The following is a 72,089-nucleotide window of genomic DNA, read 5'->3' on the forward strand; positions in this document are numbered from 1 at the left end:
CTCTACAATATCTTTCCATCACACTTAGAATAAAATCCATACTTCTTTCCATGGTCTATAAGGTTCTACATGATCTGTCACCTGCCAACATCTGACCTCTGTTTTGAAGACTAAAATTCTTGTTATTCTTTGAATATCCTGCTTCTAAGCCTTTGCCTTGCTCTTCACTCAGCCTGGAATACGATCTTTCCAGATCTCTACATGGTTTGATTCCTCACATCATTTAGGTCATTACTCAGGTGGGACTGACTCAAGGAGGCCTCACCTGACAATCTTATTTGTCATAATAATCCCTATTATATGTTTCTTTTCCATATTTTAGTTTTCTTTTTAGTGCTTATTTATACTTAAAATTACATTGCATATTTAGCGCTTGTTTATATTTTTTATTAATAACACACAACCAGTATTTAATATCTTCTGTGTCATATATGACAGATAATATGTATGTATATGTATGCAGACATACACATATTTTAGATATAAAAATGAAATTAGGCTCCAATGTCTTCTCTTGTATTAAGCAAAGAATATGGAAACCAGAAAAATAAATCTGAATGACTGAGGGAGAATCAAGTCATGTGAATCTGTATCTGAAATAGGGCTCTTTATACTTTTTCTAATCTCAACTAGGCTCAAAAGACGCAAAGATTTCATGATTATTATTTCACAAATATTGCAGAAAAAAAGTCACATTAACAAAGAATACATACTTTTTCTCATTGGACTAGTGTCGGTTAGGAAAAAAATTAATGTTCTGCTGAGGTGTACTTCTTAAGTAACTGCTATGGTATGAATGTGCCTCCTCTAAAATTCAAGTCTTGTCAATGTGATAATATTAAGAGCGGCTTTAAGAGGTTATTAGATTATAGAAAATTAGGACACACTGCCCAAGATCACCCCAAGTCTATGTTTACACATTCCAGTGCAACATTCTTAGCCCCACCCCCACCCCCAGCCTTGATTCAAGCAGGGCCAGGTACAAGTATGGCTGCCACTCTAGAAGGCACATGCTATAAACCTTGGAAGCATCAATGTGGTGGAAATTCTGTAAGTTTGTAGAATACAGGAGCTGTAGAGACATACCTTCCTCCACTTAGTCGTCAAAGGATACCCCAGAGAGAGACCCACCATAAGAACAAGGCCACTACAGATCCCACTAGGACCATCCTTAAAGGAGCTGTGGAGCAGCCATCTCCAATTTCCCAAACCACAGAACCACTAACTTGCAGTACCAACCTGGGAAAGCTTCAGACACTAGACTAACCAGTATAAGTTGCTCTGTGGGTTATATTTGACAAAGCGATGGATGTGGGACTGCCAGGGGCCTTGGGGCCCAACCTGTGCCTTAGTGTGTCCAGAAAGCAGAATATAAATTCAAAGGTTATTCTCAAATCTCAAGATTTAATGTGCTTTGTTCTGTTGTGTTCTGGACTTAATTGAAACCTTTACTCCATGCTTCTTTCCTATTGCTCTGTTTTGGAATGAAAATATCTGTCATGTGCCTGCCCTACCATAGTATTTTATGGGGCACATGATTTGTTTGAGTTTACAGGTTAACAAATAGAAAGCAGTTTGCCTGTGGATAAATCATACCTTGAGTTTTACCCCTGTCTGACTTCGAGGAGACTCTGGATTTTAGACTTTTGAGCTGCTGATAGAATGAGTCAAGGCTTTGCACTATTGTGAAAGATTGAGTATATTTTACATGTGAGAAGACCATAATTTTGGAGGTTTAGAGGTGGAGTACTATGGTATAAATATGTCTCTCAAAGTTTCAGATGTGACTGGTCATTCAAGAGATGCAAATGAAAACACAACTGAGATTCCACATCACTCCAGAAAGAATGGCTGCTATCATGAAATCAACCAATAACAAATGCTGGAGGGGCTGTGGGGAAAAAGGAACCCTGCTTCACTGCTGGTGGGAGTGTAGACTGGTGCAACCACTGTGGAAATCACTATGGAGATACCTCAAAGAACTAGGACTAGAGGTCTCATTTGACCCAGCTATTCCCCTGCTGGGTATCTTCCCCCAAAAATTAAAAGGATCATACCACAGTGATATATGTACACCCATGTTCATAGCAGCACAGTTTGTAATAGCTAAAACTTGGAAACAGCCGAGTTGCCCATCAGCTGGAAACTGGATAAAGAAAATTTTGGTTTTTTAATAAAATGGAGTGCTACTCAGCCATAAAGTATGATAAATTATAGACATTTATAGCCAAAGGGATGCACATTGAGGCGATACTCTTAAGAGAAATAAATAGGACACACGTGTAAATACCGAATAGTTTTTCTGGTGTGAGAAACTGAAAGTGTAAAGAAGGACTAAAAGGTATAATTGATAATGTGAAATAGGAAGAAAAGGGGCAAAGGGGAAGGGGAAGTTGGAGGGGTAAGGGAAAGGAAAGAACGGAATGGAATTAATATGAGAGAATGAAAAAATAGAAACAAAATCTTTGTAAATAGGGAGGGGTTGAAGGGAGGTGGGGGAATGGGGAAAAATAATAACCAGGATAGATTATTAAAGGTGCAAATTTCCAATGATTAATGTCATTATATTGTATACCTAAAATGTACCAATAAAATTAATTTTAAAAAGATTCAGGTGTGATAATATTAAGAGGTAGGGTATTTTTTTTAGGTGTGGTATGAGTGTCCCCCAGTGATCCATTGTGACTGAAGCCTTGGTCTGCAGGCTGGTGCTATTGGGAGGTGGTAGAACCTTTGAGATATTGGATCTATTGGAAGTTCTTAAATCACTGGGAGTGTGCACTCAGAGGGAAGTTCTTGTGGAACTCTTTGGTAAAAGATTGTTATTGTTGAGTTTGGCTCACCCAGCTTCCTCTAATCTTGGTTCAAATGTAATTGCTTGTTTACACATATACTCCTATCATTGTTATCTGCTACAGTGTGATATAGCTGAGAACTGAGTCAGTGCAGGCAACTTACTCTTGAACCTCAGAAACTGTGAGCTATACACTCCTCTTATTCATATTTAATCTGGTAGCTGAAATCATAGCTCAATGATAAAATGTTTGCCTACCATGTGTGAGGCCCTTGGTTCTATCTTCAGCACTAAAAAATAAAAAAATATTGTAGATGTAGCTCAGTGGTAAAGTTTGAAGCTCTGGGTTTAATTCTCAGTCTTGCCGAAGAAAGTAGCCCATGTTAGATATTTTGTTACAGTAATGAAAGGTGGACTAATAAATGGGATCTTTGATGATTGAGCCATGAGGTGTCTTTTCTTATAAATGAAATTAAAGCCATTATAACAAAGGTTTTCTTTAGTTAGATTGCTTGTCCTTCTGTCCTCTGCCATGTGAGGACAGAATAAGTTGATTCTCATCAGATATCACAAGCTGGAGGCCTGATCTTAAACTTTCCAGTATTCAGAACTGTGGGGGAAAAAAACATATTTTTAGATAAATTACCCAGCCTGTGATATTCTGTTATAGCAACACAAATGAATTAAGACAGTAGCTAATGCTGAAATTATCAGTAGCTTTTCACTGGTGATGTGAATGAATTGGAATCCTAACAGTCATTACTCATTCCCAGGACCAGTGCTCATCCTTTTTCCTTTAGAGTAGACACTAGGCAGAAAGCTTGTGTTAACAATCACCCAAGGTCTGAGATATTGGGGTTTGCAAAACAAAACAAGTAAATGAGATATGGAGGAGGGTGAGATGACAGAACTAAGGATTTTGCAAAATAAGGTCATAAGATCAGCAGCAGGAGAGAAAATTGGTGAGATAAGAAGAATAAGAAGTATCAACTTGAAACATTAAGACCCAAGTGGTAAGGCTTCCTCTCCTTGGGTTTCTCAAGAAACTTAGAAAGCTGTTTAGTAAAAGTACACTTGTATCCCTTCTATATTCTGTGAAATCCAGTACATTCACCCCTTCACTGTCACGAGTGTGTTTGGTAAAAGGCATATAACAAAACAGGAGTTATTAAAGTTAAAAGTTGCCCTAGAAGAGATGGCATTCAGGAAACATTCAAGAGTACTAATTAACATCATCACTGGATACTTCCAACTGGGGAGGGGACTGAACCAGGAGCTTCAGAAAAACGACGGACCAAGTTGTGACTAATCTCTTTCTATCCCTCACACTCACTAAATAGCTCATCTAACAAGTAGCAAGTAGCATCCCTAAAACATCTAAAATAAGGGACTTTACCTGTCCCAATATGAAGAGATGAGGTAGGAACACGATAAATTGATAGTCAAAGTTATTAAATACTTCCAAGTATATTTGACTATCACAAATGCTCTGAAAACTTAGCATTGCATCCATATTTCAATTGGAGAAACATATCCAAAGACACTCAGAAGGTGGAGAATTCAGGATCAGAACTCCAGACTCTCCTCTCCTAGTATGTCCTACTCCCATTTCATTCTTGATTATGGGAGCCAAGATTTGTTGCTTGAAAGAGCAAAGAGATTTCTGTCAAAAACACTTAACTCCAAATACAGTTTTATGTACTTTCTTGCACAATAACCTTAGACCTATCACATTTTAACTCTTAGTTGTGTCATTTTTGAAGTGAGTATATGGAATCTATCTTAAAATATCATTGTATGAAACGAAATAATTCATAAAGAGACAACGTAATGCAAACACATATGAAATCCTCTATAAATGGTGCTTGTTTGCTATTATTATTTTCAAATGTACCTGGAATAATGCATAGAACATATTAGACAATGACTTAATTGTAGTTAATCTTACTAAGAAGTTTGTTGCCTGAGCAGAGGCTGTGTAAATCTCAGTGTTGCCACTACCTAATTGCATGGCCTTGTGAAACTTCGTTACCAGCTCTGAGCCTCAGCTGGATAATTTTTAAATTGGTCTGTGGATAGGATACCTTTGAAGTTCAGATAATTCAGATAAACTGCCAATATTGTCATTGTCAAGATAATGCAATGCAAGACTTCAAGATCGATGTCATATGCAGTAAGAAGCTGGCACACAGGTTTCTGGGTATACTGGTTGTAAAAGAAAGGACTGAATGCTTATTCTTGATTCTTTGTGTTCAGGGGTTCCCCAATAGGGGTGGCATGCCAACTAGTAGTGTTTGGGTGTTGAAAAGTAATTTTTAGGTGGGTGTAAAGGATCACGAAACTAGTGAGGCTGGTTTTGCACGGTTGAAGGGCTGGGGTAAGAGAGATCAGGTTTTTAGAGGAAAGTGAAGGGAAATACTTGGGTCAAGGTGTGCATAGGGTTGTTGCTGACAAATTTTTAAAGTCTTTTGAAATAAACTAGAAGCACAATATTTCAAGAAGGACTCAAAGGAAATGGAAAAGCTTTCCCTCTCCTTGGGAGGAATTTACATATATTTGGAGGTAGAAGGAGTGCAGCACAGAGAAGGTAATTAATAATAGACTTGTAGATAATTGATGGAACGTGGATCACAGAGCACAGTGGAGGAAAAGAGGCTCAGGATGGGTGAAGAGAAAGAGACCTTTGTAAGGGAATAGGGTGGGGGGATTAAATGCCTAATAGCATCTGTTGGGTTTTTTTTCTTTTTCTTTTCTTTTTTTATAAAAAGGAGAGGGATCAGTATCTGTGGACTGATAATTGGATGTCAAGTTAAGGACTTTATCACTAAAATAAAGGTAGAAGTTTTTGCCTGGCTCTCTGGGGAGGATAGAAAAAGTTTCTGGTTGGGAAGAAGAATTCACTTGGAAAGTGTCTTAGAGTAGAGGCACTGAAATTTGAGTGGGCATCAGAATTACCTGGAAGGTTTGCACATCTGGGCCCACCCCTACAAGTTTCTGTTTCAGTAGGTTAGAGTCAGACTATAGTTACTGTATTTGCATTTAAAGCAAATTTCTAGGGGATGATGTTGCTGTTGGACAAGAACTACACTTTTAGAGCCACTGATTAAACACACTAGGATCAAGGAGTTTTGCATGAGAGTCCTGGATCCATTGACATTTTCTGGGTATATTACCATGAATAAGATCATTGGTCTCTCTGTATTGATTTTTCATCTGAAAGATAAAAATGATAATCAAAGCACCTATAACAGAAAGATTTTGTGAAAAATTAGTTAAGACATTTGAAGCACTTGGAACAATGGTGGATTGGCAGTAATGTTGACCACTCAAGAAAAGTTGAAAATCCTATAGAACTGGGTGGTCACTTTTTCTGACAATCTCTCCTTTCTGTCCTATGCCTATCCCCAAATCTAGGCCAGTGGTGGCAAACATGTGGCATGTGTGCCACAGCAGGCTGTTTGTATCATTGAAAGCTCTCAAACATTCTCCCTCACTGGTCTAGGCCTTCAGACGTCCTTCACCTCATCACCTTTGTACTGATTGGCTTCTATTGATATATCCAGAGAACCGATCCTTGACATTTGGTAGTAATTTTACTTTCAGTGTTTACACCTGAGCTTGCATTTGCTTCTCCCTTATGTTTTCCACTAGAATTGCTCTAGAGCAGGCTGGGAGTGCCCCAGCCTGCCTAGTTAACCTCAAGCCTTCCCATGAGGGTCAACTTGCACCTCATTGAGTAGAGATACAACCAAGGCCTAAACAGCTTTCCTGTGAAGAAGTACTGGGTCTGGAAAGGTGATTAGAGAGGAATTTAAGGGCTAACTTCTTTCCTGGAGGAATCACTCTGAGTCCAGGCAAGCTAGAGACAGACGCTGAAATGAATGACCTTTGGTGTCTGCAGCCCTAGAAACTGACCTGTACCTTCACACTGATAGAAATCTATTTCTAATATTGAGCATAAATCTGTCTGCCTGTACATTTCAACTACAGGTTCTCACTTTTCTCTGTAAATCATGCAAACTCATCAGTTCCTTCTCCACTCTGACAGCCCCTCAGATACTGGCAGAAAGTAAACAAGTTTTCCAGAGTCTTCTCAAACCAAACACAGTGTGTGTATGGGAGTGTGGTATGACAGTACAAAGAATATATTGGCATTCCACCAATATTAAGGGGAAAAGGTATTTTACTATCTTTCCAAGTCTCTTAAACGAATATTAATCTTTTATGTAATTATGTACCTCTTAGTATTGCTGCTCACAACACCTTCTTTTTTTTGCTTTTCCTTATTTATTGATTGATTTCATTTATTTATTATTTCTATGCCAGGCATAAAATGATGTAGATTGCTTTCAAGACTGAAGTAAGTGTAAAAAAAATCGTAATATTTTGCAAAAAGAAAATAAAAAGCTGCTTCATATCTTGGGGACCTTTGTCCTGTAAGTAAGGTTTTGTGTGTGTATGTGCTGAAAGTCAAACTCAGAGCTAAAGTAAGCATTCTACCACCACTGAGCTACATCCTCAACTCATTAAGTACGGTTTTAGGGCAAAGTTTGTAAATATTTTTATTTTGCATTTTTACTTAATTTTAGATAGTTTCTAGTCTCCATCAGGCTATCTGCAGGTGGGTATCGGCATAGCGCTGAGAAAAGAGCTTTGGGTTGGCCTTAAAAGTTTGAGTTCAGATCTTACAATCTTACCTAAGCAATACTGTGCTTTCTTAGATGTTATTTAGTATTTTTGGTTTTTCACTTTGTTTTCCCAGTTTTATTGATGTATAATTGACAAATATTGTATATTTATTATATACAATGTAGTATTTTGATATAGGTATACAATGTGTGATGATTACATCAAGTGAAATAACATATCAGTTCTCATACTTCTAATTTTTTTTTTTTGGTACCGGGGATCGAACTCAGGACCTTGCGCTTGCGAGGCAGGTGGCGAAACCACTGAGATAAATCCCTGGCCCATACTTCTAATTTTTTGTGGGAAATATACTTAAGATCTAGTCTTTTCATAGTTTCTTTTCTCATTGCTAGGACAAAATACCCGACACTCACAAATTAAAGGAGGAAATGTTTATTTTGGCTCACAGTTTGTAGAGGTTTCGGCCCATGGTTGGCTGGCTGTAAGGCAGGGTGGCACACCAGAGGGGCATAGCAGAGGAGAAACAGTTCATGGCATGGCAGGGAAGAAACAAAGAGCCTTCCTTTATTCCCTTTTTATCCCACCCAGGCTGCAAGCCTATTAGCTGTGCCATTCACACCCAAAGTAGGTCTTTTCTCTCCAGCAAATCCATCATCCACACCTGGAACAATGTTAACCAATCAGTTCACTAATCCAGTATCACACACCCATGATCCAGTCACTTTCAAAACCCCCACCTATGAGCACATGAGGCTTTGGTGTGGACATCTAGATACAAGCCATAACAAGTCTCTTCCAAATTTTTGAATATACATTATTATTAACTGTAATCACCATGGTGTCCAATAGATCTCAGTAACTTATTCATCTTTCATAGCTGAAACTTCATACCTGTTGGGAGCAATGCTACATAATTCTAGGGAAAAATCATTTGGTTAGCCTAGTTCTCTTGCCTACAGCCCAGCTACAGAATAACTCCAGTTTGGCCTCCGGTCACAACTGAGACTTCAGTGATCCAGTGATGCTGTGATTCTCCAGGACAAGAAACATCCTGGGAGAACAAACATCTGCTCAGTTCCTCATTGTTCTTGGACTGATTAACATCTTGTTTGCCGGAGATGTACTGAACTCTCTGCAAGCCTTCCGTTACACCTTGTTTATCCCAATGTGAACTATTGAACTCTCTGCAAGTCATCTGTTACATTTGTTTCTCCCGATGTACTGAATAAAAGGTGTGGTAAGCTGGGGGCTTTTGTCTTTGCTGCCCAGAACAACACTGATCAGACCCAAAGCTCAGCTTCTTCTCAGTCTCATTTTTCTACCTTTCCTGTAATTCGCCGTGTGCTGCCGTGGCTCGCAGGAGACCAGGACTCACTGCAGAGGTTCTGGTAACGTCCCCTTCCCCTGTCCCCTACACATACCCTTATACCTTATACCCTTATACTTCATACCCTTCATACCCAACATCTCCTTATCCCAACCCCTGCCTCCCCAAACTCCGGCAACTAGCAGTCTATTCTCTGCTTTTATGTTTTCAATATTTTAAAATTCTACATATGAGTTAAATTGGACAGTATTAAGTTTTTTGTTCCTGAGTTATTTCACTTACCATCATGTTCTCCAGCATCATTCATATTGTCTCAAATGACAAGAGTGGATAGTATTCCATTGCTTATTATATATAATACATTTTCTTTGTCCATTCATCTATTGATGGCACTTAGGTTCATCCCATATCTTGGCTGCTGTGGATAATGTTCCAATGAATATAACAGTGCAGATATATCTTTAACATACTAATTTTAGTCCATTAGGTATATATCTAGTAGTGAGACTTCTGCAAAATATGGTAGTTCGACTTTTAATTTTTTGAGGACCACCATTCTATTTTCCATAGTGGCTATATGTTAATTCATATTGTCACTAACAGGAAACAAGGATTTTCTTTTCCCCACATCCATGCCAACACTTGTTATCTCTCATCTTTTTGATAATGTTCATTCTAACAGGTATGAGGTAATATCTCATTACAGTTTTAATTTGCATTTCCCTGATAATTAATGATATTGAGCATTTTTTTCATATATCGTTGATCATTTGTATGTCTTCTTTCAAAAAATGTTCAGGTATTTTTGGCATATTTTAGTCCAGTTATTTTTTTGCTTGCTATTGAGTTGTTTGAGTTCATTATCTATTTTAAATATAAACTGCTTATCAGATGTATGATTTGGACATATTTTCTCCTATTCCTTAGATGATCTAGCAGTTTGTTGTTTTCTTTTCAGTTTGATACAATCCCAATTGTCTATTTTTCCTTTTGTTGTCTGTATTTTTGGAATCACATACCAATGGCCACAACATCTATGAATTCAACCAACAGTCCATGGCAGGACAAGCTGGAAGCAGCAAGCCTTCTTTTACCTTTTAGCCTATCTAGGTTGCAAGCCTATTGTTTGGTGCCATGCACACTGTAGGTGAGCTTTCCCATTATCCACATCCAGAACTATTCTAAACCAGTCAGTGGACTAATTTAGTTATCACATCCCCTTAATCTGTATTCACATACCCTAGATCCAGCCACCTCTGTAAAGCCCCACTTGTGAGTGTATGAAGCTTTGGTGGGACATCTAGATACAAGCCATAACACCCATGCTATAGGTGACCTGTCAACTAGGTTTTGAAGAAAGAGCCTCAAGCCTATTGAGATGTACCTAGAATTTAGTTTTATTGAGATTCTGCCTGGATCCTAGATATGCAGACCTGAAGTTTAGGTCTATAGGGGGGCTGCTTGGAGCCTAGAGTTAACAGAGGTTGACCTGGGACCTGCATTTCTTGGTGCTAGCCTAAAACTGTAGCAAGACTGGAAGATGAGTCTACAGGTGCTCGTCTGGAGTCTGATGCTATGAGAACTCTCCTGGTACCAGGACTACTCTGAAGGCTGGGGTGGGCCTGGAGTCCAAACCTCTAAACCGGAAACACTGTTTTGGAGCCGAGGCCTCTGGGGATTGGCCTGATGCTGAGGTAGGCCTAAAACTTGGGCCCACAGGGACCAGTCTGAGGATGGGATGGGCTGGTGATTAAATCTGTGAGTGCTAGCCTGAGGTCTAGGCCTGTGGAGGCCCATGTGGTTCAGAATGGGCTTAAACTCTAGGACCACAGAGGCTAGCCTGGTGCCTAATGCTACAGGGGCTCACCTCACATCTGAAAAAGCCTCTAGTCCTAGTGTGCAGGTACCAGCCAGGAATCATGGGTCTTGCCTAGTGTTCACTTTACTTCATTAGGTTTTCTGGTGCTCATTTCACTCTCTTTCTTCCACATACAGGTTATCTCCCTCCACAACATGCTTCCTGGACTTGGGAAAGAGGTGATGTGGATAATGTGAAACTTTCTTTCCTACCATTTTCTCATTATCTTATTTCTATGTTATACCAGGTACAGTAATCTCTCATCTATGTCCATTAGCTCTTGCAACCATAGCTTTTTGTATAAAATTATAAAGATTGAATGTGGCCGGGTGTAGTGGTATAGACCTGCAATACTTGCTGCTCAGCATGCTGTGACAGGAGGATCACTGAAATTATGGTCAGCCTGGACAACTTAATGAGAACCTGTCTCAAAATAAAAAATTAAAATATGAGCTTTGCATGTATCTCAGTGGGAAATACCCCTGGGTTTGATTCCCAGTACTGTAAAACATAAGATTGAGATATAAGGGCTATGTCCCCATATTATTTTGAAGTAGTATTATCAACAACTACATATGTAGATGATTCAGAGTTGCAGGGCCTTTTAGTTGTTTGTTGTGTGCCAAGCTTCTAGGCCTACACTGGCTGAAGCAGTATGTAAGGGAGGCAGAGGGGTTTGGGTAAGTCAAGATAAACAACAACAGCAACAATAACAACAAACCAAACAAACAAGAAGGAATGACAAGCAAGTAGACTAATATGTTAAAGTTTGAATGAGGACAGAAAAATCAGTTGGGGAGGGGGTGTCTTAGCCTGTTCTGGCTGCTAAAGAAAAATGTCATAAACTGGGTGGTTTATAAACAATATAAATATATCTCTGACAGTTCTGTACACTGAAAGTCAAGATCAAAGTGCCAGCAGATTCAATTTCAGATGAAGTCCCATTTCCTGGATAACTACCTTCTTTGGTCCTCGTGTAATGGAGGTGACAACAGATCTTTGTGGTTTATATAAAAGCACTAATTCCATTCCCGAGGTCTCTGCCTTTGTGTAATAATCACCTCCTAAAGGCTTACCTCCAAATACTTTACTATCCTGGGTTAGGTTTCAACATATAAATCCTTGGAGGACACAAATATTCAGATCATAGCAGAGGGACAAAAAGTTAATAACTAAAGCCACTAGAATCTTGGCTAAGAATGAAAAATCAGAGGTTAGGGGAAGGATCTAGAGAAAGAGATATTACCAAGATGCAAGAAAAAGAAAGTCAAGCAGACAAGAGGAAGGAACTCAGAGAGATTTGTCTGAAATAGGAAGAAACTCTGGTAAGCGACATGGATGAGCTTGAATGTGGAGAAGTCAGAAATTATTTAGAAAGTTCAAGTCTCTTGCTCTTTTATGTTCTCAGTGAAACTGGAAATGAAACCGTCTGCTAAAAGTTTGAAGGCTGTGTTTGGTTGCTTGGCTAAGAGTGAATTTGAAATATTTTGGACAAGTGGAAGGTAAGATGATTAATGATGAGAGAAAAGACTAATGAATTGCGCTGAAACTCAACTGATGTTTGAAAAAACAAATTCCACAGCTAGGAGTGGCTTTCTTATATGCAACTTTCTAATCCAGAAGAATTCCATTTAACCTGACATCTATAGCCAAGCTTATCTATACATGTTGCAAGCTGAGTAAAGAAACTGAACCTTTAGTAATTGTCATCCTTAGAGATACTGGGGTCCAGATCAGCTACCCCATGGGTCTCAGCATCCCTTGGCACTTCAGCTTCGGCTCTCGTTTTTCAATCTCCAGAAGGGCTATAAGGGCCCAGTCTGACTGAAGATGCATGAGATCTCCTGAAATAATTCAACCTGCCTGCATTTTACCCAAGAATTAGAGGGTGTTCAGGCTTCTTTGAGACCCAGACAAGGCCAGTATTCCCTTGAGTGATCTTAGATAATTTCTGAGAAGAGCTAAAGGTTCACAGTAGGGTACCCCAAATCTCTCACTTGGCCAGTGCAGAAGCTCTCTGGCCCCAGAAATAAGAGAGGGAGACTACACCTGTCTATCCTGTTGTCAGGTTAGGCTGGTTTCAGCAGTGAATTATAGTCAAAGAAACCCATCTCTTGGGATTATACTGTTTGAGTTCATGAAGAAAATTCATGCCCATCTTCAAAAAGGGGCTGGGAGATTCCACCCAAGAAATGACCTTACCCAACTTCAGTTCTAATGGCACATGGGGCCAAAATGGCTCTCTGATAGAGAACAAAGCTGAGATCCTTAACCCTACTCACTGGTACACTGTACCTCAGCTACTGGATCAGAATCCGGGCTTTGACAGAATGCCTGGGATTCCATGTACACATTCACCTGTGAGAAGCAATGCTCTAGAGTTTTGAGATCATCTAGTCCAACAACTTCTTCAAGTAACAAATGAAGAAAGGAGGCTAAAATAAGGAGATTTACTTGGTTTTAGAGATAAAGTTAGTTTTACTTAGACTTCCAAATCCCAAGTCAGGATTCTTTCTACTGCCCTAGTGTCCAAAACTGTCTATAACCCATCTGTTCTGGATTACATAAGATGGAGGAAAAGCTGATAGCCTCTCCTTTGGGAAAGGGTCCCTTTTCTGAAAGAAAACATGAGGGTCTTCTTTTTGGTCCCTCCTCTGCCTTCTCAGAGCAGAATTAAGAAGTTTACAGGGTAGCTATCTTCATTTTCATCTCACAGATGCTACCAGAGGACACTAAAGTATATACATGTGTGTATTTATTTATTTATATCTAACATACACTTGTGTGCCTTTACTATGTCCCAGACATTGTTCTAATTGCCTCATTCATATTAACATTATTTTGTGTATAAATTCTTCAAATCCTTAACAGCAATAGAGTTAACTCAGGACCTATGCTGTCACTTCAGTGCCTATTCAGCTCTTTTCCACCAAAGACTTCCAGCCCCTGTACTGAGACCCTACACTGAAGTTCTGTTTTATAGCCTCTACCTAGGTCAGGTGCAGACCCTCAGTCTAATCATGGCACATGGTTGATTCCTTCTCCTATATCTTGGCTCAAGTATCGCTTCTCTTTATCATTTAAAGTGCTACTTGCTCCTCCACCTCTTTTGAGCCTTCCCAATCCAATGAATAGCATATGCCTTCCCTGGCCATATACTCTCTCTTTCATTTTTAGTTCTTCTTCTTGCTTCTTACTCTCTTCTAGCTTGTACCCCGTAGTTTGGCCTTTCATTCTATACTGTGTACTGTTCTCTGTGTCCTCTCTGTCTTATCTCTGCAAGTTTTTTAAGGTCAGGCACAACATTCCAGGACTTCCCCACTGCTGCCTGTAAGATCATAGACATATACTCTCAAAGTGTTGTCCTGGGAAGGGCCTTTATAGACTATGTAATCCAATCTCCTCCTTGTACACAGAGAAACCCAGAGCCTCACAGAAGGTGAAGGTTTGCTTAAAGTTCAAGTCAAGTCCAGAATTCAGTTTCCCTTCATTTTTAGTGGTCTTTCTCCAGCTTCACATCTCTTCTCTTCCTCCTGTCAAAATCCTACCTACTTTTCTGCAGAAATGAGTATTTTATGAAAGCAGAAAGCAAGGGTGGGGGTGGGTAGAAGCAGGCCCAGAGCTGGGAAGCGCCACCTCCCCCCTGCCATGTGTCTGAATGTACTTACTCTTCTAACATTAATTTTTCCTGTCAAACTCCAGGTCTGCTAAATCATGCACAGAACTTTGAAGAGCTATGCTGCATTCAGCGGCCTCCAACCACTTGACCCTTACCCCCCTGTTCCCACAGACTGGGTTGGGTCTAACTCCCTGGCTCTCTGCTCCCTTGCCTTCTCTTCAGTTCTCAGGAGATTTGGAACTCCTGCCACACTACTAGCTAGATCCCTGTTTACCTCCAAGACTCACAGTGTCCCTCTCCAGGGTGGAACTTCTTTGCATAGCCACGCCTACACATACCAAGCAGTCCAATAGCAGTCCCGGGAGCCTAAAGGGAAGAGGAAAGTAGGCATTGTATGAAAAGGATTGAGGGTGGATGGATTTGATAAGTTGTTGCTACAAGTGTTTGTGAAATGAGTGGAGTGAAGCTTTGATTGCAACGGATTTCTTATACTGTGAGTGTGGTGTTTAGGGTTGGGGTTGAGGGGCGGGGGCTGGGCAGCACGTCTAGTCTGTGCTTAAGTGTGTTTTTCTTTTCCTGCGAATCCCGTTGTTGTAGTAAAAGCCATCTATCCATTCATTACAGGGTAAATGTGGGAACACCCCTGGTGTGGCAAGGGGACTGGGAGCGGTGAAAAGAAAGGATCAGGTCAGGATGTCCCTGCCATGGTGCTGCAAAAAGTAAGAATGGCTGGAAAAGTGTCTCGTGGCTATTGGTCAGTCCACCCATTTGTGTCTGGAGGCTCTGTCTGAGGTGCCAAGAACCTAGGCTGATATCCGTGGAGCCTTGATGAGACAGTTCTCCCCTGTATAGGCACGGTTTTTGGGAACATGCCTGTACTTGTCCAACTGCCTTGCGCATCTGGGGATGGGAGATAAAGAAAAGAAAGAGGCTGGGAGTTAGCTGAGAAAGGAAAAGGGTTAAGACATGTGGAACACCCAGGAGGGAAGCTGAACTGCTGGCTCACCCAAGTGTTCCCTAGGCAAGTCAGGACTTGTGTAAACAGCACGTTGACTCTGTATGGGGGCTTTCAATCCACTCCCACACCCACCCAGCTGAATTTCACTTGATCCTCACTCTTGGAAGCTGAGCCCAGGGCAGTGATATTTTGATCCTGCCCCACCCCAAACATTGGCCAAGACCCAGGCAGCTGAAAGAACTGGGGTACAAGAAGAGATCCGCCAGAGACCAGGCTGGGAAAGCAGATCCCAGAGTCTTATTTGGACAGGTATTGGCAGCTCTGCCCAATGTCATACAGGATGGCTGGGGTAAGAAAGTGTGGAGCATCTTCCCTAGATAACTGTCCTGTGCCCTCCTTACCCCATCATACCCTCTGTTCAATTTAACAGACTTACGGAGTACCTACTTTGTGCCATCAAGTGTGAGATAGTGAGATGCCTAAGATACAGGTTGTGATCACTGGTCCCAAACAGGTTCATCATGGGTATAAGAACACAAGTAAATATAACAGAAGATAGATTTTAAAGGTGCAAAGTGCTCTGAGATTGTCAAGTAAGGATCATATCAGGTCAAGCTAGAGAAAATCAGAAAACTGTTTTTGAGTGGTGCTTGAAATTGTAACACTTCTCAGGGCTCCAGAGCCAGACTATTTGACTCCAGATGCCATTCCCAACATTTATTGTGTAACTTGGACAAATACAATCACTTCCTCCCCTTTGAGTTAACTCTAAGACGAAATACTATCACCTACCTCACTGGATTGTTGTAGGGATTAAATGAGATAATTCATGTAAAATATTTACACACAGTTAGTATAGTGGATGGCCCAAAATAAGCACCCAATGATTAATAACTATTTTATTTAAGATGGATCATGGAGAACAGATAGAATTTCAACAGGTGGAGATAGGAGAGAAAGCAGTTTAAGCAGAGAAAACAACAGGAAAAACTGCAGGAATGGAGGGAAGGTCAGAGCATGTGAACAGAACACCCGCTGTGCTGAATTTTAGAGTATAATTAGGGAAAGTGGAAGTTAAAGTTAACTTGTTAGATTGGTGGAAAACTACAGAAAACTTTGGAGGCTTGAGTTTTAATTTGATTTGGAGTTTGTAAGCTAAAGAAAAAGTCAGATGTATACTTTAGAAAAAATCTGGTAAATGTGAGTCAGATAAGTTGAAATAGGAAAACACAAGAGGTGAGAGTGTACAGGATTCTGGATCTGAAGTGGTGGCTGCAGGCGTGGAAAGGAGGCAGTGCATTTAACAAGGAATCACAAAAGAATCTTCAGAAATTTGGAGTTGATAAATTATGTGGGATTAAAGGAAGAAGGAGAAATCCAGAATCTCTTGGGGTTGGCTTAGACTTTAAGAAGCTAGGCGTTCCAATCCCACCTGTGTGGATGTTGCATTAGAAACGAGATCACCCTTCTGAGTTGGACCCGGCTATTTTTAAGTTTTGGGTCTTCTAATTACCTGCCCTTTGGGATCTTAAGCACATTATGTACCTTACATTCCCAACCAGAATCAGTATACCCATAGGGCATTTAGAAATATGTGGGAGTGGTATTTTTTTTTACACAAACTGTGAGGTAGCAGTTAGTGCTAACTAGCTTGATACAATAAAGAATTGTTACTCCCACCTGCCTCTAGTATCAGTAGTAAGTCAAGTGAGAAAAACTGAATTACTTCAAGCATCCATTTTCCTGAAAAAGAGAGAGAATACTACCTACATCCTACACCAGAGTGTTTCTGGAAAGAGACACCTAGTAGGTTTAGTGTTAGCCTCGGTTTCCCCATTTGGGTTATAAAGCAATGGAATTAGGTTCTTTTAAAGAATCCTTTTAGAATTCCATGTCTGTATATTTTCGGTTACTTGATGGTTTGAAAATTTTAACCAGTGGCCAAAGAAAAAAATAAGCCATTCTGGAATGTGCTGTCTTGTGAGCACTGAGGTGCCTATTACTAAAAGAGTGCATGTAGAGTTGGATGCTATTTCTCTATTGAATGACAAGCAGTTGGGACTCAGATGAGTTTCATTTGTTGTTTGTTGTTTTCTTTGTTTGTTTTGAGATAAGGTCTTACTATGTAGTTCTGGCTGGCTTGGAACTCACTCTGTAAAGCTGGCTGGCCTCAAACTTGTGTTGGTCCTCCTGTCTCAGCCTCCCAATTGCTAAGATGAGTCTTCAACTCCCTTTTGACTCTTAGCTTGTCAGAATGTGTATTTACATATGAGATCATATGCTTCTTATTTATCAATTTCACCTTATCTCACAGCCCTGTCAAGTCCTACACCTTTCTTCAGCTTTGCTTTTAAGGGCAAGAAATATTTTGGGAGCAGGATCTCAACCTGTACCTCAGCTTATGGGCCTTTTCTCCCTGTTCTTTTGTATGGATATGACCTTGGGTTGTTCTTGCAAATGCCCCTTGGTCTGTTGCTCTGCTCCTTTAGAGTATTTATTCCCTGACTGTTGAGGAAAAGATGGAGCACTTGATAGGTTTTGGATTGCTCTGGGGAAAATGGACTGTTCTTATTGATATATTTTCAGAGACACACCTATTCTAGATTGCTTGATAAATTGGGTACTATGAAGACAGTGTGGGGTAAGATAAAAAATCATTAGTGCAAATCTGAAATGAGAACACCTGATTGAGTTTTATCTACTTCCCAGCCCTGCAAAGAAATCGTACCATTAATTCAATTGCCAGCTAATGCTTCACAGCCAAAAGCTTCCTTGGGAAATCAATGAACCTCCACTCCCAGTACCGCTGGTTGAGTAGTTTTTGATGATACCATAATTTCATGGTGTCTTAGTGGTCAGTACATGAATAAGTGACTCATTTTGGTTAGGACAGTAGTATAACAAAACAAAGACTTCAGGTATTGGCTGAATGTTGGTCTGGCATGTGACTTGTTTCCAATGCCCTTTGCTCCCTAGCTCTGGGTGAGGTAATAACAACAATCATAGCAGTTCATCACATATGTAGCTCAATCTGTAGTTTCCAGAGTATTTTTGCATACATTATCTCATTTTGTCCCTCAGTGTGGTGGTTTCTGTGCCTTTGTTCCACTTGGGAAGATTGTTTGGGGAATTATTAAAATGGAATTTCCCCTTATAATCAGCTCAGAATTCACTGGTCTTAATCTCACCTCATTTCTTTTATTAATTGTATCATATTTGGGGCTGCACAATTTATTTTTTTTGCAACAATTCCTTCTTAGCAACTGCCAGACTCTAACCAAGTATTTATATTGTTTAGCTTTTTCTTCTACTCAACTTACAGCTTTTTAAGCTGTATTCACCCTTTGAGGTTTCTATACTTTTTTCCCAGTGTGTGTGTGTGTGTGTGTGTGTGTGTGTGTGTGAGTGTTTTGTGTTTTGTGTTTGACTATGCATATAGGTGTTTTGAAAAAGAAAGAATTTGACTCATATGGTTAACGTCTGCCTTTGGCTGAATGGAAGTGACCTAGAGCAATTGGTTATTAATTCTATCTATACAGTAATAACTGCTTTTAATAAGATTTTTTTTACTCCAAATGAGGCATTATCTCTTGCTTTGTGTACTAGAATAAAGGACAAAATAAACAGGTGAGGCTTCTTTAGTTTTTCAGTTTCCTTCATTCTCCTTTGTGCTAATCTTGACATTGCTGGACCAGATGTTTCTGTCACTAACAGTTGGAATTCTTCAGTAACTGAGGAAATGGAGAGAGAAGCTTATTAAAAACCATCTGTGGCCTCTGAATTATTTCCATTTCAGGCACATATTTTAACTCACTTGAACACAAGTAGACAGTGTTTTGTGTGTGGCCTTAGTACTGAGTACATCCCAGCCCTTTTCTTTTTTTCTTTTTATTTTTGAGGAAGGGTCTTGCTAAGATGCTACATTGCCAAGGCTGGGCTCAAACTTGTGATCCCCCTGCATCAGCCTCCCTCTGTACTGGCATTACAGGAATCCACCAAAAAACCAAACCAAACAAAATTTACTTTTACCACAAACCTATGAAACCAAATCAAAATCAAAATAACACATCTCCAGCCCTGACTCTCCCTCACCTCCCTATACTATTGACACTATTTACCTCTTACTTCTTATACCTTTGTCCTCTCCTGTCCTATCCAGGTTCTGTTTTCTCTTCCATGGCTTCCTTTTCTCGATTGCTCATGGCTGTTTTTTCTCTTTCAGTTCCATATATTGGTGTCCCTCAATGTTTTGTTCTTGGCATTCTTCTTTACCTTTCTAAACTTTTAACATGATTTACCTAAATCTGTGGTTCTTTACTAACAGAGGTGTTGATTTACTTAGCCTGGAGCATGACTGTTTTATAAAAAGTCTTTTACTTGATTCTGATATGAAGCCATGAACAAGAACTGCTATTCTTATGCACTTGGCTTATCTTCAGTTCCAGCCTATATTCCACACATTTCAATTGCCTACTGGGGAAAAACCATTGAAATATTCCTCTGTCCCCATCTTCATACTTACAGTGATTGAAAAGCAGTGTTGTCTTTGTTTTTTGTTTTTTTCCATCAAGCAACTCTACTTTTATACACTTCATGGCCCTGGGATTCTGCTGGTTTCCCACCAGAAACTCTCAAAATTTTCTTTGGCTCATATTTTTCTTTTGTTCCTTACTTTGTAAGGTGTATGTCTCCTACCATCACGTTTTCTCTGTTTTTTTGCCAGAGCTCTTGTCCTGAACTATTTCCTAAAGCTTGAGCAGTAACTCTATCAAAGATTAAAGCACAATCAGACTGATGTTCAGAAAATGCTTTTTGGCCCACCCAAAATATCCCTGAAGAAAAATGAAATTTCACTGAAGGCTGGAAGGACCTTCTCCTTATTTTAGTTTTATACTGTCTTGGGAAACATGCCACATTCATGGGCACTAAATTCCTTTCAGTTCTGGCTTTGTCTCTTACTAACTGAATAAACTTCAAATAATTCTTTCTTTCTGAGCCTCAGTTGTCTTCTTTTTATGAAACCTGTTAATTGATGATAATAATCCTTAACTACCTCCTAGGTTTATTGTGAAAATTTATTGAGCTAATTGATGTGAAATCCCTTACAAACTGTGAAACCTTTCACTCTGGCCAAAAATTGGTTACTATTAATCTGTAGATTTACTCATCCAACAAATAGAGTATACTATGTGCTAGTCACCCTTTTAAGCACCAGGGATGAAGAAGTGAACATAATTAGCACTATTGTCTCATGGTGCTTATAGTCTAGATGGAGAAAGAACAGAAAATAAAGAAGCAAAATATTTTGTATGTCAGAAGGTCATAAGTGTTGTAAAGAATAATAAAACAGTAAAGGGATAGAAAGTATGGGTGAAAGTTGTAATTTTAAGAGTGGTCAGAGAAGTTTTAATAGGAAGATGGTATAAGAACAAAGAACTGAGAAGATGAAGGAGTCAGTTATATGAATATCTGAACATTGCTATCTTGAGCAGGTATGGAAGCCTTAAAGTGAGAACATTCATCATCGCTTCTCAGCCTTTTGGCTAAGATCAAGTGTAAAGTGAGAGCATTCATGATTAATTTGAAGAACAGCAAGGAGGTTATTATGAATGGATTGAAAAGAGTAAGGGCAAGAGTAGTAGAGAGTGGGACAAAAGAGATGGGGAAATTAAGGTAGGCAGATCATTTAAGGCTTCATCAGCTATTAGATGCACTTTAGTTTCATTATGAGTGAAAAGGACATCCACTAAAGGATTTTCAAGTTGAAAATGACATATATATCATGCTTTAAAAGAACTACCTCACCTTCATCCCCTTTATACATTTATGTCATATTAGTTCTAGAAAAAATGAGTGAGCCTTTTATGAGTATATTCTTTCATTAGATTCCCACTGAATGTGGAGGGACAGAGAAACTTCATCTGACTGTACCTCGTTATACACAGGCCAAACAGATAAGACCAAACCCAAAAGAATCTTTAGAACAATGATATTTTTAATATTGACTGCATATGAAAATAACCTGGTTTACTGTACAAATTACGGATGCTCATGTCATACCTCTGACTAATTAAATCAAAATCTCTGAGGTAAAACCTAAGTATTACTGTATTTTAGAGCTCCCAAGGTGCAGCCAAGAGTGAGAACCACTGGGCTAAGAGATTGACCAAAGGATCTCCCTCATGCTACAAATGGGAATCGCAATTCTGACACTGAGTAGGAGCATGTTCCTAATGGTAGAGCTGGGCCTGGGTATATTTACCATACTGAGCTAAAAGAAGAAAGGCAAAATTCACAAATAGTGGAGCAGGGAGTAAATGAGATATTTGGTAGTTTGGAAGTAGGTTATGGCCAAGAAAAGGCTGGGATAGGAATGGCTCTGGGCCAGGACAGAAAGGAGGAGGCTGAAAATCAGCACCAAATCATCAAGCAACATCTGGATTATAGGCCAAATATCTGGAAATGATGAGGGACCTATGCAGATTAAATGCTTGATTTTCAAAGAAAATCTCAGGGCCAGACTAAACAACTGCTTTGATTTTGCCAATCCTGTGCAAGTGGCTGGGTGACTGGGCTCACAGGAGAGGAATGGAGGAGAATGAACCAGCTGCTGTCTTCCTTGCACTTTTAAATCCCAAACCTCCTGCTCTGTCCAAGCAAAGCAAATATCATGAAGTCTTGAGTTCTTTATTTAGGTTTGTCATCCTGTTCTGCCTACTGGGTCTAGATAGAAAGAGTATGTTTCACCCCACAGGCATGTGTGCAAATTGAGAAGAGCAGCAGCCACAAGCTGAGGCCAGAGGCAGCTGCACCCTCAGCAGCCTGAGTACCTCACATTCATCCATCAGAAACTTGGCCAACATCAATTATTTAGCATGCAATAAGCTAATGTGGGGATTATCATTAACATCAGCCTCATTGCTTCTCCTCTTCCCTATTTGTCTGCAGTTTTACTCTGCTAAGTTATTATTTTTTTAAATCAGAACAAAGGAAATGGTCAGGGAGAGCAGCAGCATGACAAGAAACTGGCGAAATAAAGAAAAACTAGTCATGTTGTCAGTTGTCAGCACTTCTTATTAAATGCAGCACACACGCGCACACACACACATGCTTTCACACACACACACACGATCTATATCTATATTTATTTATTGCAGGGGGAGAGAGATAAAGTTTCAGTGAAGCAAATCACAGAGGCACATATAAGAATGTCTATAGCAGCTTTAAAATACTTTATTTTGGGCATAACTTAGGGAATATCTACTAGAATAATATAAAGTATTAAATAAAAACCTGAGAAAGTATGTGATTTGTTGGATTTCAGTATTATATACAAAGTTGTACAACAATTATCACTAATTCCAGGCCATTTTCATCAAGGCTAAAAGCAATTCATATTCATTAAACAATCACTCTCTCCTCCCCTCAACACCTGGCAAACAGTAAATCTAGTTTCTCTCTGTATGGGTTGCCTATTCTGAACTTTTCCTGTAAATGGAATCATGCTTGCTGTTTTGGGTCTGGTTTCTTTCACTGTACATGTTTTCAAGGCTCACCCACACCATAGCATGCAGGGCCAGGGATTTAACTTAGTGGCACCATGCCTGCCTCATAAGTGCAAGGTCCTGAGTTCGATTCCCAGTAACAAAACAAAACAAAACAAACACATTATAGCATGCAATAAGTACTTCATTATTTTTGCACTAAATAACATTTCATTCTATGATTGGACCAAAATTGGTTTATCTGCTTATAAGATGATGGACATTTGTTTTTTTCTATGTTTTAGGGCATCATAAATAATGTTGCTAGGAATATTCATGTATAAGTTTTGTATAAACATATGTTTTCAGTTTTTTGCAGTATATACTTAAGAATGGAATTACTAAGTCATATAGTAATACTATATTAAACATTTTGAGAGACTGCAAAATTATTTTTAAAAGGAACTGCATCACTTTACATTCCCACTAGCAGCAGTATATGAAGGTTCCAATTTCTTCATTTTTTATTATGGCTGCCATAGTGGATATAAAGTGGTATTTCATTGTAGTTTTGATTTGCATTCCCTGTATTCCTAATGATACTGAGTATGTTTTCATGTTCTTATAGGCTATTTGTATATTTTATTTCAGTAATGTCTGCTGAAATATTGTGCCTATTTAAAGTAGTGTTGTCTTTTTTCTTTTTGAGATATAAGAGTTCTCAGTGTATTCTAGGTACAAGTCTCTGATCAGAGGTAAGATGTGTAAATTTTTCTCACATTATGTGGGTTTTCTTTTCATTTACACTTTTAATATTTTATTTCTGATTAATATATTTACTGTACATATACATGTGTTTCAGTGTGATGTTGTAACACATGCACCCAATGTGAACCTATCATATCCAATCTTCCACCCTTCCTCCATCCTTCCTAATATTGTTATAATGTCCTTTAAAGCATAGGAGTTTCAAATTTTTAAGTTATAAAATTAAGTGTAAATTTATCTATTTTTTCTTTTGTTGCTTATGCATTTGGTGTTTTGCCTAAGAAACTATTGCCTAATCCAAGGTCACAAATTTATACACCTATATTTTCTTGTAAGAAAAAAAATTTTAAAGTATGGAATTTTTTGTTTCTTATTAAGAAAAAACTTTTGTAAGCCAGAACTCTTGTATGATTTCAGTCTATATTAAGTTCAAGGATTAGTAAAAGTAATCATAGTGACAGAAACCAGAGTAGCAATTACCTGGGAACAGAGTTGGTATTGCCTGGGGAAAGGCCATGAGGTATTGTAGCAAATGTAACACACAGTGTTGTAGCTGTAAGTGGTATAACAGAGTTAAGCTGAGAAGAATTGAGCACACACCCTGGAAGTTGGAGGCAGGTTTATTTTGCTAGTCGACTGATCAGAACTTCTCCACAAAGCGATCAGTCCTGTCTGGGCGGTGGACAGGGTTTATATAGATTTGGGAAAAGAGGGGTGAAAATACAGTGGCAATACACTTAACATTAGTTCATTGGTTGAGGAAGATACATTCAGCTTATACAATTGGATAGAAAGGTACACTAGGATTCACCTTATTTATATATGGCAGGAAGCAGGGGTCACAGAAACTCTACTGAGAACAAAGGATAATGAAGGAAAACATGTCCTGGTAAGTCTGAGTGAGACCTGGACATGTTTTAGGTGCAGGAGGGGTTAGAGCTTGGAAGAGCCTTTTGTTTGCTACTGGGTTAGCTACAGCACAGGCTTCTTCTGGTAAGAAATCATTTCCCTGTTCAGAGGGAGCCTGCTGAGGTAATGGAAATCTTCTGTATCTTTATCTGGGCAATGGTTACATGAGTGTATACATAGGTAAAGATTCATTAGTTCACTTAATAGCTGTGCTCTTTACTATGTATGTTTTGTACTGCAATAAAAAAACAAGCAAATAGTCCCAGAATATGATGCACATGAGTTTTCTAGACCACTGCTACATTATTTCATTTGATGTCTAAACTACTCTTAAGGGTTACACAATGCAGGTAGAGGTATCCCCATTTTATGAATGGAGAAACTGAATGAGCTGCCTAAACTCCAGTGAGAAGTTTGAGTTGAGGATAGAAGTGGAATTCCTATCAGGAATTCCACAGACTTTTTTCCACTGCAGCTATGTAGGCTGCTTTGTTCTTTGTCCATCCATTTTCTTTGTGCTTTTCTTTCTGTGTTGAGTAAGTTGGAGACAGTATTTCAAGGCATAGCCTGCAAACAGTACAGCTGAGTGGATACAGTTTGGGCAGAAGCAGAACCCTAGAATGTGTCATACTCCAGGGGAGGAGACAAAAGGGCACTTAACACTTCCCCTCTGTTTCATCCCCACTAATTTCTTTTGAATTTCCATTTCAAAGGCAATTGTCTGAGGTTTCCAAACTTTTGTCAGGTGAGTTTACCATATTCAGGATATCTTGATGAAAAATGGCCAGCAAACAGTGAGAACAATGTCCCTTTTAGGCAAAGTGACTTAGGTATTCAGGATACTGAGAGGAATCATGTTCTTAAGCTTCAGGTTGCTGGTGGCAGCAGTTAGTGAGGAGGAATGTGCTGTGGTGACATCCATGTTTTAGGCATGACTTTCATGTTGTAGCTACAGTGGGTCAATGAAGAAGCTTAGATGCCTTTCCTTTTTCCTCCTCACAAATCTTAAGAATGACAAGTATGCACTCCTCAGTAAAATCCCCACCCTTCCAAAGGGGAGGGAGGAGAGGGAAGAGAATTCACTAATTCCCACGCATCTCAGATGCACTGAGCCCTATATTAGGTCTTTAACATGTATTGTTACATTCAATTCTCTAAATTGCTAGGCAAAGTAGGCAATAAAATCTACATTTTTGCAGATGCTGTGAAAGATGAAACCATTTTTAAGGACATACAACTAGTGAATTGTAGAGCTGGGATTCATACTCAGGTCTCCATATCCCTAAGACATTTGCTTTTTCCTCATGTGAGGTTATTACTTACTGTTTGGAAGTCATTTCTTGAGAAAGATATAATGTAGGTGGCTAGACACATAACCATAGTCCAGAAAGCAAAACATGTTGACAAGCTAACAAACAGCAACCGAGGTTGTGGTGCCCACTCTTTGCCAGGTACAAAGCTAGGCACTGGGCATGCAGTGGGCTCTATTCTAGGGAATTTTATAGTTCTGTCTGTGTTGCTGACTCAGCGAGCAGTTTGGAGGATTCAGTCAACTTCTCTGTGACACTTTAGAGGAGTATCTATCTGCAGTTCATGAGAGCAGCTGATTTTCTCAAAACCTATTTATTGTTTCTTACTTTCTCTTAAAATAAAAAGGTAGTTGCACTGCTGCCCACAAGGAAAAACTTGATACAATGTCACATATTGTTTATGGATTAAACTCTCATTAAACAATTTTGTCCTTATGTACTGACTTCTTTGGAGTAGTCCAGAGTCAGTGTGATTTTGTTCTCTTTAATAAAAGCAATTTGTTAACCTTCTAATGAAAGTTACTTTAATTTATATGCTTTGGATAAACAATTTGACAAAAACAGAGGGAAAAAGAAATCCTCTTTTCGTTCTCTAGGTCCTGATATGAGGATTTGGCAATAAGCCTATTTCACCTAGACAGAAATCTAAAAAATGGAGTTAGAGGGATGTGTCCTTGTCATATGATGTTTACTAAGTGGCTGGAGCTCTGGAAACCAAACCAAATAGCTTGCCACAGACACTTAAAGGTCACCACCAGCTGCCATGAAAATTTCAGATGGCCTGAGTCAAGAGCTTATTTCAAAAGGAGTTCTGTTCTTTGGCTCCTGCCAATGTTTTCTGTTTTGCTAGACAAGAAAAAGTTATGGGGAGGCTGGCTTTGTTCTCAGGGTGGAGAATTCCCTTGTCATGAGTACTATGAGACCACTGATCGTTTTTGTGCTCAGTGAGAATGGTGGACAGCAAGAAGAAGAGAGGAGGCCTACATAGGCTGATTCCTTGAGCCAATAATCAAAACAACAGAGTGGAGGATATATTTATCTTCTACAAAAATGGATTTCTCTCTTTTCTTTTCTTTTCTTTTCTTTTCTTTCTTTCTTTCTTTCTTTCTTTCTTTCTTTCTTTCTTTCTTTCTTTCTTTCTTTCTTCTTTCACATACTAGGGGTTTAATCCAGAACCTTCACACTGAGCTATATCTCCAGGCCTTTTATTATTTTTTCTTTATTTTGTGGCAGAGTCTCGCTAAATCACTAAATCACCCAGGCCGGACTTGAACTTGCAGTCCTCTTGCCTTAGCCTCCCAGAGTACTAGGATTGTGCCATAACACCCGGCTCAATATGGATTTCGTAGACCACTTTCTTTAGAATGAAGAAATGAGAAAGTGGAGCCTACTTAATAGCGAGAAAACAGGAATATCAGCTAGGATATCTTATCTCTATTGGGGACTTCTGTGGTGGCCTCTCAGGGAATACATATACATTCTTTCTTCTGGATTGGAAGTACACATTTAGGGCTTTTGTTTTTGTGGTTCTAGAAATGGAACCTAAGGCCTTGTGCATGCTGTGTACATGTTTTCCCATTGAGCTACATACACCCAGGGTTTTAGGGACTTTGAGAAACCACATGAAATTCACCATGATAGGAGCAAGCAAAAAATCTCACCACACCTTACTCTTTTATAAGGACTGGGACCATTTATCAATTACTTGAGCCACCTCCATTAAATTCTTCTTTGTAGAAGGCTACCCTATATATACAGCTAAGTCCCCAGCTTACAAACATTTGAGTTGCAAACTTTAACAGATACTAACTGACCTCACATTACAAACATTTGTAGATGAGAACAAATCATGGAAGTAGCTCACACATCTGGCAGACACGGTCACAGCTGTGCTGCTGTGTGCTTACTGTACAGTGTGATAGTGTGCAGTAGTACAGTGCTCAATCAGAGCTTAGGATGTCCAAAAGCATTATTTACAGTATTTGTGTGTGTTCGTTTTTTTATGCTTTATATTGTGTATTTGTATCAAAGGTGTATAAGACTCACTTTGTTGAACTTAAAAATGAATCTGACTTTTAAACATTCTCCCAGAAAGAGCCAGCTATGGTGAAACTCTCCCAGTTTTAGCACTGAAGGTGTCATGTCTTAGAAAACCTCTTAGTTCTGAGAAAACTCTGCAGCAAGGATTAAAGTCCATATATCCAAAACTCTGTCCATTGCATGCCTTATGCCATCTGTCTGTCAGAAACTATTATCTGAGTTATGTTTTCCCTTCTCAACACCTTAGTGCCCCAGGTTATTTCTACATACTGTATCATCCTCCCATCCCATTCTGCCTAGGACAAAAGCAATGGCAGGAAATGGCCCTCAGAAGTACGGAATACACTGTTAGCAAAGAAGAACAATGTTTCAGCTTTTTCATCCATAAAATAAAGATAATAATACCTATGCTCTTTAAGTCATGGGGCTATTGTGCACATCAAATAATATAGATAAGGAAGTGCTTACTAAACCTTTAAGAGCTGGTTACACAAGGATTGTGGTTTTTTGTATATATGTACAGAAGCCAGTTATTTCTCCTATTATCTCTTTACTAATTCAGCTTTTGATAAAACCACTAACTATGACCATATAAGCAAGTACTTTGTCCCTGTGCCTCAGTTTCCCTATCTGCAGAATGGAGCTAATAATGATCCCAGATATATATATATTTTGATAATTGAATGAGTTATTAAATGTAAAGCATTTAGAAGAGTTTGTGGCATGTGGTTAAGGTTATATAAGAATTAGATATTTTGGTTTGGCTTTCTCAGCTCCTCTCATTAAGAGCCAGAGATTAGATTAAGTGGACCTAGAAATTAATGTCATGGAAGTCATTAATTATCTTGCAGTACTTTTCTATTAGCTCCTTAGTTCTTATATTCTGTACCCACAGTTTTCTTATCATGGATTGCCAAGAAAATGAGTACTGGGACCAATGGGGACGCTGTGTCACTTGTCAACAGTGTGGTCCTGGACAGGAACTCTCCAAGGTAAGTCGCTCAAATCATTATACGTATTTTTTCACAACTTAGAACCAATCACACAACTGAGAAAGGCCAATATTAGGATAGTCAGGCTCAGCTGTGTCTCATCTGGTTCAGCAGGTAAAACAGACATCCAGAGAATATACAACAGTAGTTATTATTCTAGCATGAAGTCAGCCTAGCAGGATCAAGGTCAGAGAAGGGTTTCATGAGACAATGCATAACACAAAGGGAGATGTGTAATACAGAGGTCCAGGAGGACTGTTTGGCATTATAACAATCTGTCAACTAAAGGAAGACGCAATAATGTGGAGTTCTAGAGTCAGATATCAAGTCTTGGGAATGGGGAAGAAAAGGATCAAGTGTGGCCTCTGTCTCAAAGACAGAGGTCTGTGCTACTGAGAATACTATGCAAAGGAGGGTTGAAGGATTGAGGGATAGGGAACTAGAAGGTGTCTAGAATCCCAATTAAAGATAAAGGTCAGAACGAAACAACCAGCAAGATAGAAAAATGAACGAGGCTAGAGTTGCTTAAATGTTTCTGCTTCAGGTTTCCTGTTGGTCCCTGAACTGGGCATAGTATTGATTGTAGGCAGTAGCTTGTGCTATAGAAATTGGAAGCAGAGTTTCTGTGCACTTACATTTTGTATTCATTCATTCAGTGATACGTATTGAACACCAACAAAGTGGAAAACATTTTCATAGGCACCACAGATATGACAAAATAGAGAAAATTTTTTGCCTTTATGAATGTTACCTTTTAATTAGTGAAACGAAAATGGGATACAACATAGATAAATATAATCCAGATCTGTAGATATGGCAAAAATTAAATTAGGGTGATATGATAGTGACTTGGAAGCTATTTCAAGTTGGGAAGCAGTAGAAGGCCTTCTTAAGGAGATATTTTCAGGGGAAGGTTACAGCTAGTAACCTAGCTAGTGCAGAATCCCAAGATGAGAATGAACTAGGTGTGTTCAAGGAAGGAAGGTTTGTGCAACTGGTAGTATAGTGAGAGGCAGGGTGGTCTATAATAAGAGGGAAAAAGAAGTATGGGCCAAACCATGTGGGGATGTGAACACTATGATGAGAAATTTTCTTTTTTTCCTTTTTTGAAGTGCACTGGGAATCCTTTAGAGGGTCTTTTTTTTTTTTTTTGGTACCATGGATTGAACTCGGGTCCTTGTGCTTTCGAGGCAGATGGCAGAATCACTGAGCTAAATTCCCAGCCCCTTTAAAGGGTTTTGAGTAGGATAGTGACATGATCTTATGGCATAGGAAAATGAAGCAATTATTTAGCCTACTTTATCCCCAACTCTGTACCTCAAAAAGTGAAGAGAATATGATCCAGGGATATGAAGAGATATGAGCATTAATCCTAACTTAACTCTATACACATATCATTGTGTCATACAGTGGGATGCCCACATTGTAGACAAGAGAGCCTAGGACCAAGAAAGTCTAACAGAGGTTAGATAATGCTGGGTATTAGGGAAGACTCAATGAAATAAGCTGCTTGGCTTGACAGAACTATTTCAAGTAACTTCAATCTTCATGATAAGGAGTCTTATCATGGGACTGAGGGTGTAGCTCAGTGGTGGAAATCTTGTTTCGCATATATGAAGACATAGGTTCCATCCCTGTACCACAAAAGAGTGTTACAAATGCTCCTATCCTATTCTATACATGGCCATTATCTTTAAAACTATCCATATTTACAAAGCTGAACCTCTTCAAGGGAAAATATAGGTCTGTGCATCAAACTGTTATTACCAAATTCTTAAAAAGAAGCCCATGATGGAAAGTACAGTTGACTTGGTAACTCTCCAATTGTCATTTACTTCAACACCACTAGAAAGCTTAGAAAAATGAAGGAATTGCAATATTGTCCTCCTGCAAAAGCTTTATACATATATAAATAGCTTATATTTATCTGGTCATCTGTACTTTGCATAGAGCTTTTGAGGACATTAGCTCATTTGGTTTTACAACAGTTCTATCAAGACCGTATTATGAGTCCTATTTTATAGATAAGACAGTTAAAGCTCAAAAATATGTGTCATTCTCAAAGTCACAAAGGTACAGTAAAAATAACTATAAAATCTTTAGACCCAGAGACATCTTAGTTTGATTTCCATCTTTGCTGTTGCCAAATTACCTTTGAATTAAATAAGATTTACTAAGTTGAAAGGAACATATTTATCTATACCCATGGCCATCAGATATATGAAACATTACTGAACATTGCTAATCATGAGGGAAATCCAAATCAAAACCTTGATGAAATATCAACTCACTCCAGTAAGAATGGCTACTGTCAAAAAGGCTCAACACAGAAAGTCCTGCCAAGGATGTTATAAAATGAGATCACTTGAAAACTGTTGATGGAAAGGCACACTAGTACAGGCATTATGTAAAACAGTGTGGCAGTACGAAAAATTAAAAATAGACCTATCATGTGATTAAGCATCCTCACCTCTGGGTGAGATAGCCAAAGGAAATGAAGTAGTATATCAAAGAGACATCTGCACTCCCCTGTTCATTGTAGGACTACTCACCAATAGCCACAAAATAGAAACAAGCTAAGTGTCTATTGACTGTTGAGTAGATAAAGAATATGCTTTACATATACACAATGGAATATTGTTGGAACATAAAAAAAGAACTGAAATTCTAACATTATGAAAACATGGATGGACCTGTGGATGATTATGTTAAGTGTAATAACCCAGAAACAGAAAGACAAATACTATACTATCTTAGTTACTTTCTGAGTTGCTGAGACAAAATACCCAACACCCACAAGTTGAAGGAGGAAAGGTTAATTTTGTCTCACAGTTTGTAGAGGTTTTGGTTCATAGTCAGCTGGTTCCATGGCAGGGCAGCATGACAAGGGGGGATGGCAGAGGCATGGTGGAGGACAGAAACAGTCCATGGCAGGACAGGCAGGAATCAGCAGCAGTAGCAGCAACAAGCCTTCCTTTCCCTTTTATCCTACCCAGGTTATATGTCTACTGGTTGGTGCTGCCCACACCCAGGGTGGTGCTTCCACATCCAGAACTGTGCCAAACCCATTTAGTTATCTCACACCCTTAATCCCAGTATTACACACCCTAGATCCAGCCACCTGTAAAAAGCCCCCACTGGAATGCCTGAGACTTTAGGGGGACATCTAGATACATGCCATAACATTCCATCTCTGGCCCCCAAAATACTCATGTTCATGCCTTTATGCAAAGGCATTTAGTCCATCTCTAAGAGTTAGCAAAATCCTAACAGTTTTACTATTGCTCAAAAAACCATGTCCAAAGTTTCCTCTGAGATTTAAGGCAAACTCTTAGCTGCGAGCCCCTGTGTAAATGAAAGTTAAACATTTCCAACATACAATGACAGAAGATAAACATTTCCATTCCAAAAGGTATAAATAAGGGGATAGAAAAGAGTGGAACCAAAGCAAGTCCAAAATCCAGCAGGGCAAACATTAATTCCCAAAGTGCCATGTCCATCATCTGGGGCCATCCAGCAAGATGTGAACTTCAAAGGGCTTAGATAACTCTGCCTCTATGTCACTGCTAGTGGTTGTACCTGTCATGGCTTCTCTTTTCAGCTGGCTTTGCTCATGCCTTGAAAGTTTCCTCAGACAACCCATGTTCCTGGCTTCTCTAACATTCTGGGGTCTCCACTGCATCTTCAGCTTCACACTCACAACTTCACATACTGCCCTCTCAGGAGCATACTGCCTGGCCTCCCAGGACTTCTTCTGAAATCTGAGTGGAAGTCTTTTTGTCCCCACAACTCTTGCATTCTGCTTGCACCTAAAACCAACACCACGTAGATGTTACCAAAGTCTGCTGCCATCTGAAAAAATAGCCTGGCTTCCTTCTGTCTCTCGTGGCTCAAGCACCTGGATTACTGAGCACTATGAACTAAATCCCAAGGAACAAATTCCCTAGACCACTGTCATTCTGGAACATGGTACTCTGGGGCTCTCTTCACGAAGCAAAGTGTTTCTGGGTTTAACATTTGACATGTAGATGGTCAGTTTTCCTAGCACCAGTTGTTGAAGAGGCTGTCTTTCAGCAAAGGGATTTGGCCCCATTCCAAAGATAACATAGCTGAGTATGTCTGGAGTCATTTCTGCCTCTCTTATTTTTTCCCATTGATCCACAAGTCTGTGTTTTGTTTGTTTGTTGCCAATATCATGCTTTTAAAAAAATCACTATAGCTTTGTTGTGTAACTTAAAGTCCACGATTGTGATGCTCCCTGCCTTGTCCTGTTGCCCAGAATTGCTTTTCCAAATCTAGGTCTCTTTTGGTTCCATGTGAATTTTAGGATTGCTTTCTCCATTTCTATAAAGAATGTTCTTGGTATTTTGATTGAGATTGGATTAAATCTATATAACAATTTTGGAAGTATGGCCATTTTGACTATATTGGTTCTGCCTATCCAGGACCAGGGCTATCTTTCCATTTTACATTATCCTCTTCAACTTTCTTTTTCAGAGTTTTATAGTTTTCATTGTTGAAGTTTTTCACTTCCTTGGTTAGGTTAATTCCTAAGTATTTCATTTTTCTTGGTGCTAGTGTGAAACATATTGTTTCCCTTACTTTCCTCTTGGTGAGTTTGTTATTGGTGTGTAAGAGCGCTATTGATTTATGAGTGTTGACTATATCCTGTTATGCTACTGAATTTGGATATTAGTTCTAAAAGTGGTGATACCAAACATCCTTATATTAGTATCAGCATCAAAAATTTTAAATCAGCATTGTGCTATCATGGTAAAATTAACAAAATCAGTGTTTTCTGCTTATAAGTGATAAATAGTGAAATAATTTGGGGGTCTTTATCATTTGAAAAATCTCCTTTGCCTCCTGATTAGGACATAGGATTCTCAGTAAAATTTTTGTTGATTTGTATCTCTTAAATTCCTTAAGAAATGATTCATCCCCGTATTCAAGAAATGGTTATTGAAAACAATGTGATAGTCTTTGGTTTTATCCACTATGCCAATCTCTGCTTTTTAGTTGGTTTCCTTAGACAATTTATATTTAAGGGCTTAAAATTGCCATTTTATTATTTGTTTGTTGTCTGTGTTCCTTGTTCCTCTTTGTATATTCTTGCCTTTCTGTGAGTTACATGAGTATTTGTATTGATTTATTTGTAGTGGGGTTTTTTTTAGTATATTTTTGTATTGGTTTCTTAGAGGTTGTTTTTGGTATTATCATCTACATATATGACTTTTCTGGCTCCACTGATAACAACATTTTACTACTTCTAGTGAAGTATATAAGCATCACTTCTGTTTAGGTTCCTTGAGTTTTTCAACTTTTACATATTATTGTCATGAGAATTAGACATATTTTTGTTATATTTGTTTGATCATGAATATTATTTATAAAATTCATGAAGAGAAAGACTTCATTTACGTGCATACATTTTTCTGTTTCCAGTGCTTTTGCCAGATGTTTCAAGACTCATAATTTTCTTCCTTATTGAAGAACTCCCTCTTGCTCTTTTTTAAGGGTATGTTTACATATTCTTTTCATTCTCTTTGGCTGAGAATGTGTTTCCTCTTCATTTCTGAAGAATAGCTTCAGTGGACATAGAATTTGCAGTTAACAGTTTTCATCTTTCAGCACTTAAAAACTTTGTTATTTTCTTCTGCTGTCCATGGTTTCAGAAGGAACCCACTGTCCTTTGAATTGTTGTGCCTCTATGGATAGTGCCATTTCTTTTAGCTATTTTCAAGACTTTTTTCATTTATTTTAGGAATTTCATCATGTTGTGTATCATTGTGTATTTTGTTAGACTTATTCTATTTTTGATCCACATATCCACTCAGGTCTATAAGTCTTTTTGTCAGATTTATGAAGATTTCCACTTTCATTACTTTGAAATTTTTTTCAGGCATGCATTTGTTTTCTTTTCATGAGATTCCAATGATGTGATCGTTTGACCTTTTGTTATGGTCCAACAGGTCCCTGAGGCATCCCATATTCTTTTCCAGTCTATTTTACCTTTGCTTTTCATATTGTATGCATTCTGTTGTTCTGTCATCAGGTTCACTGAATTCTGTCATCTGTCATCTCTTTTATATTGAGTCCATTCTATGAGATTTTTAACATTTAATTTTTTATTTTTATAATTTCCATCTGGTTCTTTTAAAAATTAACTTCTATTACTTTGCTGAGATGTTCTAATTTTTCTTTTGCTTCAAGAGAATTTGTAATTGCTTATTGGAGAATTTTTCTTATGGATGCTTTAAAATCTTTGTCAGATAATTCCAATTTCTGATTTATCTAACTCTTGCTGTGTCATCCATGTTGTGCTTTTCCTAATTCTTGTTACGATAGGTGATGTTTTATTGTTTACTGGGCATTTTCTCAATTATTCTAGGAGACTGAGACTCAAAGTCTTACTGAAATCTTTTATTTTAGCAGGCAGTCATCTATTTAGATTTGATACATATGTCCTGGTCTAATTTTGTTGTTGGCAGTTATAAAGAAAGCTTAATTTTCAGGCCTATTGTGGTGTGATTTTTGATCTGTGCAGTATATGTGGTGTAACTGGGGCTCCTATTACTCTCTGAAGATGCTGCCTGGGTCTCTTGAGTGATATAGGTGAAAGTAAGGAAATCTCTTAGCTGTAGGGAAAAAGACTTCCCAGACTGGAAAGTTCGTTATATTACAATACCTTGTGCTCCTGTACCCTACACACCTGTCTCTATGTGGGAGTCTCAGACCCACAGGACAAAAAGACTTCTTGGGCTGCATAATTATTGTGGCAAGATCCCTCTTACTGGTGCCACGTGAAGCTTAGTATTTCTGGTTGTGGGTCTGGAGTCTCAGGGCCATAGGAAATAGGTTTCCCAAGCTGCCCAGGTTTTGTGACAAAACCCTTTGTGCTTGAAATTTGCTTAGTTTTGAAATATTGATGATAATTTAATCTTAAAAACTTTTATGAAGAATAAGTAAATATATAATTCCATGAGGGCAGAGTTTTGTCTTTCTGATTCAATCATTTAGTCACAATTTCCAGAATAGCATCCTGGTACTTAATAGTTGTTTAATATGTGTTTTCTGAATTAATTGATACAATGAATAGTATTGCAACCAATCAGTAAGTCAATTTATTGGTTGAGTCTCAATAAATGCTTGCTAGCTTCCATCATTCCCTTCTCTAACAAGTGACTAAGTGAAGAGTCAGACTTGGGTCTTCTGATACCAGTGCTTTAGACATTATTAAGATTTGCTTTCCCTAAAAATAGTATTTAATGTTCATTTGTTCATTGAGAACTTATTATGTGATAAGCACAATGCCAGACACTCTCTCTCTCTCTCTCTCTCTCTCTCTATATATATGTATATATCTCCATATATGGAGATATATATAATCTTAAACTCATATAGTCTATATACACATTTATTTTAGACTAATTTATTTCATTTAGTTTAAAAGTTTTAGGGATTTTTTTAATTTTAATTTAATCTTGTTTTATATTTAATGTAAAATATTTACATAATCCCTAATTCAAATCTATAAAATATAGTAAAGTGCATATTCACAAAGCTCTCACTTATATTCTTATCCCATTCAACATTTTTCTTTCTTTCCTTTTCAGGTAATTCCCTTTTTCTCTGTTCTGTTTTGTTTTGTTTTTCATTTTAGTTTGATAACATAGCCTTCTCCTGTTTGTTTTTGTAAATAATATAGATGAGAGATAAATGACCTAGCTTGCTCTTGTTTCAACTCTCATCTATATAACTGGCATTCAATCCTTTTTTACTCTGACCTAGAGTAAAAAATAATTTTTAATCACAGCCTGACACATACTTAGCTATATTTTATCTGTAAAAAATGTTATAAAACAGAAGTGAATAGTAATTATGGTGATTTGTCAGATATGTACAGTTTCCCACCTTCTGTTAGACTGTAAAATTACATTTTTTTATACTCTGTGGTTAAGAATGATCATTGTGGTCTAGGACATATGAGGAAACTGAAATGAGTCATTTGGGGTTGGAGGGATTTTAAGAGCCAGTTCACAATGCTCTTTTTTCCCTGATGCGCCTATGTATTTTCATTACCCAATAAAGATAATATAGAGTTTGGAAAATCCCTGCTGGGCAAATGATATGAAAAAAACTGTTCTTTTAAAACATTGAGATTTAGGGTTTACTTTTATATATAACCTAGTCTATAGTATTGCTTTTTAATATAACCTAGTCTATAGTGACTAATATAAATACTTAAGTTTACTTCTTGTTATGCACTATAATACTTGCTATCATTATTTTGTTTTGCTTTGTTTCAATTCTTGCTGCAACCTAATGAATTGATTTTATGACCTAATAATATGGTTGCCATTTGCAGTTTGAAAAATAGTAATCTATACTATTGTCACTTGTCCCATAGCTGATCCTCTCTGCAAGCTTCTGTAGAGCAATGTTAATGATTCCCATCTTTCTGCAGGATTGTGGTTATGGAGAGGGTGGAGATGCATACTGTACAGCCTGCCCTCCCCGGAGGTACAAAAACAGCTGGGGCTACCACAGATGTCAGGCTTGCATCACGTGTGCTGTTATCAATCGTGTCCAGAAAGCCAACTGCACAGCTACCTCTAATGCCATTTGTGGGGACTGTCTGCCCAGGTGAGCCCACTATACTGAGCCAAACTTTTCTATGCCATTTCATTTTAGCTTGTTGATACTTCTGTCATTCTTACATCTCATAACCTAGTTCAACTATTCTAACTATCCACATCATATTCTATTTAGGCTCCCGGGGTGGGGGAGAAATAGTGTATTCCTAAGATACCGCTATAAAGTGCCCAGGGCATTGTTAGCCACAGATGAATACTTAACATTTTTATCATGCTGGCACTCAGAGCCCAAGTCCAAGTTTTAAGAAATTTTGAAGCATTTGGCATCAAACCACCATTCCCATGTCTTGTAGAATTAGCTACCTTTTTCCTATAGTGTGTGGTGAATGTGGAAAGAGATAAAAAGTCTGAGCTTTTGAGTTAGAATCAAACATGGAGGTAGAGAACTTGTCAGGAGAAGTAGGCTCAGGCTTCTAGGAATGCAAATTCTTGAAAACTACCTATGGTCTCAGGAAGGACTGATCGAAATGCATTGCTTGTTTCAATATTCTACCATTCCTTATTGCTCTAACCACAGGTTCTACCGAAAGACACGTATTGGAGGCCTGCAAGACCAGGAGTGTATACCTTGCACGAAACAGACCCCCATCTCTGAGTTTCAGTGTGTGTATCTACTTCTCTTTTCTCCCTTCTTCCCCAACCCTTTGTGTGGCAGCAAGGCAGGGTAAAAAAGACTACATATAGATTAGATGAGTAACACATCAAACTTCATTCTGTGCAAGGGAATCAGTTAGGGTTGAATTCTGGTTTTACAACACAATCTATAAATAAGCCTCTAAAATTTTTTGAACACACTGAACCTCATTTTCCTTATGTGAAAATATGCAACTCATGATAAATCATTTTCCTTCATACATTATGGGGTGGTTGTCTAGATTTAATGAAATAATGAATATTAAAAACAATAAATTATAATACTTGTAGAATTATGAATGAATTATTATTATTGTTTTGCTGTACAAGGTGTATAGGAATTTCTAGGTATTAAGAGTCACCAAAAGCTGAACAAAGGTGTATAATACATTGGCATTAATCACAGTGTGCCAGTGCACAATGTTGTGCAAGCATCACCATTTTCTATTTCTGAGACTTTATCTCCCCAAAGAGAAAATCTGTACCCACTAAGCAACAAAAGAACTATGACTGGTATCAGGCCTTTGTTCCTATTGAACTTAGGCTATTAGAGCTGGAAAAATCTTTATAGACAATTTATTAAAACCTCCACAGGTGTTGGGATCCCTAATGCCCTGAAAGCCTGTGTGGATGAAAGGTACCTGTCAGAGTGTCACTGAGTTGATACCAGAGTTGAAACAAGAGCAAGCTAGGTCATTTATCTCTCATCTATATCACTGACATTCAATCCTTTCCTACCATGACCTAGAGTAAAAAATAATTTTTAATCACAATCTGACACATACTTAGCTATATTTTATCTGTAAAAAATGCAATAAAACAGAAGTGAATAGTAATTATAGTGATTTGTCAGTTACGTACAGCTCCCTATCTTCTTGTAGATTGTAAAATTACACTATGACCACATGAGCCCACTATATTGATCCAAATTTTTCTACACTGTTTATTGGAGCTCTTTGGTGCCTCTATTATCCTTACCTTTCATAATCTAGTCAAACTATTCTGACTATCTATGTCATATTCTATTTAGGCTCCCAGAGGGGAGAAATAGTGTATTCCCAAGATCCCTCTATAAAGTACCCCAGACATTGTCAGCCACAGATGAGTGTTTAACAGCTTTTCATCATGCTGACATTCAGAGCCCAGGTCCAGTCTATGCCTATCTCACTATCATTTTATCTGTCCTTTTTGTCTACCATTTATCTTCTCTTATTCTTTATAAATTATTGATATATGTCTTAAAGTCATGAAATATTTAAGACATGTAAATATTTTTAAATGCAAAGAAACTTAGAAGTTAAAATGCTCAATTTCCCAAGATACAGAATTAATAAATCTTAACATTTTGCCTATTTGTTATATAATTTTTGAAGAACAAAGATTCCACAAGTATAATAGAATTCTCTTTAAGAGTCTTTCTGATGTGTTGGGGATTTAGCTCAGTGGCACTGCACCTGCCTCTCAGGTGCAAGGTCCTGAGTTCGATCCCCGGTACCAAAAAAAAAAGAATCTCTCTGAGTCTCATTTTCTCCTTACTTCCACAGTCACAATCTTTATCCTGAAGTTGTATGCATCTTGTTGATAGGCTATGCTACAGTAACAAATACACCCTCAAATCTCAGTGAGTCAGTACAATAAAAGTGTATTTTTTACTATTCAAAGTCTTCTTCCATTGTGCAACTATGCCTACTAGACCATGTAGACTACATACAAATGGTACAAGGAAAGAGATAGAGAAGACATACAGGCTTTTAATTGCCTCAGTCTGGAAGTGGCATACATTATTAACATGTACATTTCTTTGGCCAGAAGTACTCTGAAGTCCTTTATGAAAAGATGAAAGGGAAATACAGGGACACAAATGGATAATTGGTGAGCGGTATGTCTCTGCCATACTCTCCCTTAATATTTTAATACTTCTATTATTTTGTTATATGTATGCATATTCCTGAGCAATGTGTTATTATTTTGTATATTATAATATAATTTTATATTATAATGTGTGCATAAGTTATATTAAGTTATATACGCTTATTTTCAGCTTTAAAGATTTTATTTAAAAATGTCTGTTCATTTCAGATGCCCATTTTTGAATTGGGTCTTTGAATTTGGGGGGTCTGATTTTTTTCAATTCTTTATATATTCTAGATAGTAGTCCTTTGTCTGAGGTACAGCTGCTAAATTTTTTTCCCATATTGTAGGTTGTCTGTTAGCTCTGTTGGTGGTTTCTTTTGCAGTGCAGAAGCTTTTTAATAAGATGAGATCCCAGGTGTTGATTCTTTCTGCTAGTTCCCATGCTGCTGATGTTTTGTTCATGAAGTCTTTTCCTATGCCAATGTCTTCAAGAGTTCTACCTAATTTATCTTCCAGCAAGTTTAGTGTTTCTGGTTTAATATTTAGATCTTTAATCCACTTCGATCTTAGTTTAGTGCATGGTGATATGTATGGGTCTAGTTTTAATCTTTGGCAGGTTGAAATCCAGTTTTTCCAACACCATTTATTAAATAGACTATCTTTCCTCCAATGATGGTGATTGGCTCCTTTGTCAAAGATGAGGTGGCTGAGCATGTCTGTAGTTGTTTCTGAATCTTCTAATCTATTCCACTGCTCCTCAGGTCTGTTCCTTTGCCAGTACCATGCTGATTTTATCACAGTAGCTTTGTAGTATAGTTTCAAGTTGGGGATTGTGATACCCCCAGCCATGTCTCTGTTGGTTAGAATTGCTTTAGCTATTCTAGGTCTCTTATTGTTCCAAATGAATTTTTGGATTGTTTTCTCTAGTTCTCTGAAGTATATTGTTGGAATTTCAATGGGCATTGCATTGAATCTATATAGTAGTTTTGGAAGGATGGCCATTTTCACTATATTGGTTCTTCCTACCCAGGAGCAAGGGATGTCTTTCCATTTTCTTGTATCCTCTTCAATCTCTTTTTTCAGAGTGCTGTAGTTTTCAGTGTAGAGGTCTTTTGCTTCCTTGGTTAGACTGATTCCTAGATATTTCATTTTTTTGGATGCTAGTGTAAAAGGAATTGTTTCCCTAATTTCTCTCTCAGTGAGTCTGCTACTTGTGTATAAGAAGGCTATTGTTTTTTGAGTGTTGACCTTATATCCAGCTACACTACTGAATCTGTCAATTAAGTCCAGAAGTCTTTTGGTAGAGTTTTTTGGGTCTTCTATGTAAAGTGTCATATTATCAGCAAATAATGACAGTTTCACTTCTTCTTTTCCTATCTTTATTCCTTTTATTTCTTTCTCTTTTCTAATTGCTGTGGCCAGAACTATATTGAACAGGAGTGGTGATAGTGGGCATCCTTGTCTTGTTCCTGATTTTAGCGTGAAAGTTTTCAGTTTTTGACTATTTAGTATGATGTTGGCTGTTGGGTTTTCATAGATAGCCTTAATCAGGTTAAGATAAAGACCTTCTATTCCAATTTTCTGTAGGTTTTTATCATGAATGGGTGCTGGAGTTTGTTGAATGCTTTTTCTGCATCAGTTGAGATGATCATATGGTTTTTGCCCTTGACTCTGTTAATATGGTGTATTACATTTATTGATTTATGGATGTTGAGCCATCCTTGCATCCCTGGGATAAATCCAACTTGGTCAGGGTGTATGACTTTCTTGAAGACCCCCTGTATTCTGTTTGCCAGTATCTTGTACAGGATTTTTACATCTATGTTCATTAAGGAGATTAGTCTGTAGTTCTCTTTTTGGGATGGGTCTTTCCCTGGTTTTGGAATCAAAGTCACACTTGCTTCCAGGAATGAATTTGGAAGCCTTGCTCCCCTTTCAATTTCCTTGATGAGTTTAAAGAGTAATGGCGTTAATTCTTCTTTAAATGTCTTGTAAAATTCAGCAGTGAAGCCATCTGGACCTGGGCTTTTCTTTGTTGGTAAAGGACTACTATCTAGAATATATAAAGAACTGAAAATAATCAGACCCCCAAATTCAAAGACCCAATTCAAAAATGGGCATCTGAAATGCACAGACATTTCTCAGACAAGGAAGTAAAAGCAGCAAACAAATATATGAAAAAATGTTCAACATCACTGGTCATTTGAGAGATGCAGATGAAAACCACACTGAGATTCCACCTCACCCCAGAAAGAATAGCTGCTATCAAGAAATCAACAAATAACAAATGCTGGCAGGGTTGTGGGGTGAAAGGAACCCTTCTCCATTGCTGGTGGGAGTGCGGACTGGCGCAACCACTGTGGAAGTCAATATGGAGATACCTCAAAGAACTAGGACTAGAGGTCCCATTTGACCCAGCTATTTCCCTACTGGGTATCTTCCCAAAAGAATTAAAAGAATCATACCACAGTGATTTATGTTCACCCATGTTCATAGTGGCACAGTTTGTAACAGCTAACGCTTGGAAGCAGCCCAAGTGCCCTTCAACTGGAAACTGGATAAAGAAAATGTGGTTTTTTTAATAAAATGGAGTACTACTCAGCCATAAAGAATGAGAAACTAGAGACATTTATAGCTAAATGGATGCATATTGAGGCCAAACTCTTAAGTGAAATAAATAGGACACACGTGTAAATACTGAATAGTTTCACTAGTGTGAGAAACTGATAGTGTAAACAAGGGTTAAAATGATTAAAATGAATAATTGATAATTTGAAATATGATAAAAGGTCCAAAGATGAAGGAGTGGAGGGAGGTGAAGGGGAAAGGAAAAGAGGGAAAGGAAAAACTATGAGAAAAGAAAAAAAAATGGAAATGAAACCTATGTAAATAGGGAAGAGCGGAGGGGATGAAGGGTGCACAGGTAATGGGGAAAAAAAATAAGGACCAAGATATATCATGTACAGGTACAAACACCCAATGATAAATGTAAATGTATCGTATACCTAAAATGTACCAATAAAATAACTAAAAAAAAAAGATTTTATTTAAATTTTAATTTTTTATTAGTATATATTTGCATTGCTTGTGGGGAGTTAGTATATTTGCATAACACATCTTAATTCTTTTTTACCCCCTTCCCTTCCCCTCTGTCCATCCTCCCTCCATCTGTTGGTTGCTTTCCCTTTTGCAAAACATTTATCTCCTTATTTCCTATCATGTCTTTTATTTTGCTCTTTATTGATATTATGGGTTTCTCATATAAGAGAAACCAGGCAAAATTATTTAAGCTTGGGTGCCTAATTTTTTCTTATTCAAAGTTATGGTCTTAAAGTACATCAATTTTCCTAAAAATGACTCACATGTATCCTTCTTTATGGCAAAATAGTACTCCATTATGCATAAATACCACACTTTCTTTATCTATTCATCTGTTGATGGACATATAGGCCCCTTCCAGGATTTATCTGTTATGAATTGTGCTGCTATAAACTTGGGTATGCATTTGTTTTTTTTCCTGTATGGATTTTTTATATTAATAATACAATGTTTACTTTAAATGGTATATAGTATATACCTTAGGGTTATATTAGAATTCATTTAGCCTATGAATTTATTGATGAAATTTTTAATTTTTAAATTTTGTTATATCACTAGATGTGACATGACCGTAGGATATGTGAATCTTTAATTATTACTAATTTACAGCATGCCTGCAGTATGTGTGAGTTCTTCTGCTAACCAGCATGATTGCCCTAATTGGGGAAGGCCTGAGGGAGAGGATGATGGCCTAAGAAAGTCCAGACCCAGTGTCAGTGTAACTTTGACTGCCCACACTATCTGACCTCTCCCACATTTTGTCCCACAGGTGCCTTTCAGTTGAGCTTAGTGAAGGCAGATGGACCCACAGTGCCCCTGCAGGAGGCCACACTTGTTGCATTGGTGAGCAGTCTGCTGGTGGTGTTTACCCTGACCTTCCTGGGGCTCTTCTTCCTCTACTGCAAGCAGTTCTTCAACAGACATTGCCAGCATGGTAAGAGTGGCTGCTTCATATTTCACATGAATCAGATGTAAAGCTCTTATTGGGAGAAGAGAGGAACTTTCAGGGGCTGAGAATTAATGGACCTTACTTAACCATACTGGAAAAACCCAGGAGTGGTCTTCTCCAGGGTTGGCCTGTGGAATTATCTGAGATAGCAATAGAAAGCATGGGACTTCAAAGATGATTGAGGTTAACTTTGAGAGTTTTGGGGAGATGGTTCATTAGATTCCAGGAAGTCACATAGGATCATGATGGGAAACTCCATGTGAAAGAAATTTGAACACTCAGTTTCTAAACCTATCTCTAATTAATAATGTAACCTTGGAGGTTATCTAGCTTTTATGAGCTTCTTTCTCCCTAATCTTTAAAGTAAGAGATAGGATTATATTAGTTGAAGGTGTCTTTTTTTGCAATTCTGCATATCTATATTAATAAATTAAATTCTGGAACATGTCAGAAGGGTAGGACACTTGGCTATAAATGAGACATTATTTTAATAAAGGTGGGTGAGTCTTTGTAAATAGGGAAGGGTGGAGGGGTTGAAGGGAGGGCAGGGGAATGTGCCAAAAATAAGAATCAAGATATATTATGTAAAGATACAAATCTCCAATGATGAATGTATACCTAAAATGTACCAATAAAATTAATTTAAAAGTGAAAAAAAAAGGTGGGTGAGGTCTAGGGAAACTGCTAGTAGTATAGTAATTTTCCAAAGTGCAGTAATTGAAAACCCAGCATTTAATTGATAAATTTTGACATTTTTTCCCCAAATCAATATTGGAACCCAAAGATGTCTGGCCCAGCTCACGGGAGATGATCATGTAAAATTCCAGACAGAAGTCATTGTGATCGGTTTTCAGCATAACTTAATTCATTAGCCAAGCAGTTCATTAAGGAAAATATAGAGGAGATGGAATGGTGGCTGGTCAGGACCAAACAAAATGTTACAACCCCAGCCAAGAGTAGGTTCAGTGCAACTTCAGTGACATTAAGGGAAATGAGAGCTAAGCAGGGACACTAAAACATGAACTCAGGACTAGTACAGAATTGAGTTAGTAAGAGGGAGCATAAAGTTTACTAAAGACAATGAAGCTGAGCACTCTTCTTTAGCCTACTAGATCCTGGGCCCAAAGAAACTACATTTTAAAAACCTCATTCTATTTGTATGGGAATGTCCCTGTTGAATGGAGCTACTTGGTCACTTTGGCTGTGGATCCTGTCAGTTTACCATGAAAATGTCTAGTAGGTATATTTGGTTGTGCTTTTTGCTTAAATAGAGATAAATCTAGCATTTCATGGCTGTAGTATTTCCCTTTGTCTCTTTATGATGCTTCTCAAACTACTTCAATCTCTTCTACATTTTCGTATCGCCTGGGACACTGTGGCTCAGGTTGGACTATCCATTTCTCTGACTTCAGAAGCCCATATCTCAAATAAAAGCTACTTTCCAATCCCTGAGTGTGGGTATGAAACATACGATGAAGCGTTTGGGTCCCAGAGTTCAGCAAGATGAATATGAAGAATGATCTGAGAACTGGCTGTCTCCCTTCTCTTCCCTAGGAGAAAAGAGATGAGTAACACTCTTCTTTTCCCTTTCTGTCCTCAAGATAATAATGTGGTATCCCCTGGGAATATGAGGGAAGGCAACCTCCTTACAGTCTCCATAAGGAGAAAGAGTGCTAGATTTTCCTCAGGGGAAGGTCTTTATCAGGAGTGACTGGCACATATACTTAGCGCTGTGCAAGTGAGGACACTGGGTGGATTAGATCCACTCTAAGGTGTAAGAGAAAGTCATAGGGACTGTGGCAAGCCAGAGTACATCCCCTATTGAAAAGGAAATCTACTACTCAGTTCTAGCTCTTTGTCACTATTTGGAAATATTCAAAATTGCAAAACTTTCCAAATTTTCAAAAGATCCCAGAAATCTGGATTTTTTGGTAAGAGGTCATGTTAAATACTAGCAAAGAATTTTAATAAAGAGCTAAGCTACAACCCTAGTGGGTAAGTGAAACAAATATACATTCAATACATTCTCAGTTTGTAACCTGATTTTGAATCAATCTCATGCATGAAGGGTATATTATTTTGTGTCATTACCATAAGAAATTACCGAACATCTAATAGCTTATTATCTCACAGTTTGCATAGCTCAGAAGTTCAGCAGGCTTGGCTGGATCTCACAAGGGTGAGATATTGGCAATGTTGTATTTCTTTCTAGGGCCTTTAAAAGAGAGTCTGTCTCCTTGTTCATGCAAGCAGAAGGCTGAATACATTTCCATGCAGTTGTAGAACTGAGGTCCCATTTTCTTACTAGCTATGAGCTGAAGGCCTCTCTCAAGTTCTAGAGGCCGCCCACATACTCTTGCTAATGTCGCTCTTCTATTTTTAAAACTACCAATAATGAGTTGAGTCCTTTTGGTGCTACATCTCTTTAATACTCTCTCTTTGTCGCTTCTGTCTTCCTTTTCTGCCTTTAAGGACATGTGATTTTACATTGGACCTATCTGGATCATCTAGGATCTCTTCCATACTTTAAAGTTGATCACATTAATTCTATTTGCAAAGTCCCATTTGCAATATAAAATAACATACATAGAAATAACACCAATGGATGAGATCACAACATAGGGATGTTTCAAAATCTGTTTTCCACACAGCATTTCTTTTTCTGAAGAAATTTATTTGCTTCATTAATTCAGCAAAAAGGTAGCCTCAATCTGATACCCCAGTTTAGGTATGTTTCTCACATATGTTACCTCAACCTCATTCTAGGTGTTCTGGTACCCAGAGAGGGAAAGAGTAATACTAGCTCTCAGTACCCTCCTTATTTGTGCTTAGGACCAGGTTGAGAAGAGATCCTGGCTTTGGATGACCCAGTGGCTTTCTGCTTTGAGTTGCAGGAGGTTCGTTGCAGCTTGAAGCTGATGAGGCAGCAGAAGAATCTCTCTTCCCCATGCCACCTGGTCAGGAGACCAGTCCTGAGTACCCAGTGAGTGAGAACATCTTTGAGAACCAGCCACTTACCCCCATTCTGGATGACGAATGCAGCTCAACTCTTGTCTTCCCCACACAGGAGTCCTTTACTATGCCCTCCTGTGCCTCGGAGAGCCACTCCAATTGGGTACACAACCCTATCGAATGCACAGAGCTGGACTTGCAAAAGTTTTCCAACTTTACCACCTATACTGTAGCTGAGACCTTTGAGGGGAGCCCTGCTGAAAGCTCTAGAGACAGGCTGGAGCTCAATGTGCCCTTTCAAGTTCCTAGCCCTTAAATCTACTGAGGCAATCTGGAAAGGTGGGGCAGAAAGTCTAGAAATTAGAGGCCAACCTCAAGGAATTTCTCTCTGTGTTCAGTAGGTCTTGGTTAGTGGTACAGCATTAAGCTAGGAATAGTGTTGTGTTGGGGAGCAATTATTGTGATATTAATCTTTTAAGCCAGTCAGACATCACAGTTCTGGGTTAGGTTTAAACTGCCCCCAGTCACAATTTACTTATACCTTTATATATATTACATTTATCTGATCTTCATAACACTGTCCCTTGCTGATAAGCAGGTCAGGGTATATTGCTTAGCCTCACTGTATGGAGGTGGGAAGTGAAACAGAGAGGAAAAGTGATTTATTTGAAATCACAGAGTGATTCAGTGGCAGAACTGGGCTAGGGCTAAGGTTATAAGGCTCCATTCAAGAGCTAATTCAATTCCACCATTGCAAATAATCTATAGATAATGGTTTTTCACAAAGTCTTAAATATGAGACAGGTAAGTGAGCAGAGGTCTAATTTTCAAATAACCAACTACTTTTAACACTACTCATTTTCATATTACATCAGCTATGATATTGCCAGCTGTACCTTAATTTCCCCTTATATCCTACCTAAAAAGATATGTATATATAAGATATGTATTATACATTTAAAAGCCATGACTGATACTAAATTAGTCATCCTAGGTACCTTCAAGGGTTCAAGGTAGTCTAGTCCAATCCTCCCTATAAGGCCTTCAATCCTTACTTAGGTATATTTTTATAGAACATTTTTAATAGCTCTTATCTGAAATTGTTGGTACCAGAAGTGTTTCACAATCTGAAATTTTTGGTGTTTTGAAAGATTTGCATATATAATGAGACGCCTTAGGAATGAGACCAAAGTCTAAACCAAAATTCATTCATATTTCATATATACATAGCCTGTAGATGATTTCATACAATGTTTTTAGTGCTTGCATTTTGACTTGCAGTCAGTCATGTGAGATCAAGATGTGGAAATTTTGGTGCTTAAAAAGTTCCAGATGTGGAGCATTTACATTTTCGGATTTTTGGATTAGGGATTCTCAGCTTATTTCTACACCAAGAATTTATGCAGTCTTCCCTTATACATTGGTTAATACAGCTGTACTAGTAGATGTGAGCTCAATATAAAGAAAACACCTTCTGTCTGCCTGGGTTCTGGCTGTGTTCCTTAGGCCACAGAGATTTCAATTCCTTTCTCCATCTTGTGATACTGCTGCAGAAGTGTGAAGGCAGCATCTCCTCTTTGGAAGGTACCACTTTAGGTTCTTCTAAGGTATGTAGGGCTCAGAACTAAACCCAATTTCATGAAGAATTGTTTCATTAGTTTAGAATATAGTGCTTTTTTCATCTCCCTATATAGGTGATGTATTTCTCTTGTTGCATACTATACCATTTATCTAACTCATTATTGGGAAGGGACTAGAGAGAGGAAGTAAATACTGAGATTGGCTCCCACTTTTCTAACTTGCTGTGCTCCATCCCTAGATCTCTCCTGCTCCTGTCAGCCTTGCCTAGTCATTCTAGACTCTCCTGCCTTATTCTTACACCCCAGCAGCAGCAAAGGCCTGGGATATGGTGTCCACAACAGCCAGTACTCTGCAAATGGGGTACATTCTATCCCATCCTACAAAGGATCGATTCCCCACCATTTCCCCAAGACTAACCTGGGAAAATGCTTGCTTGCTTGCCTCCCTGTTTCAGCTTGAAGAGCCAAATTCCCTAACCTGAAACTACTGGACATGTTCCTAGATTAACTTGATTCCAGAAAAGAGCAGAGGGAATGACAATGAATAGAATAGTTTCCCTGCTTATGTTTTGGTCCTGTGAGCTTGAAGCAAGGAGGCTTTAAGAACTTTATTGGCATCCACCTAGCACTTTAGAGACAAAAATGAAACCATTTTCTTTTAGCTCCTCCACAGTCTCCCCAACACCCTAACAAATGCACACAGCCCTCTTGGGAGAGGCCTGGTACCATGATCCCCCAAGTCACATCCCACACTTTCATGGATATAAAAGCTCTATAGCTTGCCCATTTGTTAGGTTCTTCCTTCCTCTTCACAAATAGGTCTGCACCCTTCATCAGTAGCGATACAAAGCAGTGTCTTTTTTTAACTTTAAAATGGTGTTTCCTTCATTTTTATTTCACTTCTACTTTTGACTCTACTGTCTTCCTGATGCCTGGGCTTTGAGGTGAAGTGAAGTTTCTGTGGCCTGGGAGCAGCCACTGAGGAGCTAATATTCTCAGTGGGGCCTGTTCCTGGGGAAGATCGAGGCCATTTGGTGCATTCTTGGTGTGGTGAAAAGTCAATCTATTTCTTCTGAGCCTATACCACCAGTTTTATATGGTTCTTAGCATGAAATGGAACTCCTCTTCTATGGCCTTCTAATGGAACAGGGCAGATGAGACCCTAGAAGCTCAGGTGTGAGCATCATGTATTGTTTTTAAGTCTCATGTCTATAACGAGCCACTCAGACTGTTACCCACTCCCTTATAGTAGGTCAGGTTTGGAAGAAAGTTGTGTTCAACTTAGTGGAGCAACTGGCTACTTTGCTTGGGAGCAGTATACAGTTTGGGATGACGGATATGACTTAATTTGTAAAAACCAAGACTGGGTCCCTCCGCTCCCGGCCCAGAGGTAGGGGCTTCTGAGCCACCATCCCACTGCTCCTGGTCCAGAAGAAGGAGCTTCCCAGCCACCATCCCTCCCACCGCTCCCAGCCCAGAGGAAAGGGCTTTTGGGCAACCTTCTGTCCCGCCACTCCTGGCCCAGAGGAAGGGGCTTCTGGGCCATCATCCCTACCCCGGATCTGGCCCCTGTCCAACCTCTCCCAGCTCAGAGGAGGTGAGGTGCGTGGGCACCAACAGCTCCCACCCCGGCCTCACCCAGTCAAAATGAGAAAACACGGAAATAAGGCTCAAAACCAGACTTCCAGATCACCTACAGCAACCACAAAGGGAAAGGAGATGGAACACTCTGATACTCAACCACCTGGACCTACTGAACTGTCAACAAAAGGAGATCTGGAAAAAATGAAATCAGAAATAATTTCTCAGATAACAGGAGAAATTGTGCTGCTAGTGCAAGACATGATTAATAAATCTAAAGAGGAGTTGAGGAACATGATGGAATCCCAAAATAGGAAACAAATGGAATCCATAAAACAGATGCAAATAGATTTCCAGGAGATGAAAAACTCCACTGAAAATCTACACAGCAGAATGAGCCAATGTGAGGACAGAATTTCAGATATAGAAGATAAGATTGCATTTAATGACCAGGAGAAGAAAAATTGCTTCAAAATTATAAGGGAACACGAGAAATCAATCCAGCAGCTGCTAGACGATGCAAAAAAGAATAACATAAGACTGATTGGAGTCAATGAACAAACAGGAGAGAGTGCAGATGACATAAAAAAGCTCTTCACAGAAGTAATGGCAGAAAACTTCCCAAGCAGGGGAAAAGAGCTTGACATACAGATAAGTGAGGCATATAGGACTCCAAATAGCCTTGATCAAAAAAAATCTACATATAGGCATATAATTGTTAAGATTCCAGAAACTCAACAGAAGAACAAAGTTCTACAAGCAGTCAGAGAAAAGAAACAAATCACATACAAAGGAAAGCCCATCAGAATCACAGCAGACTTCTCAACACAAACCATCAAGGCAAGAAGAGCTTGGAGTGACATATTCCAAGCCCGAACAGAAAACAGCCTCTAACCCAGATTGATGTATCCTGCAAAACTCTCTTTCAGAATTGATGGAGAAATAAGATACTTTCATGATAAAGAGCACCTTAGGAACTTTGTGAATACCAGACCAGCACTTCAAAAAATTTTATACAATATCCTAGGAACAGATATTGAGGATCACAACCCCAGGTAGCAAAGCAGAATGAACCCATCTGGCATGGCAAGAAATTAAAAGTAAAGGGGCAGAACCCAACAAAAAGAAAAAGTCATGGCAATGACAAGTCAGTACGTTGCAGTTATAACCATCAACCTTAATGGTCTCAATTCACCAATCAAAAGAAATAGACTGGCAGAATGGGTCAAGAAGCAAAATCCAACAATATGCTGCATACAAGAAACACACTTAATTCAAAATGAAACTCACAGACTGAAAGTTAAAAGGTGGAAAACAATACTCCATGCGACAGGAACCCCAAGAAAAGCAGAAGTAGCTATCCTCTTTGCAGATCAAGTAGATTTCAAACCAACACTGATTAAAAGAGATGAAGAAGGACACTACATCCTTGTAAAGGGAACAGTCCAAGAGGAAGAGATGACAATCATAAATATCTATGCACCAAACACTAGTGTACAAAGTATATAAAACAAGTACTAATGGACATGAAAAGTCATATACGCACTGCTACAATTGTAGTGGGGGACCTCAACAACCCACTGTCACAAATAGATAGGTCAACCAGACAAAAAATAAGTAATGAAATACTAGAACTCAATCAAACTCTTGAACAAATGAACTTAACAGATGTTTACAGAGTCTTCCACCCCATAAAATCAGAATACACATTCTTCTCAGCTGCACATGGGACATTCTCCAAAATAGACCACATACTCACACATAGAACATGTTTAAGTAAGTGAAAAGGAATTGAAATTATCCCTTGTATATTATCAGACCATAGTGTGATGAAATTGTGACATGTCATTTTCTTTGCTTTTTTTTGTTTTTTTGGTATCGGGGATCAAACTCAAGACCTTGTGCTTGCTAGGCAGGAGGCGGAACCACTGAGCTAAATCCCTGGCCCATAGTGTGATGAAATTGGAGATCGATAGCAATAGAAATTGGAAAAATTTCATAAACACGTGGAAATTGAACAACACACTTCTGAATAACAAATGGGTCACAGAGGAAATTAAAGAAGAAATCAGACAGTTCCTTCAATTAAATGACAATGAGAATTCAACATATTGGAATCTATGGGACACAATGAAAACAGTCTTATGAGGGAAATTCATGGCAGTGAATGCACATATCAGGAAACCAGAGTGAGCCCAATGAAACAACCTGATGCTGAACCTCAAGCTTCTAGAAAAAGAAGAGCAGGACAACCTCAAAGCTCATACAAGGGAGGAAATTATAAAGATCAGAGGAGAAATCAATGCAATGGAGACTAAGAGAACAATACAAAAAATCAATGAAGCCAAGAGTTGGTTCTTCGAAAGAATCAACAAAATTGACAACCCCTTAGCCAACCTTATCAGATAAAGGAAAGAAAAGGCCCAAATCTATGCAACTAGGAATGAAAGGGTAAAATTACAAGAGAACCAGCAGAAATCCCAAGAATCAAAACCTGCTTCAAGAACCTATATGCCAATAAGATGACAAACACAGATGAAATGGACAGATTCCTAGATACATATGAATTACCAAAGTTGAATGAAGAAGACCTAAAAATTCTAAACAACCCAATATCAACCAATGAAATTGAAAATGTAATTAAAAACTTATCAACTAAGAAAAGCCCGGGCCCTGGTGGTTTCACTGCTGAATTCTACAAGACATTTAGAGAGGAACTGCTGCCACTACTGTTTAAACTCTTCAATGAAATTGAAAGGGAAGCAATACTCCCAAATTTATTCCTGGAAACAAGCATCACCTTGATCCCCAAAGCAGAGAAAGACCCAACCGAAAAGGAGAACTATAGGCCCATCTCACTAATGAACATAAATGCAAAAATCCTTAATAAGATACTGGCAAACAGAATGCAGAAAATGATCAAGAAGATCATACACCCTGATCAAGTGGAATTCATCCCAGGCATGCAGGGATGGTTCAATATACACAAATCAATCAATGTAATACACTATATCAATAGAGCCAAGGGCAAAAACCATATGATTATTTCCATAGATGCAGAAAAAGCATTTGACAAAATCCAACATGAATTTATGATAAAAACCCTACAAAAAATTGGAATAGATGGTCTCTACCTCAAAATGATAAAAGCCATCTATGAAAATCCAACAGCCCATATCATACTAAATGGTCAAAAACTGAAATCCTTCCCACTCAAATCAGGAACAAGACAAGGATGTCCACTATCACCACTCTTGTTCAATATATTTCTGGAAACATTAGCCAGGGCAATTAGACAAGAGAAAGAAAGAAAAGGAATAAAGATAAGAAATGAAAAAGCCAAATTGTCATTATTTGCAGATGATATGATACTGTATATAGAAGACCCCAAGAACTCCACCAAGAGTCTTCTAGACTTAATAACCAAATTCAGTCAAGTAGCTGGTTACAAGGTCAACACACAAAAATCAATAGCTTTCCTCTACACGAATGACTGACTCACTGAGAGAGAAATAAGGCAAAGAATTCCTTTTACAATAGCATCCAAAATACTGAAATAACTAGGAACCACCCTAACAAAAGAAATCAAAGACCTCTTCTCTGAAAACTAAAGCCCTCTGAAAAGAGATTGAAGATGATATCAGAGAATGGACAGACACCCCCTGCTCCTGGGTAGGAAGGATTAATAGAGTGAAAATGGCCATACTTCCAAAACTGTGATATAGATTTAATGCAATGCCAATTGAGATCCCAGCAGCATACTTCATGGACCTTGAGAAAACAATCCAAAAATTCATTTGGAGCAAGAAGAGACCCAGAATAGCAAAAGCAATTCTAGGTAACAGAGATATGGGAGGGGGTATCACAATCCCCAACCTGCAACTATACTACAAAGTTACTGTAATAAAACAGCATGGTACTGGCAAAGAAACAGACCTGAGGACCAGTGGAACAGATTAGAAGATGCAGAAACAATGCCAGACCCACTCAGCCATCTCATCTTTGACAAAGGAGCCAAACACCCTTACTGGAGGAAAGATAGCCATTTTAATTAATGGTGCTGGAAAAATTGAGTTTCAACTTGCGAAAGATTAAAACTAGACCTATATCTCTCACCATGCACTAAACTAAAATCGACATGGATTAAAGATCTAAATATTAAAATAGAAACTCCGAACCATTTGGAGCAGAGGTTAGGTAGACCTCTTGAAAACATTGGTGTAGGAAAAGATTTTATGAACAAAACCTCAGTTTGCCTGTGAACTAGCACAAACAATCAACAAGTGGAATCTCTTCCTATTAAAAGGCTTCTGCACAGCAAGAGAAACCACCAGCAGTGTGAAGAGACAGCACACAATGTGGGAAAAAATCTTCACCTGCTTTTCCTCAGATAAAGGTCTACTATCTCAAATCTATAAAGAACTTAAAAAGATCAGACCTCCCAAATTTAAAGACCCAATGTGAAAATGGGCATCTGAAATGAACAGACATTTCTCAGACCAAGAAGTAGAAATAGCAAATAAATACATGAAAAAATGTTCAACATCACTGGTCATTCGAGAGATGCAAATGAAAACAACACTGAGATTCCACCTCACTCCAGAAAGAATGGCTGCTATCATGAAATCCACCAATAACAAATGCTGGTGGGGCTGTGGGGAAAGAGGAACCCTGCTCCACTGCTGGTGGGAGTGTAGACTGGTGCAACCACTGTGGAAATAAGTATGCAGATACCTCAAAGGACTAGGACTGGAAGTCCCATTTGACCCTGCTATTCTACTGCTGGGGATCTTCCCCAAAGAATTAAAAGAATCATACCACAGTGATATATGTGCACCCATGTTCATAGCAGCACAGTTTGTGATAGCTAAAACTGGGAAATAGCCCAAATGCCCATCAACTGGAGACTGGATAAAGAAAATGTGGTTTTTTAATAAAATGGAGCACTACTCAGCAATCAAAAATGAGAAATTAGAGACATTTATAGCTAAATGGATGCACATTGAGGCGATACTCTTAAGTGAAATAAATAGGACACATATGTATAAATACTGAATAGTTTCTCTGGTGTGAGAAACTGGAAGTATAAATAACAAGTAAAATGTATAATAGGTAATATGAAATAGGAAGAAAAGGGGCAAAGGGGAAGGAAGTGGGAGGGGTAGGGGAAAGGAAAGAAGGGAATGGAATTAATATAAGAAAATGGAAAAATAGGAACAAAATCTTTGTAAATAAGGAGGACTGGAGTGGTTGTAGGGAGGGCTGGGCAAGGATGAAAAATAAGATCCAAGAGAGATTATGTAAAGATCCAAATTTCCAATGATGAATGTCATTATATTGTATACCTAAAATATACCAAATAGTACGAATAATCAATAATGCAAAATAGGAAAAAGGTCCAAAGTGGTAGGTGTAGTGGGAGGGCCAGGGGAAAGGAAAGAAGGGAAAGGAAAAATGATGAGTAATGGAAGAAATGGAAATAAAGTCTTTGTGAATAGGGAAGGGTGGAGGGGGTGAAGGGAGGGCTAGGAATGGGGAAAAAATAAGAACCAAGATGCATCATGTAAAGGAACAATTTCCCAATGAGAAATGTAAATGTGCTGTATACCTAAAATGTACCAATAAAAGAATTTAAGAAAACAATAAAGCAAAACCAAGACTGTAGTTGTGGCACAGTTATCCTGGGTTAAGAATGTTACATTCCATTACTTAGATAGGTTCTGCACTTTATATTTTACTCTGTGCTTTATATTCATCATCTCATTGGATATTTACACAGACTCTGAGGTGGGGAAGGCAGGAATTGTCATCCACAGTTTTCTGAAGAAACTGAGCCCCAGAGATAGAAGGGGATTGCACTTCAGTTACTCAATAACAAAAAGGTGAATAGCAAAGCTGAAATTTTGGGGAGCCTCTTCAATGTCTTTACATTTTTATTTTCTGGAAGGTAGTTTTTTGGATGGGAGGATGTTTCTTGGCATATCTGTTCCAGAAAACAATTGTTTTGGAAATAAAAAGGGTTAAGGTACAAATAAGGCCCTTATATCTGCATGTGCATGAGGGAAGGTCTTTGCCCACCATAGCAAGCCTGACCTCCCCACTTTCTGTCAGTTTCCCCTGCCCTCTACCACCTGCCTGGTACATTTTCTTCCAGGTCTGACCTCAATAAGAATACAGCTTTCTATTTAGCACAGTCCCACAAAAAGTGAGAAAGTCAGAAAGGTTATAGGGTATAAGGGATGAAAGGACTCTCTTCCGTCTATTTTATCTCTCTTTGCCCCTGAGGTGTGAAAGAGCTGATAAAGGATAGAGCCAGTGGGAACATCCTTCCTTTTTGATCTCACCCTCACCTCATTCATTCTTTGTGCAGTTTACGAGTCTGTGAACTTGGTTTGGGTGATTTGAGGCTTAACTTTAAAGGTGAGAGGAGGCAATTCTCTTAACTTTAAAAGCCTTCCACAAGTAAATTGTAGATATTTGACCAAAAGTATCAATAATAACACTTTGGTGTTGTACAATTTTAAATGGTTCATTCATACATTATGCATAAAGATGAAGAAACTGAGGCCTAAACAATAATGACTTAGCAAGAGTAATTCACATTTGAGAAAGATAGCTTGCCCCACAATTCCTCTCTCAACCTCAATTGTGAATAGAGGCAAGAGAAAAGAAAGTGGAGTAGAAATTGCTCTTGGCTATGGCAAAGGGACAGGTAGAAATATTTAAGGGCCCTTTTAAGTAATGTTTCGTCACTAGACACTGACTAAATGATCCTTAAACGATAAGGGAGAGCTTTAGGTGACTGATTAATGTAGGCTATCTCCACCACCAGGAACAGCAGCTGGCTTCATAGACTGTTAAGTGCTGATGAAGCAGCAGTAGTGTCTTCCATTGAAAAATGGCACAAGATTTCATTGGCATCTTGGTCCAACTGAGGCAGAATGGAGGATATTTTTGCTCTTTTTCTCCAACTCTCATCCCCTAGGACCTATAAGGGTTTCTCTGCCTTCTTCCAGGTTCTCCTAATTCACAACACTCTGTGGGTCATCTGGAGGGTCTGTGCATGTTTAGAGTGCTGTGATACTGAGTTGTAGCATAGGGCAGGGCATGCAATTTCCCTCTGAATCATCCAGCCTTTACACTGTAGAGGTGCTATATCCCTCCACCTCCAGTAGGGAGCAGGATTGGAGTTTGCCTTCTTAGAACCTTACAGAACATTTCTGAGCCAAGGTAGCCTTCCTTCTGAGGACTTCGTTCCCAAAACTACCTCCTAGCAACCCCTCAAAGACATGTCCTTATGAATTTAGTGTTAACTGAGTGAGGAGCGGAAAGAGGCCCCAAATCCTTTTTCTATTAAAATATCAGTAGGTACCAACTGTCCTACCAACCCCTCCCTTTTGATTATTTTGAAGTGCCTTTTTACTTTTAGCTCTTACCTGTACATTTCATGAGAAACAGAAACAAGCTCCTTAGAGGTAATATTATTCTTTATTGTCTAGGAATCTTTCTGAAACTTACACAGCTAGTTCCTATTTTACAAGTACTTGATGGTTAGTTGAATATCTTAGGCAGAGTGTTTAACTCTGTCTCCTAGCCCTGACAGAGTGTTCTCTACAGCAAGAGAACTATGTTTAGCATTTCATTAAACATATTTAAACAGTTCATCTTCAACCTGAACTCTGATTCAAAGCCCTTGGGACAACCCACTAATTAGAGAGCTAAAGGCCCCTGGTTAGTGGATTGTAAAAGTAAAAAGGTCCCATTGTACTGGGTGGCTGAATAGAAGCAATTGAATTGCAAGCTTTCACCAAGCATCCTGACCATATGCAGATATTAGCAAATATGAGAGAGCCAAGATTTAGGCCTTGGCCTTAAGGTTCTCAGTTCTTTTTTTTTTATTTGAGACAGTTTATTCTTATTCTTCTCTCAACTGCCTTTAGTTGGTCATGTCTACATCTTCTGGGCCAGAGAAAGGACTAGTACCCAAACAGAGTGATTCAGCTTAAGCAGGCCCCAGGTGTGGGCCTGGCATTTATTCAAGTCCAAACATAACATTGCTCCTCTGTGTAAATGATAGTGATGATAACACAATAATATTATAAAATGACACTGTCACTGCACTTCTCTGTGCCTGCATATCACATGAACAATATGTGACCATACCCAGAATTACCTTGGTTCCAATTTTCTGAAGTTCAACAATTAGAGTTGGCAACTGGAATAGGGCAATGAAGTTTTGTTTTGCTTTGCTTTTAAAGATATTTTGGATAGAGGTGAAATACATAATGCTGTTTTTCTTTATAATTACTATTTGACCACATCCAATGTCATATTTGAGTCTTTGACCAAGAAAAGTTGTTTTAAAGGTTTCCTTTTCATTGCTTTTAGAGCAGGAGCATCTTTGTTTGAGAACTATGCTTTTATATGTCTTTTTCTCTTGGCAGTTATTGATCAGAGAAATAGAATGCACTAGATGGAAACATTTCAACATGCCCTGAGCCTACACAATAGTTGAGTTGTCCATAATTAAATTAGTGAAAAAAATTCTTTTTGTTTTTGGTGGTGAGCTGCTGAGAATGAATTATTTTTTCCCTTACTATTTTCCTCTCCATACACTTTAGCTTGAATTTTGCATAGTCTGGGAGAGCAACATTCTTCTCCAAGTTCCTCAAACCCATGCTAGGTAAGAGTGGCAAATACTCTTGTTGGCACCACACTTACCAACATACAACCTACCTTCACTGTGATGATCATCTCTCTTGTCCCCTTTCTACGCCCATTATCAAAGTCTTTGGAGTTTTGCATCAAATGTAGTAACATTTTTAATCATCAATGAGTTATTTACAGAAATTTTGCTAATCTTGAATGATACACATGTGTGGATACTGGCAGGATTGTGTTGTGCAAACATGTCATATTAGCTAATAAATAAAAATACATTCAAATATCTTGTTTGTTCCTCTGCCTTCAGAGAACCCAAGTGACTCATTTGTCTTCTGTGTCATTTTCAATGAATACAGCAAGGAATTGTGTTTCTGATCATTGGATGTAGCACCTGGGTTGGTGGGATTTATTGAATTGACACCCAGAAGATTTGGGTTATAGTCTAAGGTCTTCTATTTTTTGAACTGTATTTGTCATTTGGATTCTTGTCTATGCTACAGCTCTAGTAGAAACTATAGATGTGCTAGAAACTCTTCACAAGTAACGTTCCATAGCTCTAAGAGGACTGTGGACATATCTTCTGAAGTCTGCAAAATCTCTAGGAGTTTGTGTATATATATGTTTATTTTCAATTTTGATCATACTATTTGAAAAACACAAGCATATTCTAGCTAGACCACCTGAGGAATTCCTAAGAGTATTGCTATTCCATTTCGGGGTCTGTATTTGTGTGTACAATTTCACTGGATTCAAGGAACCATGAAAGGAACATCATTTAATTTTGAATGCTGAGCTTTTCTGTGATTTTATTTAAGAAATAAGGAAATCAGATTTGTTCCCATTTTTAATATTCTCTCATCCCAACAAAAATACATGTTGATAAGGGGATAAAGAAGTGAGAGTCTTCATACATTGCTAATGAAATTGTAAAATGGTACAGCCAATTTTGAAAACAGTCTGGCAATTCTTCTAAAAGTTAAAACTAAAACTACCACATTATCCAGTAAGTCCACTCCAGAGTATACAGTCAATATAATTAAAAACATATGTATGTGCAAAACTATACACAAATATTCATAGAAATGTTGCTTATGATTCCCAAGAAGCAGAAACAACCCAAATGTCCATCAATTGATGAAGACATAAACAAATCATAGTACATGCTTATAATGGACATGCTTATTAAGGAATTAAGTACATGCTTATATAGTACATGCTTATTAAGGAATTAAAAGAATTGAACTTCTGATACACAGTGAACTGTAGTTAGACCTTAAGGCATGCTGACTAAAAGAAGCCAAATGCAAGACATAACATATTGTGTGGTTCCATTTATATAAAATGTTCATAAAAGGCAAGCTAATAGAGACAAAAATTAAATTAGTGGTTTCTGGGACTAGGTGTGAGAAAAGGGCTTAAATATTAATAGGCATGAGAGATATTATTTAGAGGAGGAAAATGTTCTAAAATTGAGTTATGGTGATGGCTGCATATCTTAGTTACTTTCTTGTTGCTGGGACAAAGGATCTGACATCTACAAGCTAAAGGAGGAAAAGTTTATCTTAACTCACACTTTGTAAAGGTTTTAGTCTATAGTCACCTGGCTCCAAGGCAGGTCAGCATGGCAGTGGAAAAACAGCTCATGACAAGTCAGGCAGGAAGCAGCAGCACCCAAGGGAGTAGGAGGGATGTAAACACACACACACACACACACACACACATATACATATATATAATATACACATACATATATGTATATATTATGTACATATACATATACATGTATATATATTATATACATATACATGTATATGTATATATATATTATATACATATATATTCAGGGCACACCCACAGTGATCTATTTCTTCCCAACCAGCTTTGCCTCCCAACATCACACTCAGCTACAAACCCATCAGTGGGCTATTCCAGTATCACCTACCCGTGATCCAGTATCATATACCCATGGTCCAGTATCACATACCCGTGATCCAGTATCATATACCCATGGTCCAGTATCACATACCCATAATCAATTCACCTCCCCAAAGCCCAACCTATGAATGCATGAGGCCTTGGGGGATGTATCTAGATATAAGCCATAATATCACCACTCCACTCAGTAAAGTTAATAAAAATAATTGAGATGTACATTTGAAATGGATGAATTTTATAACCTGTAAAATATACCTCAATAAAACTTTTCAAAAATATTCTGTGATTACTGATATGAGAAGACTTGTTGGGTTACCAATTTAATTACTTTTTATTTGCTTTTCCAGGGTTGACTCCTCCCTCTCTCTCTCTCTCTCTCTCTCTCTCACACACACACACACACACACACACACACACACCATTCAGTTACTCGATTCAGGATAAAAGGAGAGAGAATTTCAATTCTTTCAGCTTTCTTTTTTTGTAAATATCTACATTGCCTGGAGGCAAGAAGGAGAGGAAGCATCTAGGAGGAACTTAACAGAGTATGATTTAGGATGATTTAGGAATTCATCACTCCCGTGTGAGAGGAAAGATAGAGGAAGCCACCACATTCTCAGGGGTGGGTATAGGAAAAGAACTAATAGGAAGGGGAAGGACTATCACAGAATGAAGGGTTTCACCACAAAATGAAGGGTGCGTGAGAATTATCAGCAACTTAAGAGGCTGGAATTTTTGGTGTATCTGTGCTAGTCCTGCTTTTGTGTAAGAAAAGCTCTTTTTAAAAAGCCTGACCAGACCTCGTATTCTTATTTAATACAATTAGGAATTCTGATACAATGAGGGAGGTTGAATCTTTTAGTTTATGGATAGTGATGAAGGAACAAGGAGACTAAACATGTGAGCAGTACCCACATACAGTAATGGAGATTGACCTCAGAGCCTTCAAATTGAGCTACATCCCCAATCCTTTATTTCTTAATTTATTTTTTTTATTTTTTGAGACAATGTCTTGCTAAATCGCTTAGCTGCCCAGGCTGAGCTCAAATCTTCAATCCTCCTGCATTAGCTTTCCAAAGTGCTGGGATTAGAGTCATGTGCCACCATTATATTCTATCTTATTCAATATCCCAGTGTTTCTAGGTGGTAGGAGCTCTTTTTATTGCTGTTCATTTTATGAAGGAAGAAGTTGAACTTCATGCAACTTTAATATTTTCCTATTATATAGCAGTGAGTGATGTGCTGGAATTCCAGTTCAAGTCTGTCTGTTGGGCCTGAGTGCATTCCACCATGCAACAGCTGCCTCTGTAACAGACCTCAGAAAAGAGAATGTTTATCCTATTGAGTCCATCATAGTGCCAAACCTGGAAAACTACATCAGTCTTCCTAGGAGTTTTTAAGTGTCATATAGCAGTTTCAAACTCTCATCAGCTCATGATATGCTAACCATTCCAATATAATCTGAATGACTACATTGGCCATTGTCCAGGAAGTTATTAAAAGAGCATGCTAGAAATCCTGCTTCATGCACCTTTACCATTTACTAGCTGGAGTATGACCTTTCCCCATTGTCTGGACTGCATCACTAAGTACTTACTAGAGAAACAGATTTAATGCAAGACATACAAACATAATAATTTACAAGATTAGATTACAGTGGGTACCCACAGAGTCAGCTGAGGAAGAGTGCAAAAAGATCATCTGCACACTGGAGATCTGAAGGATCCGGTCAAAGGCCTGGAGCTCAGTGTAGTGTCCTGTTTGAGTCTGTATCAGGAGCCTAAAGGGTTTACAATGGAAGACTGAAGGGTCTGTGCCAAGAGCCTGAAGGGTCTGCCCTGGAAGGCTGAAGGATCTGTGCTGGAGGCTGAAGAGTGTGCTGGAAACCAGAAGATGAAGACTGGAGCTCCTCCAAAGAAATAGAAGCAGAACTTCTTTGTTTCCCTTTTATTCCATTCTGGTGACAATCATCTCTAGGATGGGTCTTCCACACCCAGAACTACACTGAGTCAATTTAGTTGGGCATTTCCTCCTCAAGTTGACACAGTTAACTATCACAGTACATCCCTTGTTAATTTGATAAGCAAACACATTCTTTTAAACCATAGTCTCCAGATACAATGCAAACTCATAATTATCCCTAACATGTTATAACTATCCTAGATACAAACAGAAATGCACTAATTCCCCCCCTAGAATAGAAGGCAAATTTTCTGTGGGTGATGCTTCTAACATTTCATAACATGAACAGTATTTGAACTATCATACCAACAATGAATGTAATTTTTATGTGTTACAAACATATACTAATAGAAAAGCACGATAGAATGGAGAAACCTCATAACTGTACAGTGGGGTGCTCAGTGGACCCTCTCTCCCTCACAAAAATCATTTAACTGGAGAAATTATGTAAAATAATAAAAATATCTGGATCTTTCTAAGAGTTTATTCCAAGTGGTGAAATATTTGTTTCAAGAAAATGCAGTAAATCTCTGAAAACAAAGATCCTATGGCATTTAATCCACAATTAACTCCCTTCTTCCAAGCTCAACGTGATGAAATCTTCATTCCATGCAGGTGGAACGAAGACATAGATTGTGCTCCCACCATCACCAAACCTAGGTGTCTTTTCTCATTCCTATGACAAAATACACAATACCAAAAGTTAAAAAAGCAAAAGTTCATTTTGGCTCATGGAAGAGGGTCATCACAGAGGAGAAACAGTCCATGGCATGGCAAGGCAGAAGGCAGCAAGCCACAATGAAGTAGTGAAACAGCAGAAGGTGAAAGAACAGCCATCTTCCTGTTCCTTTATAATCTATCTAGGCTGTAAACCTATTGATTGGTGCCACCCACACCCAACATAGGGCACCTTAATCCCAGCATCACATATCCTAGATCCAGCCACATGTTCCATTCTTTTATTTTTTATTTTATTTTATTTTTTTGGTATCGGGGATTGAACTTGGGTCCTTGCGCTTGCGAAGCAGGTGGCAGAACCACTGAGCTAAATCCCCGGCCCCACATTCTCCATTCTTAATCCACATCCAATTTTATTATTTTACATTCTCTTTACATATTCTGTATTTTTTTAAAAGTAGATTCTATTTTATGATAAATTCTAGCTTTCATTTAATTTTATAAACTATTCTATATTTCATTATGTTTATAAGTCTACTTAATTTTATTTTAAAACTATATATTATTACACTCAATAGTCCAATATAAATGGAATGAATTTTATTCCATTTATTCCATAAAATAAATTTTATTTATTCCACTATATTGTAATTTATTACTACTGTCTCCTATCATATTTTATTCCAAAATTAATTATCTATTAGATTATCATCATTCTTACAATTTATTCCATTTTATTTGGTTTTATATTATATTTTGATGTAATTTCCATTCCATATTCCATTTGATATTATTTTCTATCCTAAATTCTACTTTAATTTTATTTCATTCCATTGTTTCCTCCAAGCTAGAGTCAATTTTTTCCAATCCATAAACCGTTCAAGGGCCAGTGATTTAGCTCAGTGGTTCTACTGCTTGCCTCGCAAGTATAAGCACCCGAGTTCAATCCCCGGTACCAAAAAAAAAAAACTGTTCCATTTTCCAATTCTCATTCAATTCCATTTTATATTTAAATTAATTTCACTCTATTTTCTATTTCATTTTCTAATCCACATTGTTTCATGTCATCTCTCTTTGTAATCCATATTTCATTTATTACACTCTCTATTCAACAATTTATTTTGCACCTTCCTATAACTATTCTATTTTCTATGTAGTTTATTTCAATGTAACATTAAATTTTCTTTCCAAAACATTCAATTTCTTACCTTGTTTCTTATATTTCTATTTTTGCTCTATTATATTTCATTTATATTTCTATTTAATTTCACCCCAATTTGTAATCCTTATTCTATTCTAATTCATAGTGATCCATTTTCTGTATGATTCCTTCACTCATTTAATTACTTTTTGTAGAGCTGCTATAAACAAATTCCTTTTATAAACAAAATTTTAGTTGTGATGCCACAATAGATGGAAGAGAAAAAGAATGTTATTGGTAAAATCCAGCAATATTTACAATAGTTTTATAGTTCATTTATGTATTCTAGGGTGTTTTATTTCTTAGTTGCTCCTTATAAAATTGACAACTGTAAGCATAGGTTTGACCTCAAATCTAGTCCTGAATTTGAGTCCCAGAAAAAAAAACACTCAAAAGTTCTATCAGTATCATAGTTTTATTTTTAAATGGTTTTGTGTAAAAGACAATGTCCATCTAAATGGCAGAGAAAGTAGTATGTAATTATATATAATAGCTACTCATGGTATAGAAGTGGTTTAGAATGCACTTGCTCTGTGAATCTCAATATAAACTGATTTAGACACTACCAACAATAAATGTTCTAAATAAAGGACACACATTACAATTCTGCCAGACTTTAAGACAGTAAAGGAAAGTAACATATTAAATAGCACATGCATACCATACATAACTTCCAAAATATTTCCAATGACTTCTATGCAATATGTTTCTTTTTCATAACTGTATCGACTACTACCAGGAAAGTAAAGATAAGCTTAAAAGTAATGGTATTGAACTGAATTATCTGAAACTGGTGGCCCACATATGGGGAAAAGTGCTTTTAGTTCAGCAGCAATACAGCCCAGTGTGAAAATATTGTACTTAGCTACAGATATTCCAGAACTGAAAGAGGTTCAAGGCAATTGATGACATAAAACCATAATACACTGGTAAATTACCTTGAAATGTAAATATATTGTAGTTTTCAAGAAAAAACACTAACTTTATTTTTTAAATTTTTATTTATTTTTTTATTTTTTGGTACTGAGTATCGAACTCAGGACCTTGAGCTTGTGAGGCAGGCATGGTGCCACTGAACTAAATCCCTAGCCTAAGAGATTAATTTTATTGTTCAAGGATAGGGAGAAAATATTTACAAGTTACCTACTGTAATTTATGATATAATAACATACATCTATATAGGATTGTGTATACATACATAGAATGTGTTCATGTGTAATTTATTTGCCAAATTTTTGTTATTTTGTAAATTTGTAATACAGACATAAAATAAACTATTAATTACAAATCTCTGTTCCTCCAAACTTAAGGAAAAATATTTGAGGGTCCTAGAAAAATGGTGGATTGGTAAGTACCACAAATTCAGCCTTTCTTTTTTTTTCCCCCATTAAGTTTATTGGTACATTTTAGATATAAAATACATTTACATACATCATTGTGATCTTGTACCATTACATGAGTATCTTGGTTGTTATTTTTTTCTCCTTCCCCTGTCCTCCCTTCATGCCCTCCACCCAGCCCTGTTTGCAAAGATTTTGTTTCCATTTTTTTCCTTTTCTCAAAATTCAGCCTTTCTAAGATTCAATATACAGATATTGGAAAATAACAAGCTGGGGAAGAAAGTAAAAAAGATTGAACTAGATCCACAGGAATCAGGAAGGAATTGGCAAGAAAATTAAAGACTGCAGAGAAATTGAAGAGACATAACAATGCTGAGAGGAGAATAAACACCCTGGAATCCCCGCCCCCGCCCAGCGCCTGGCTCCTGGCTTAAGGGAAATAGAGACAGAAACTGAAGTAAAGTGAATGCTGGGGACTTCAGAGGGCTCTTGGGTGAAATGTAGTGGTTGAACAGACTGTCAGTTGCTGAGATCTGTAGGGACAGCATACAGTTCTCTCCTATGGGAGGCTTTCTGCAGTCAATAACTAGTAAGTGATGCTAGTTCAGGAGCCAACCATATCCCTGAAGACAGTGCAGGCTTGGGCACGATTATTGGAGAGGTTTGAGTGTTTGAACCTGGAAATCACAAAAGCCATGAGACAGCTTCACTTCTGGGTTCCCAATGCTACCATCCCACAGTGACTGGGTGAGAGACAGCCAAGGGAGACTGTCACAGTTAGGGAGCAGGCAGACTGGAAAGAGACCCCCTATGAGTGATGAACTCAGCTGGAAAGGATGCAGGCCCCACCTCCTACGGGCAGAGGCCAGTCATACTCTGAGTTGCACTGGACTTGAAAGTCTCAATATTGGGTATTTGAGTCCTTACCCTATTTCCTATTGGTGTATGCATCCAACATAGATCTGGGGTTTGACTGCATACTGTGCCACAGCCTAGGAAAAGCAAAGGGACCTCAATGAAAACAGAATTTCTGGATCCCAAAATTTCAGATCCCAGAAGAAAAACATACTTTCAAAATCACAGAAAAAATTTTCTCTCCTTTCTTTTTCTTCATTATTTGTATATTGTGATTTTGAGGATTTTCCTTTGTGCATTTTACTTACTTTTTGAATCAATTTTTCCCATTTTCTTCATTTTTTTCTTTCCCCCTTGTCTTCCTTTTAATTTTTCCCATTAATTTTTCCCATTTTTATTCTTCATATATAATATTTTTCTGTTTGTTTTATCTTTTACTTCTTGTCAGTTTCTTTCTGTTACCTTTACTTAATTCTATAAATATCCTTTTACTCCGTAATGTGATCCTTTATCCCATTTTTCTCTCCTCCTCATATCCTATAATTTAAGGTTTCAAATTTGAATTCTTTTTCCACTCCTTATATATTTTTAATAATATAACAATTAAGCTTTATTAATCTTTGAATAGTTCACTCTATAAAATTACTGTTAAATGTTTTCTAACTTTAACAGAGATATAGTCAGATTTAGTACATGTTCACTGTAAGTCAATACGTGGGGTGTCTTAGTGTTTCTACTAAAATTGTAGATTTCTTCTCTAGATTTAAACATGGTATGTAAGTGATACTTAGGATATGTTAGTATCTAATTTGTCTGGGTTAATACCACCATAGCTGATATGCTTGATACTGCCAGAGTCATATAATTGTTTTTATTGATGAATTTTCTTTTTTTTTCCACCATTAAATTTATTGGTACATTTTAGGTATAAAATACATTTACATACATCACTGGGATCTTGTACCATTACATGAGTATCTTGGTTCTTATTTTTCCCCCTTCCCCTGCCCTCCCCTCACCCCCTCCACCCCTCCCCACTTGCAAAGATCCTGTTTGCATTTTTTTCCCATTCTCATATTTTTTCCCATCTTTCCCCTTCCCCCCCCCCGCCCCCCAGACCTTAACTTCCTATTACACAATATCAATTACACATTTTTTAAATTAAAATATCAAGACCTAGGAGACGTTACCACAGATTTTACAGAATTTAAAAGGATATAGAAAGCATATTTCAAAAACCTGTTTTGAAATAAATTTGACAACTTCTAAGAAGTACCTTGGAAGACAAATTAATGAAACTAACTCTGGAGGAAATATAAAATTTGAATAGCACCTATTAAAGAAAGTACATTGCTCACTTGAAAACCTACCTATATGACAACAACAACAGGCTCGAATATATGTTAACTGATAAATTATATCAAACATTTAAAGCAGAAAAAAAGAAGGAACACTTCTCCCTTCATTTTAGGAAATCAACATTGTGCTAATCCTAAAATTGGATAAAGATAATAGAAGAAAAAAGTATGAACATAGATAGAAATTTGTTTAACAAAACAAACTCTTAGAAGTCAGATCTGGCAGGATGTAGAAAGTGGTTTTGTTATAGGGGTGGCAGTGTTGGTTCAGCATTGGAAGATCCACCCCCAAAAGTCATCATTTTAACAGAGGAAAGGAAAAAGCCATATGATCCTGTCACAAGTTGGAGAAAAAGTATTGGACTAAATTCCACATCTGTTCATGGTAAAAGCTATCAGGAGACTAGAAGTAGAACAGAACCTTCTCAAGAAATTAAAGACATGTACTCCATACTTCCAGTGAGAAAGCCTTATATGAATGGTGATGGTACAATGCTTTCTCCTTAAGGTGGGGAACAAGGGCAAATATGCTTACTCTTTATCTGTCCATTAAACTTTGAAACCTAGGCCCAACCAAAATAGTCTGGCAATAAAATGACACAATGAGGATAGGATTAGCAAGGTAGAAGCAAAATCTTTATATGTAGATGAAATGATCATCTACAGAGAAAATACTAAGAAATCTCTAGGGGCCCCTAGAACTTGCATTGGAATTTAGCAGGATTAGAAAACACAAGGTATATATAAAAATTCAGGTCTGTGTATACTTGCTATAAATGAAGAATTGGATATTGAAATTTAAGTTATGTAGGAGTACAAAGGACTTAGAAAATTTAAAAAAAAACAGTGTTGGAAGACATTTAGTACCTAATTTTAAGACTTCCTCTAAAGCTACAGTAATCAAGGCAGTGTTGGTGTAAGGAAAGACATATAGATCATTGGAATAAAACAGAGAATCTAGAAATAGAACCACACATATATGGTCCACTGAGTTTTGAAAGATTATTTAACATTAGCATTTTATAGAATATAAACTCAATTCAAGAGCCAAGGAAGAGATAGTGTTTTTAGGAAACACCACTAGAACACCTGGTATCCGTATATAAAAAATTAACCTCAACCCTTTATTTCCATACATGAAAATAACTTGAAGGGATCTATGAACCTAAATAAGAAAGCCTAAAGGTATAAAACTTTAAGAAGAAATTATAAGGGAAAATATTTATGAATTCAGGGTAGGCAAGAACTACCTAGGATACAAAAAAAATGATATATAAAAGAAAAAAGTTGATTAATGAGATTCCATCAAAATTTAGAACTTTAAATGACATCATTAAAATGAAAAGTAGTCCTTAAACAGACCATATTTACAATGCATATAACCTATGACCAGAATATATAAAGAACTCTTACAGCTCATTAATAGACAACCCAGTTAAAAAGTAGACATAAGAAGATGATAAATACCCAGTACAGCACAAGGAAAGGTGCACAACACTAGAATCAGAAAAATACTAATCGGTACAATAACAAGATTGAATTATACACTCACTAGGGAGATGAAGTTAAAAGTTTTAAAAGCCTTGTCATGACTTTTTCTTTTTGTTGGATTCTTCCCCTTTGTGTTTAATTTCTCATGCCCAACAGATTCATTCTGCTGGGCTTCCTGGGGTTGTGATCCTCATTGTCTTTTCCTAGGGTATTGTCTAAAATTTTTTGGAGTGCTGGTTTGATATTCATGAAGTTCCTGAGGTGCTTTTTATCATGAAAGTACCTTATTTCTCCATCAATTTTGAAAGATACTTTTGCAGGGTACATCAATCTGGGTAGGAGGCTGTTTTCCTTTGGGGCTTGAAATACATCACTCCAAGCTCTTCTTGCCTTGAGAGTTTGCATTGAGAAGTCTGCTGTGATTCTGATGGCTTTCCTTTGTATGTGATTTGTTTCTTTTCTCTCACTGCTTGTAGAATTTTGTTCTTCTGTTGGATTTCTGGAATCCTAACTATTACATGCCTATGTGTTGATTTTTTTTGATCAAGACTAGCTGGAGTCCTATATGCCTCCCTTATCTGTATGTCAAGTTCTTTTCCCCTGCTTGGGAAGTTTTCTGCCATCACTTCTGTGAACAGTTTTTTTTATGTCATCTGCACTCTCTCCTGTTTCTTCATTGACTCCAATCAGTCTTATGTTGTTCTTCTTTGCATTGTCTAGCAGCTGCTGGATTGATTTCTCATGCTCCCTTACAATTTTAAAGCAATTTTTCTTTTCCTGGTCAGTAATTGCAATCTTATCTTCTATATCTGAAATTCTGCCCTCACATTGGTTCATTCTGCTGTGCAGACTTTCGATGGAGTTTTTAATCTCCTGGAAATCTATTTGCATCTGTTTTATGGATTCTATTTGTTTCCTATGTTGGGATTCCTTCATGTTCCTCAGATCCTCTATTTTTTTAATCTGTGTCCTCTCTAGATTTATTAATCATGTCTTGCACTATGAGCACAATCTTTGCTGTTATCTGAGTATTTATTTCTGATTTCATTTTTCCCAGATCCTCTTTTGTTGCCCGTTCAGAGAGTCCAAGTGGTTGAGTATCAGAGTTTTCCATCTCGTTTCCCTTTGGGGTTGCTGTAGGTGATCCAGAAGTCTGTTTTGAGGCTTGTTTATGTGTCTTCTCATTTCCACGGGGCTGGGGGGTGTACTTCTGGTGCCTGCGTGGCTCATCTTCTCTGGCCTAGGAGCATGGAATGGTGGCGGGGGTGCTTTTTTCTAGGTGCTGGGACTGGCTCACCTTCTCTGCCCTAAGAGTGTGGAATCGTGGCAGGGGAGCTTCCTTCCTGGTGCTCAGACTGGCTCAGCTTCTCTGCCCTAGGAGCATGGAATGGTGCTGGGGGAACTTCCTTCCAGGTGCTGGGACTGGCTCACTTTCTCTGCCCTAGGAACATGGAATCTATTGATGAGTTTTCTATGTAATCCAACACCCAGATTTCAATTCTGACATTAACAATACTGGGATACATTCCACAAAACTCAGTGGTGGGCCAGTTACAATGCATCCTTACCTCTGACATTGACCAAGATGGTTGGATGTTGAAGTGGAGACAAAGGAGTGTAGTTAGTCATGCTTGCAATATAACACTTGAAAACCAAACTAATAACAGAGACCTCTGTACTAGCAAAAACATCCACTATAAACTCCCACAAACCTTAGTATAAAACAAAACAAACAAATAAAAATCAATAGAAACATGAGAAGACAAGGCAAGAAAATGCCTCCTCAAACTGCCAAATCCCACAAAGCTAATCTAAGGGGCATTGATGGGAAGAATGGCATAACCTGTATACAAGAATATCTTGACAGTATAACAGACAAGGTCGGCAAATAGAACAAAGTGGTGCTTGATAAGATCACAGAAGACATAACTAAACAGATAATGGAAATAATACCTAAAATGATGAAAGAGTTTCAGAAGACATTTATAAAAAGATAACTGTTTGAGCAAAACAAAATGATTCAAAACTTTAGTTACCAGTATAGCATAGAATTGGGGTCCATTAAAAGCTTTAAATCAGAAATACTAGAGATTAAAAATTATAAGGAAAGAATGGGCAGTACAAGGAATCAAAGTGAGAACAGAAGACCAATGACTCAAAAACATTTTAAAAGCAACAAACCAGTCATGGTGGCACATGCCTGTAATCCCAGCAATTAGTAGGCTGAGACAGGAGAATTGCTGTAAGTTCAAGGTCAACCTGGGTTATATGGTGACATCAAGACCAGTCTGAACTACATAGACCCTGTCTCAAAAGAAACAAACATAAAACATAGAAACAACACGAAAATTGGATCCTATAGCTGCTACATGGTGCAAAGAAGACTAAACTAAGAGTAATTGGAATAAGTGAAAAATTAGAAGACAACAAAATGGCATAACAAGCTTTTTTAGAGAAATAATAGCAGAAAACTTCCCCGAAATATAAAAATAAATAAACATGCAGATAAGTGAGGCATATAGAGTCCCAAATATCCACAACCAAAAGAGATTCTTTCCATGTCATATCATAGTCAAAGTAGCAGAAGTCCA

At 37.9% G+C, this 72,089-nt stretch overlaps 1 protein-coding gene across 6 annotated transcripts; it reads left to right on the top strand.

Annotated features, from left to right (window-relative positions):
* The first annotated feature begins 14,607 nt into the window (after positions 1-14,607).
* Positions 14,608-47,171, top strand: Eda2r (ectodysplasin A2 receptor). 6 transcript variants are annotated; one of them, XM_021250216.2, is made up of 7 exons: positions 14,608-14,741; positions 14,873-14,967; positions 28,613-28,709; positions 37,177-37,355; positions 37,884-37,969; positions 43,722-43,886; positions 46,790-47,171. In XM_021250216.2, the coding sequence occupies exons 2-7, from the start codon at positions 14,942-14,944 to the stop codon at positions 47,167-47,169; spliced, it is 933 nt and encodes a 310-aa protein (XP_021105875.1). In that variant the 5' UTR covers positions 14,608-14,741; positions 14,873-14,941; the 3' UTR covers positions 47,170-47,171. The 6 variants fall into 6 exon arrangements, with proteins under 6 accessions (XP_021105875.1, XP_004872299.2, XP_087059333.1 ...); XM_004872242.3 differs by having other exon boundaries at positions 46,796-47,171; XM_087203207.1 differs by lacking the exon at positions 37,884-37,969 and having other exon boundaries at positions 14,627-14,741.
* Positions 47,172-72,089: the final 24,918 nt, after the last annotated feature.

The sequence above is a fragment of the Heterocephalus glaber genome, unplaced genomic scaffold (assembly GCF_053883595.1).
Source record: "Heterocephalus glaber isolate CG9 unplaced genomic scaffold, H.glaber_assembly_v1.0 deba00001790, whole genome shotgun sequence".
NCBI lineage: Eukaryota > Metazoa > Chordata > Mammalia > Rodentia > Bathyergidae > Heterocephalus > Heterocephalus glaber.

Bases quoted from the DNA above. Each gene is read 5' to 3' on its own strand.
- Eda2r (XM_021250216.2), top strand. From the start codon at position 14,942: ATGTCCCTGCCATGGTGCTGCAAAAA. The intron at 28,710-37,176 runs GTAAGTCGCTCA...ATCTTTCTGCAG, and splicing joins CTGGACAGGAACTCTCCAAG to GATTGTGGTTATGGAGAGGG. The intron at 43,887-46,789 runs GTAAGAGTGGCT...TTCTGCTTTGAG, and splicing joins CAACAGACATTGCCAGCATG to TTGCAGGAGGTTCGTTGCAG.